The 69,234-nt window shown below is 48.1% G+C and overlaps 3 protein-coding genes and 1 long non-coding RNA gene across 7 annotated transcripts; 3 read left to right on the top strand and 1 right to left on the bottom strand.

The window, feature by feature from the left end:
- The first annotated feature begins 25,865 nt into the window (after positions 1–25,865).
- On the top strand, positions 25,866–47,619 carry LOC105474161 (erb-b2 receptor tyrosine kinase 3). The gene is made up of 28 exons (XM_011728628.3): positions 25,866–26,143; positions 29,501–29,652; positions 30,793–30,979; positions 32,025–32,150; positions 33,411–33,476; positions 33,629–33,747; positions 33,855–33,996; positions 34,369–34,482; positions 34,574–34,694; positions 37,140–37,213; positions 37,376–37,466; positions 37,714–37,919; positions 38,133–38,265; positions 38,451–38,541; positions 38,768–38,922; positions 39,652–39,705; positions 40,060–40,201; positions 40,953–41,072; positions 41,198–41,296; positions 41,491–41,676; positions 42,230–42,385; positions 42,627–42,702; positions 42,886–43,032; positions 43,776–43,873; positions 43,966–44,157; positions 44,302–44,373; positions 45,193–45,493; positions 45,664–47,619. Exons 1-28 carry the CDS (start codon positions 26,062–26,064, stop codon positions 46,188–46,190), a joined length of 4,029 nt encoding a protein of 1,342 aa, XP_011726930.1. The 5' UTR covers positions 25,866–26,061; the 3' UTR covers positions 46,191–47,619.
- Positions 47,620–48,711: 1,092 nt separating this feature from the next.
- Positions 48,712–58,015, top strand: LOC105474160 (proliferation-associated 2G4). The gene is made up of 14 exons (XM_011728627.2): positions 48,712–48,937; positions 50,687–50,815; positions 51,094–51,199; positions 51,293–51,362; positions 51,650–51,742; positions 53,370–53,433; positions 53,984–54,062; positions 54,525–54,603; positions 54,685–54,818; positions 55,095–55,189; positions 55,314–55,441; positions 55,606–55,659; positions 56,926–56,992; positions 57,086–58,015. Exons 1-13 carry the CDS (start codon positions 48,850–48,852, stop codon positions 56,989–56,991), a joined length of 1,185 nt encoding a protein of 394 aa, XP_011726929.1. The 5' UTR covers positions 48,712–48,849; the 3' UTR covers position 56,992; positions 57,086–58,015.
- On the bottom strand, positions 51,050–55,976 carry LOC139356742 (uncharacterized). The gene is made up of 2 exons (XR_011609116.1): positions 55,475–55,976; positions 51,050–51,468 (listed from the first exon to the last, which is right to left on the bottom strand). It is a non-coding gene; the product is annotated as an uncharacterized lncRNA (long non-coding RNA).
- Positions 58,016–60,759: 2,744 nt separating the features above from the next.
- Positions 60,760–67,679, top strand: LOC105474158 (zinc finger CCCH-type containing 10). 4 transcript variants are annotated; one of them, XM_071071610.1, is made up of 6 exons: positions 60,760–60,979; positions 61,094–61,118; positions 61,497–61,519; positions 61,788–62,620; positions 63,397–63,460; positions 64,851–67,679. In XM_071071610.1, the coding sequence occupies exon 6, from the start codon at positions 64,903–64,905 to the stop codon at positions 66,205–66,207; it is 1,305 nt and encodes a 434-aa protein (XP_070927711.1). In that variant the 5' UTR covers positions 60,760–60,979; positions 61,094–61,118; positions 61,497–61,519; positions 61,788–62,620; positions 63,397–63,460; positions 64,851–64,902; the 3' UTR covers positions 66,208–67,679. The 4 variants fall into 4 exon arrangements, 3 of the variants coding, with proteins under 3 accessions (XP_070927711.1, XP_011726927.1, XP_011726928.1); XM_011728625.3 differs by having other exon boundaries at positions 60,760–61,118; XR_011609115.1 differs by lacking the exons at positions 63,397–63,460; positions 64,851–67,679 and having other exon boundaries at positions 60,781–61,148; positions 61,788–61,952.
- The last annotated feature ends 1,555 nt before the right edge of the window (positions 67,680–69,234 follow it).

The following is a 69,234-nucleotide window of genomic DNA, read 5'->3' as shown; positions in this document are numbered from 1 at the left end:
TCAAACTCCTGATCTGAGGTGATCTGCCTGCCTTGGCCTCAACTTAGACCTTAGCATCACCAAAAACTGTACCATTTTAGAAATCTCAATCCCAAATCTCCAATAACTTCCCTTTTAGCTCACTTACTCAACCATGCCCACCTCAGCAATTTGTGTCCTTCACTTTCACTCCAATCCATTTGTCTTACCATTTCCCCAGTATCCAGCAGTCTCCACATATTTATTCAAGAATCTTGGTTTCTTTAATGAGAAATGATAATTAGAGTTAGGCATAGTGGCTCACACCTGTAATCCCTGTGACTTGGAAGACTGAGGCAAGATGATCACTTGAGTCCAGGAGTTTGAGACCAGACTGGGGAACAATAGTGCCCAATGGTCTCTACAAAAATTAAAAACTTGGCTGGTGGGGGGCAGGTGTGGTGGCTCACACCTGTAATCCCAGCAATTTGGGAGGCCGAGGAGGGTGGATCACCTGAGGTCAGGAGTTCGAGACCAACCTGGCTAACATGGTAAAACCCCATCTCTACTAAAAATACAAAAATTATCTGGGCATGGTGACAGATGCCTGTAATCCCAGCTACTCAGGAGGCCAAGGCAGGAGAATCACTTGAACCTGGGAGGTGAAGGTTGCAGTGAGCCGAGATCATGCTGTTGCACTCCAGCCTAGAGGACAATAGCAAAACTCCATCTCAAAAAATAAAAAATAAGAAAAAACTTGGCTGGGCACTGTGGCATGTACGCATAGTTCCAGCTACTTGGGAGGCTCAGACAGGAGGATTGCTGCAGTGAGCTATGATTCTGTCACTGTACTCCTGCCTGAACAACAGAGTGAGACTCAACTGTAAAAGAGAAAAAAAAGGTAATTAGAGACTACCATCTCTGCACCAGGTGCTCATTACTATTGAAGATGCTCATTACTATTGGGTTTGTCAAATTTGGGACTATGAAACTACAAAAAGTCTATGTTTTCTTTCTTCCATCAAGAGTCATGGTTCTAGCCAGGCATGGTGGCGGGCGCCTGTAGTCCCAGCTTCTCCGGAGGCTGAGGCAGGAGAATGGTGTGAACCTGGGAGGCAGAGCTTGCAGTGGGCCGAGATGGGGCCACTGCACTCCAGCCTGGGCGACAGAGCGAGACTTCGTCTTACCAAAAAATAAAAAATAAAAAAAGGAGTCATGGTTCTTATGGACACAGAAATGAGAGAATTAGAACATTCCATAATTCCTCATTTGTTTTATCCTACACAACACATTAAACAGTCTCAGAATAACTAGTATTAATACCTTCATCATTATGATTACTAAAAACATATTTAAACTTTTTTTGTAAATGCTATTCCCTTTCTCCTATTTTTTATGGTTATAATGTCTACATTATCAGATCATATGGCCATTACCATACTATGCTCTCTCTCTTTTACCTTCATTTAGTCTCATTTCCATGAGTAGCTAATATACCGTACTGACCCTCAGCCCTTATGTTGACATCTCTCTAGCCAGTTTGGTTGTCTAAAGTGCATTCTCTAGTGGATTTCTCAGGAAGGGGTCATGGGAACAATAATCCCTGAGTCCCTATGTATTGATGACAATTTGTCTGTGCCCATTATAGTTGAAGGTTAGCTTTGCTTTGGCTCACCTGTTCTTCCTTTATATTTATTTATTTATTTATTTATTATTATTATTTTTTGAGACAGAGTCCCACTCTGTCGCCTAGGCTGGAGTGCAGTGGTGCGATCTCAGCTCGCTGCAACCTCCGCTTCCCAGGTTCAAGCGATTCTCCTGCCTCAGCCATCCAAGTAGCTGGGTTTACAGGCACACACCACCATGCCCGGCTATTTCATATATATGTATTTTTTAGTAGAGATGGGGTTTCACCATGTTGGACAAGCTGGTCTCCAACTCCTGACCTCAGGTGATCCACCCACCTCAGCCTCCCAAAATGCTGGGATTACAGGCGTTGAGTCACCACGCCCGGCTTGTTATTCCTTAAATATTTAAAATATGTCAGCTAGGTGTGGTGGCTCACGTCTATAATCCCAGCACTTTGGGAGGCCAAGGCAGGCGAATCACTTTGAGATCAGGAGTTTGAGACCAGCCTGGCCAATGTGGTGAAACCTCATCTCTACCAAAAAAAACCCCACAAAAATTAGCCAGGTGTGGTGGCAGTTGCCTATAATCTTTTTCAGATTATAATATCTGTCATTTTGGACAAATGAGATCACTTGATCACTTTGGATCACTTGAGTTCAGGAGTTCAAGATTAGCCTGGCCAACATGGCAAAACCCCATCTCTACTAAAAATGCATAAATTAGCCAGGTGTCATGGTGCAGTCCTGTAACCCCATCTACTTGGGAGGCTGAGGCATGAGAACCGCTTGAATCTGGGAGGTGGAGGTTGCAGTGAGCCAAGATTGCACCACTGCACTTCAGCCTGGGCAACAAAGTGAGACTGTCTCAAAAAAAATTTCTTTCTTTCATTTATTTATTTATTTGTTAATTTTAGAGATGAGGTCTCACTCTGTTGCCCTGGCTGGAGTACAGGTGCAAGCCACAGCGCCCAGCTTCTTTCATATTTTTTTGGAGACAGACTCTCGCTCCGAAATGCTGGAGTGCAGTGGCATCATCTCAACTCACTGCAACCTCCACCTCCCAGGTTCAAGTGATTCTCCTGCCTCAGCCTCCCAAGTGGCTGGGACTACAGGTGCACGCCGCCATGCCTGGCTAATTTTTGTATTTTTAGTAGAGACGGGGTTTTGCCATGTTGGCTAGGCTGGTCTCAAAGTGCTGTGATTCGCCTGCCTCAGACTCCCAAAGTTCTGGGATTACAGGCATGAGCCACAGCACCTGGCTTTATATTACTTTCTTAAGGTCTTTTAGCTCATTTTAAAATAAAATGTTATGATTTTCATCTGTTTTATGAGCATCTCTCTGGCATGAATCTTTTTCTGTCCTCATTATCTGTTTTATTTTTCTTTCTTTTTTTTAAACCTACCTATTCTCAATTCTCTTTTTTCTTTTTAACTTTTTTTTTTTTTTTAACGAGACCAAGTCTCACTCTTGTTCCCCAGGCTGGAGTGCAATAACATGATCTTGGCTCACTGCACTGCAACCTCTGCCTCCCGGGTTCAAACCATTCTCCTGCCTCAGCCTCCCAAGTAGCTGGGATTACAGGCACCTGCCAGTATGCCCAGCTAATTTTTGTATTTTTAGTAGAGACAGGGTTTCATCATGTTGACCAGGTTGGTCTCGAACTCCTGACTTCAGGTGATCCGCCCGCCTCGGCCTCCCAAAGTACTGAGATTACAGGCATGAGCCACCGTGCCTGGCCTCAATTCTCTTTTTTCTTATAGTAACTTTGTGTGGAATTTAACACGATACTCTTCTGTTGCTAACATTTATATAAATTTAATTTTTCTGAAGGATTTGTTCAGATGGCTTTCCTACCTAGACTGAGCTCCATTCTTCCGTCTGTCATTTTTTGGTAGTTTTCAAAAACATGATGTCTTGCTCTCTGAGGCTCTCTACGTCTACCCCACTTTTGTCCAAACCTTCTCTTTCTTTGTCTCTGTTGTCCATGTCCTACTAAGTTTTTGTTTGTTTGTTTGTTTGTTTGTTTTTAAAGCAGTGTCTCATTCTGTCACCCAGGCTCTCTGCAGCTTTCGCCTCCCAGGTTCAAGCGATTCTCCTGCCTCAGCCTCCTGCATAGCTGAAACTACAGGTGTGCAACATCACGCCTGGCTAATTGTTGTATTTTTTGCAGAGATGGAATTTTGCCATGTTGGCCAGGCTAGTTTCAAACTCCTGACCTCAAGTGATCTGCCCTCCTTGGCCTCCCAATGTATTAGGATTATAGGTGTGAGCCACTGCACCCGGCCCATGTCCTACTAAGTTGTTTTATTTTGTTTTGTTTTGTTTTGTTGAGACGGAGTCTTGCTTAGCTGCCCAGGCTGGAGTGCAGTGGCGCGATCTTGGCTCACTGCAGCCTTGACTTCCCAAGCTCAGGTTGATCTTCCCACATCAGCCTCCCAAGTAGCTGGGACTACAGGGGTGAGCCACCGTGCCCAGCAAGGAGGGATTATTAACTGAGTCACTTGAAGACCAATGAGGACACAGAGATGTTTAGTTGGAGGAAAGAAATGTAAGGGAAGCCAGACATGGTGTCATGCACCTGTAGTCCCAGCTACCTAGAAGGCTGAAGCAAAGGGAGGGAGATCCCTTGAGTCCAGGAGTTCGAGGTCAGCCTCAGCAACATAACAAGACCCCATCTCTAAAAATTAAAAATAAAAATATTTTAAAGGCTGGGCACAGTGGCTCATACCTGTAATCCCACTACTTTGGGAGGCCAAGGCAGGCAGATTCTCTTGAACCCAAGAGTCTGAGAACAGCCTTGGCAACATAGGGAAATCCCATCTCTACAAAACGTCTAAAAATTAGCCAAGCATGGTGGTGCATGCCCGTAGTCCCACCTACTCGAGAAGCTGAGGTGGGAGGATCACTTGAGCCTAGGAGGTTGAGGCTGCAGTGAGCTATGATTGTGCCACGGTACCCCAGCCTAGGTGACAGAGCAAGACCTTGTCTCAAAATAAAATAAAATAAAATAAAATTAAATTAAATTAAATTAAAAAGAAAACTAAAGGGGAAAAGAGAGACATTTTCAAAGGTCTGAAGGGTTGTTATATATAAGAGGGATTAACCAGAGGATAGAATTAGACTTGCTTGGTAGAAGTTATAGAGAAACACAACCGGTCTAAAATTTTTCTTCCTTCCTCCTTCTTTCCTTTCCAATTATTTTATTTTTGACCACATAAAACATGAACAAAATATAAAAAGTACAAAAGAATGTATAGTAAAGTCTTGTATTCAGTTCCTCTTCCTAGAGCCAGTTTCTTGTGTATCCTTCAGATATATTTTAAGCATATATAAACTTAAAAAAAATTTTTTTAAAGGAATTTAATATGCTTTTAGATAATGAAAATATTTCTTATTCTTTTTTTTTTTTTTTTTTTTTTTTTTTTGAGACGGAGTCTTGCTCTGTCGCCCAGGCTGGAGTGCAGTGGCGCAATCTCGGCTCACTGCAAGCTCCGCCTCCCGGGTTCACGCCATTCTCCTGCCTCAGCCTCCCGAGTAGCTGGGACTACAGGCGCCTGCCCCTGCGCCCGGCTAATTTTTTCTATTTTTAGTAGAGACGGGGTTTCACCATGGTCTCGATCTCCTGACCTTGTGATCCGCCCACCTCGGCCTCCCAAAGTGCTGGGATTACAGGCGTGAGCCACCACGCCCGGCCATATTTCTTATTCTTGTACCAGCAGTCTTGCAATGACTGTCTCAGGCATTTCCTGTCCTGGAGCTATTCAGGGGAAATAGACAAAAAAATCATCTGAGGTATTTTTTTTTCTCTTGCAATTTATTTGTTGAAAAAACTGGATTGTATCTCCTTCACTGTTCCAGGTGAAAAAGAAGAAAACAAGAAAAAAAACCAGATTATTGTCCTATAGAATTTCCCGCATTCTGGATTTTGCTGATTGTGTGCCATCTTTCCTCTGTCCTATGGATTTTTTGTAAATTGGTATTGGATTGAAAGGTTTGATCAAATTCAGATTTGATTATTTTGGTAAGACTACTTCATAAACAGTGGTGAGTTCTCTTTTTTTTTTTTTTTTTTTTTGAGATGGAGTCTTGCTCTGTCATCCAGGCTGAAGTGCAATGGCACAATCTCGGCTCACTGCAATCTCCACCTCCTGGGCTCAAGTGATTCTCCTGCCTCGGCCTCCTGAGTAGCTGGGATTACAGGTGCCCGCCACCATGCCTGGCTAATTTTTGTATTTTTAGTAGAGATGGGGTTTCACCATCTTGGCCAGGCTGGTCTTGAACTCCTGACCTCATGATCCACCCACTTCAGCATCCCAAAGGGCTAGGATTACAAATGTGAGCCACTGCGCCCAGCCGGTGAGTTCTTCCATCAGGAGACACGTAATATCTGGTATCTCTTTTTGTGATAGTCACAACTCTGGATGCTCAAAACCTAAATCTATATACTCATCAGAAGACAAATGGGTGGCCGGTCAGGGTGGCTCACACCTGTAATCCCAGCACTTCGGGAGGCCCAGGCGGATGGATCACCTGAGGCCAGGAGTTCAAGACCAGCCTGGGAAAAAAAGCGAGATCCCCATCTTTACAAAAAATAAAAAATTCAGCCAGGTGTGGTGGCGTACCGCCTGTTGTCCCAGCTACTTGGAAGGCTGAGACGGGAGGATCACTTCAGTCCAGGAGGTCTAGGCTGCAGCAAGCTGTGATTTTACAAAAATTAAAAAATTTAGCCAGGTGTGGCAGTGCACGCCTGTCGTCCCAGCTACTTGGAAGGCTGAGATGGGAGGATCGCTTGAGTCTGGGAGGTCTAGGCTACAGCAAGCTGTGATTGCACCACTGCAGAGAATGGAAGATAAGGAAGTAGAAGTAGCAAATATGGACCAGTGATCTCCAAAATGAGGACCACCTACATTAGGAGGTGTGTGAGAAAATCCATTATTAGGATGGGAGAAGAAAATATTAGATGTTCAATTTATATGTATCTAATAAATGTTTACTAATATTTAATTTGTGGATTGACAAGGATGTCCTCAACCAACACAAAAGAATAGTAGTCACATCCTAAAATATGGCACAAGAGGGGCCTGGCCTGATGGCTCATGCCTGTAATCCCAGCACTTTGGGAGGCCGAGGGAGGAGGATCACCTGAGGTTGGTAGTTCGAGACCAGCCTGGCCAGCATGGTGAAACATCGTGTCTACTAAAAATTCAAAAATTAGCCGGGCATGGTGACAGGTGCCTGTAATCCTAGCTACTGGGGAAGCTGAGGCGAGAGAATCTCTTGAACCTGGGAGACGGAGGTTACAGTGAGCCGAGATTGCACCATTGCACTCCAGCCTAGGCAACAGAGCGAGACTCCACCTTAAAAAAAAAAAAAAAAAAAAAATGGCACAAGAGGCCGGGCATGGTGGCTCACGCCTGTAATCCCAGCACTTTGGGAGGCCAAGGCGGTTGGATCACCTGAGGTCGGAAGGAAGTTTGAGACCTGCCTAACATGGAGAGACCCCGTCTTTATTTCCTTCCTTCTACCAGTTTTGAGTTTAGTTTGCTCTTCTTTTTCTAGTTTAAGATATAAAGTTGATTATTGATTTGAGATATTTCTTATTTGTTTTATTTATTATTATTATTATTATTGAGATGGAGTTTTGTTCTTATTGCCCAGACTGGAGTGCAATGGCGCGATGTCAGCTCACCACAACCACCGCCTCCCAGGTTCAAGCTATTCTCCTGGGATTACAGACATGTGCCACCATGCCCAGCTAATTTTTTGTTGTTGTTGTTTGTTTTTTTGAAACAGAGTTTCGCTCTTGTTACCCAGTCTGGAGTGCAATGGCGTGATCTTGGCTCACCGCAACCTCTGCCTCCCGGGTTCAAGCGATTCTCCTGTCTCAGCCTCCCACACAGCTGGGATTACAGGCGTGTGCCACCATGCCCGGCTAATTTTGTATTTTTAGTAGAGACGGGGTTTCTCCATGTTAGTCAGGCTGGTCTCAAACTCCCCACCTCAGGTGATCCGCCGGCCTCAGCCGCCCAAAGTGCTGGGATTACAGGTGTGAGCCACCGCTCCTGGACTATTTCTTCTTTTGGAAAGTAGGCATTTATAGCTACAAATTTTCCTCTGAGCACTGCTTCCACTGCATCCAGTAAGTTTTGATATGTTGTGATTTCATTTGCATTCATCTCAAAGTATTTTCTAATATTCCTTGTGATTCCTTCTTTGACCCACTGGCTTTCAACAGATTGAAAACACAAACCCAAAAGTTTGGTTATTTGAAAAAAATCAATAAAATTGGCAAACACTTAGCTAAGAAAAAAGAAGACATAATTAAAATCAGAAATAAAAATGAAGCCTGGGCATGGTGACTCACACCTGTAATCCTAACACTTTGGGAGGTGAAGGCAGGAGGATCATTTGAGCTCAGGAGTTTGAGTTCAGCCTGTGCAACATAGTGAGACCTTGTCTCTATACTATAAAAATAAAAAATAGGCCAGGCGCGGTGGCTCATGCCTGTAATCCCAGCACTGGAGGCCAAGGCGGGCGGATCACAAGGTCAGGAGTTCAAGACCAGCATGGCCAACATAGTGAAGCCCCGTCCTTACTTAAACTACAAAAAATCAGCCAGGCGTGGTGGTAGGGTCCTGTAATCCCAGCTACTGGGGAGGCTGAGGCAGGAGAATCACTTGAACCCAAGAGGCAGAGGTTTCGATGAGCCATGATCACACCATTGCACTCCAGCCTGGGCAACAAGAGTGAAAATCCGTCTCAAAAATAAAATAAATTAAATTAAATTAAAAATAATTGGCGGGGCACGGTGGCTCAAGCCTGTAATCCCAGCACTTTGGGAGGCCGAGACGGGCGGATCACGAGGTCAGGAGATCGAGACCATCCTGGCTAACACGGTGAAACCCCGTCTCTACTAAAAAATACAAAAAACTAGCCGGGCGCGGTGGCGGGCGCCTGTAGTCCCAGCTACTCGGGAGGCTGAGGCCGGAGAATGGCGTAAACCCGGGAGGCGGAGCTTGCAGTGAGCTGAGATCCGGCCACTGCACTCCAGCCCGGGCGACAGAGCAAGACTCCATCTCAAAAATAAATAAATAAAATAAATAAATAAATAAATGAATAAATAAATATGAAGACATTACTACCAACCCTACAAAAATAGAAGGGACTATAGGAAAATACTATGAGTATTCAAACGAAATCCTGGTTTCAACACTCCGGTATGCTCTCACCTAGTGCCATGGAGGTGATGCTGCCACCCCAGTGACTCTGGACCGTGAAGCATCAAGCTAAAGAGGATTATTCTCTTTTTCTTTCTTTTTTTTTTTATTTTTGAGATGGAGTCTCCCTCTGTCGCCCAGGCTGGAGTGCAGTGGTGCGATCTCAGCTCACTGTACGCTCCACCTCCCGGGTTCACGCCATTCTCCTGCCTCAGCCTCCCGAGTAGTTGGGACTAAAGGCGCCCGCCACCACGCCCGGCTGGGTTTTTTTGTATTTTTTTTTTTTTTTTTAGTAGAGACGAGGTTTCACTGTGTTAGCCAAGATGGTCTTCATCTCCTGACCTCGTGATCCATCCATCTCGGCCTCCCAAAGTGCTGGGATTACAGGCGTGAGCCACACCGCGCCCGGCCAAGAGGATTATTCTCAAGGCTTGCGATCTAATACTTTCCCTTGCTCTATTTTTTTTTTTTTTTTTTTTTTCTGAGACAGAGTCTCATTCTCTGTCACCCAGACTGGAGTGCAGTGGCGCAATCTCGGCTCACTGCAACCTCCGCCTCCTGGTTTCAAGCGATTGTCCTGCCTCAGCCTCCCGAGTAGCTGGGATTGCAGGTACCCACCACTATACATGACTAATTTTTTGTATTTTCAGTAGAGACAGAGTTTCACCATCTTGGCCAGGCTGGTCTTTAACTCCTGACCTCGTGATCCACCCGCCTCGGCCTCCCAAAGTGCTGGGATTACAGGTGTGAGCCTCTGCGCCCAGCCTGCCTTGCTCAATTTTTTTACTTGTGTGGAACTCATCGCCTTCTTCGTTCTGATTTCTACCTTTTGGAATGAGAGTATCTATCTCATGGCTGTTTCACCAGTGTGTTTTGGAAGCACATAGTCTGTCTGGTTTCATAGATTCACAGCTCGAGAGAAATTTTACCTCAGTATGAATCATTTCTAGAGCCTCACCCATACCTGATCTGATTTACATATTAGATGAGACTTTGGACTCAGAACTGATGCTGAAATGGTTTTAGCCTTTAGAGAGTGTGGGGGTGATAGGGTGAATGTATTTTGCATGCCAGAGGTACATGAATTTGGAGGGAGCAGAGAGCAAAATGATATGGAGTGATTGTATTCCCCAAAATTCATATGCTGAAGTCCTAACTCCCAGTGTGACTATATTTGGAGATAAGGCCTTTAACTGATTAATTTAAGGTTAAATGGGTCATAAGGGTGGGACCCTAATCCAAGAGGACTGTTGTCTATAAGAAGAGGAAGGGACTCCAGAGCTCTCTCTATATGTGCGCAGAGAAAAGGCCATGTAAGGACATACAGAGAACCTGTCATCTGCAAGCTGAGAAGAGCGGTCTCACCAAAACCCAATCCTATCAGCACCTAAATTTTGAACTTCCAGCCTCTACAACTGTGAGAAAATAAACTTCTCTTGTTTAAGCCACCCAGTCTGTGATATTTTGTTACAGCAACCTGAGTAGACTAAAATACTATATATTGGAAATTCCAAAGAATTCATAAGAAAGCTATTAAAATTAAATGAATTCAGCAAAGTTGCATGTTATGAGATCACCACATGAAGATACATCAAACTAAAAGGAAGAAGCCAAGGCAAAATTAATGTTCTTTTGTTTTTTGTTTTTGTTTTTTGAGACAGAGTTTTGCTTTTGGATGCCCAGGCTGGAGTGCAATGGCTTGATCTCAGCTCACCACAACCTCCACCTCCTGGGTTCAAGCGATTCTCCTGCCTCAGCCTCCTGAGTAGCTGGGATTACAAGCGTGGGCCACCATGCCCAGCTAATTTTTTTGTATTTTTAGTAGAAACGGGGTTTCTCCATGTTGGTCAGGCTGGTCTCGAACTCCCGACCTCGGGTGATCTGCCCACCTTGGCCTCCCAAAGTGCTGGGATTACAGGCGTGAGCCACCGCACCTGGCCAAAATTAATGTTTAAGTAGACAGTCTGTTTGGGCCAATCTTGAGGATTACAACCCAGGAGCACAGATTGAAGTTGTCCTGAACATACACTCTGATTAGCAGCAGTTACAAGTAGATTTTTTTCTTTTCAAAAAATTTTTAGAGAGAATATCTCACTATGTTGCCCAGGATGGTTTTGAATGCCTAGCCTCAAGTGATCCTCCTGCCTTGGCCTCACAAAATGCTACAATTACAGGCATGAGCCACCCTGCCCAGCAAGCAAGCAGTTTCAAGAGATGAATACACAGCTCAAACGGGGGGAGTAGGACGTGATTGTTGTCTTTTTTTTTTTTTTTTTTTTTGAGATGGAGTCTCGCTCTGTAGCCTAGGCTGGAGTACGGTGGTGCTATCTCGGCTCACTGCAACCTCCGCCTCCCAGGTTCAAGCAATTCACCCTGCCTCAGTCTCCTGAGTAGCTAGGATTACAGGTGCCCACCACCACGCCTGGCTAGTTTTTGTATTTTTTAGCAGAGATGGGATTTGATCATGTTGGCCAGGCTGGTCTTGAACTCCTGACCTCAGGTGATCTGCCCAGCTCGGCTTCCCAAAGTGTTAGGATTATGCCCGGTCTGTTGTCTCAATTTAATGTATCTCAGGGCCTCATAATTAAAAGAACTGGCATTCCTCGGATAAAAGCTTTCTTTTTTTTCTTTTTCTTTTTTTTTTTTTAGATGGAGTGTCGCTCTTTGTTGCTCAGGCTGGAGTACAATGGCGTGAAGTCAGCTCACCGCAACCTCCACCTCCCGGGTTCAAGTGGTTCTCCTGCTTCAGCCTCCCGAGTAGCTGGGATTACAGACATGCACCACCATGCCAGGCTAATTTTGTATTTTTAGTGGAGACAGGGTTTCTCCATGTTGGTCAGGCTGGTCTTGAACTCCCAACCTCAGGTGATCCGCCCACCTCGGCCTCCCAAAGTGCTGGGATTACAGGCATGAGCCACCGCGCCCGGCCAAAAAAGTTATTTTCTTTTATCATTTCTCTCTCTCTCTCTTTTTTTTTTTTTTTTTTTTTTTGAGACAGAGACTTGCTCTGTTGCCCAGGCTGAATTAAAACTGCTAAACTCAAGCAATCCTCCCACCTCAGCCTCCTAAAATTCTGGGATTACAGGTGTGAGCCACCATGCCGCAACCATAAACCACTTTTTGAGAAGAATCAAAGTAAAACAATAATTGTCTGTGGATGACAAAAGACTTTTGGTTTGACTATTCCAGCCACGGTTAATGACACAATTGATAAAGAAATATAGTTATTTCTGTAGTATATAACAATTTGACAAAATAACTGTAATTATTATTGATAACATTTATTAAGACATCAGAATTTTAGGAATTTCAGACAATTCTGAAACATATATTAATAACATATTTATACAAATATAACCCAAATAAAGTTAAACACCTTCAAATTCATATGGAATTAACCAGGGATCCAGAAGAGCCAAAACAACCTTGAAAAAGAACAAAGTTGGGTAACTCACACTTCCCAATTTCAAAACTTACTACAAAGCTACAGTAATCAAAATGTGTGTAACATGCCGGGCGCAGTGACTCACACCTGCAATCCCAGCACTTTGGGAGGCCAAGACGGGCAGATCACGAGGTCAGGAGATGGAGACCATCCTGGCTAACACAGTGAAACCCTGTCTCTACTAAAAATACAAAAAAAATAGCCTGGCCTGGTGGCGGGCGCCTGTAGTCCCAGCTACTCAGGAGACTGAGGCAGGAGAATGGTGTGAACCTGGAAGGTGGAGCTTGCAGTGAGCCGAGATCACGCCACTGCACTCCAGCCTGGAACACAGAGCGAGACTCCACGTCAAAAAAAAAAAAATGTGTGTGTAACTGACATATAAATAGACATATAGACCAACAAAATAGACTTGAGAGTCCAGAAATAAACCCATATGTCTATGGCTAATTAATTTTCAACAAGGGTGCCACGATCACTCAATGGGGAAAGGATAGTCTCTTCAACAAGTGGTGCTGCAATGACAGGACATCCACATGCAAGGGAAGGAAGTTCACACCGTATATAAAAATTAACTCAAAATGGACCAAAGAGTTAAACCATAAAACTCTTACGAGAAAACACAGGGGTAAATCTTCATGACTTTGAATTTGGCAGTTAATTTTTTCTTTTCTTTCCCTTTCTTTTTTCTTTTTTTTTTTTTTTGTCACTCCAGCTTTCTTTCAATTGGCAGCTGATTCATTCTGTTTTTTCTTTGAGACAGAGTCTCGCTCTGTCGCCTGAGCTGGAGTACAGTGGCACAATTTCAGTTCACTGCAACTGCAAGCTCCACCTCCTGCGTTCAAGCGATTCTCATGCCTCAACCTCTTGAGTAGCTGGACCTACAGGCGCCTGCCACCACACTCGGCTAATTTTGTATATATTTGGTAGAGACAGGGTTTTACCATGTTGGCCAGGCTGATCTTGAACTCCTGGCTTCAGGTGTTCTGCCCCCCTCGGTCTCCCAAAGTGCTAGGATTATAGGCATGAGCCACTGTGCCTGGCTTCATTCTTAAATATGACACTGAAAGTGTAAGCAGCAAAAGAAAAAAATAGATACATCGGATTGCATCAAAATTAAAAACTTAGCCAGGCATGATGGCAGGTACATGTAGTCTCAGCTACTCAAGAGTCTGAGACAGGAAGATCACTTGAGCCCATTAAGTTCAGGCCAGCCTGGACGAAAACAAAATTTCTTTATACATTTAAAAAAAAATTTTTTTTTAATGTCCAGGAGCAGTGGCTCATGCCTATAATTCCAGCACTTTGGGAGGCTGAGGCAGGAGGCTTACTTGAGCCAAGTTTGAAACCAGCCTGGGCAACACAGTGAGATACCATCTCTAAAAAAATAAAACAGTAATAATAATAATAATAATAAATACAAATTTTTTAAAAATTAGCCGGGCATGGTGGTGGGTGTCTGTAGTCCCAGCTACTCAAGAGGCTGAGATGGGATGATCACTTGGGCACAGGAGTTTGAGGTTACAGTGAACTGTGATCAGGCCACTGCACTCCAGCCTGGGCAACAAAGACCCTGTCTCAAAAGAAAGAAAGGAAACAGGTATTCAAACAAGTATAAATACTTGTGCAGAATGTTCACTGTAGCACCATTCACAATAGCCAAAAGGTGGAAACAACCCAAATGTCCCTCTACGGACGAATGGGTAAACAATTTGCAGTAGCCAGGTGCTCATGGCTATAATCCCAGCACTTTGTGAGGCCGAGGCAGTGGGATTGCTTGAAGCCAGGAGTTCAAGACCAGCCTAGGCAGCAAAGCAAGACCACACCTCTACCAAAAAAAAAAAAAAAAAAAGGGCCGTGCACAGTGGCTCACGGCTATAATCCCAGCACCGTGGGAGGCCAAGGCGGGCAGATCACCAGGTCAAGAGACGGAGACTATCCTGGCCAACATGGTGAAACCCTGTCTCTACTAAATATACAAAAATTAGCTGGGCGTGGTGGTTCATTCCTGTAGTCACAGCTACTTGGGAGACTGAGGCAGAAGAATTGCTTGAATCCAGGAGGCGGAGGTTGCAGTGAGCCAAGATCGCGACATTGCACTCCACCCTGGTGACAGAGCAAGACTCTGTCTCAAAGAAAAAAAAAAATTAGCTGGGCATTCTGGCATGTGCCTGTAATGCCAGATACTTGAGAGGCTAAGGCAGGAGGATCGCTTGAGCCCGGGAGTTCGAGGCTGCAGTGAGATATGATTGCACCACTGCATTCTATCCTGGGTGACAGAGCAGTACCCCATCTTAAAAAAAAAAGAAAAAAAAAAAAAAAAAGCGCAGTTTGTGGAATCCAGTGGAATGTTATTCAGTCATAAAAAGGAATGAAGTACTAACTCATGCTACAACATAGATAAACCTTGAAAATATTATGCTAAGTTGAAAGAAGTCAGACATAAAAGATTACACATTGTATCATTCCATTTATGTAATTATCCAGAATAGGTAAATCCATAGAAATAGACTAGTGTTTGCCAGAGGCAAGAAATAGGAGATAGGGAGGAACTCTCTAATGGATATAGGGTTTTATTTTAGGATGGCGAAAATGTTTTGGGCTGTGCAGTGGCTCATGCCTGTAATCCCAGCACTTTGGGAAGCTCAGGCGGGCGGATCACCTGAGGTCAGGGGTTTGAGACCAGCCCGGCCAATATGGCGAAAACCTGTTTCTACTAAAAATACAAAAATTAGCTGGGCATGGTGGCATCTCAGGCCTATGTTAACTCTCTTTCCCTCTATCATAAAACAGTCTGAAGAGATCTGACCAGCTAAAGGTCTCAAAACATCACTATATTGATCTGCCACATTGATAACATCATGCAAATTGGACTGGTTGAGCAGGAAATGGCAAGTATGTCAGATGCCTTGGTAAGACACTTATCTTCCAGAAGGTGGGATATTAACTAACTTTAATTCAGAGCTCTTTTCAGGATTAACTGAAGTTTTTTGGGGGTGGTAGGGGCGGACAGAGACTGAGTCTCACTCTGTCACCCAGGCTGGAGTGCAGTGGTGCAATCTCGGCTCACTGCAGCCTCCACCTCCCGAGTTCAAGTGATTCTCCTGCCTCAGCCTCCCAAGTAACTGGGATTACAGGCGTGTGCCACCATGCCTGGCTACTTTTTGTATTTTTGGTAGAGACAGGGTACCATCATGTTGGCCAGGCAGGTCTCAAACTCCTGACCTCAAGTGATTCACTCGCCTTGGCCTCCCAAAAGTGCTGGGATTACAGGCCTGAGTCACGCACCTGGCCTTTTTTTTTTTTTTTTTTTTTTTTTGATATGGGGTCTCACTTTGTCACCCAGGCTGTAGTATCTGGTGCAATCACAGCTCACTGCAGCCTCAACCTTCTGGGATCAAGCTATCCTCCCACTTATCCTCTTCAGTAGCTAGGACCACAGGTCCCCACCACCATGCCTGGCTGTTGGTGGGGTGTCTACTCTGCAGCCCAACTTCTCCTTCTGTCCAGTCCTGCTTCTTCCTTTTTTTCCTACAAGTATTGATCCCAAGTGCACTTACTCATAAGCTTCCCACACTCTAGTTTCCACCTTAGAATTGGCTTCCATGGAAACTAAAGTGTGGTAAAGCTTTGCTTTACCACGCAAGCATAACCCAAAAGTGAGGTGAGTTTTTTGTTTGTTTGTTTGTTTGTTTGTTTTTTGAGACGGAATCTTGCACTGTCACCCAGGCCGGAGTGCAGTGGCACAGTCTCCACTCACTGCAACCTCCACCTCCCAAGTTCAAGCGATTCTCCTGCCTCAGCCTCCCAAGTAGCTGGGATTACAGGACCCTACCACCACGCCTGGCTGATTTTTTGTAGTTTAAGTAAGGACGGGGCTTCACTATGTTGGCCATGCTGGTCTTGAACTCCTGACCTTGTGATCCGCCCGCCTCAGCTTCCCAAAGTCCTGGGATTACATGTGTGAGCCGCTGTGCCCGGCCTAAGATTAGATTTTAATATGTGACAAAATTCAAGGGAAAAAGTTATGGGACAAAAGAGAAAGTGTTAGAATAAATAAGAAAGCAAGAAAATATAACCACTGTAAATGTACTTGCCAGTATAGATTCAGAATACACAAATATTGCTTCTGAATCTTCTTGTAAACAAGAAAAAAATATATACAAATAGTAATAATTAACTTTATTGAGTACCTTTGATGTGTCAGGCATGTGCCATAGGCTTTATGTTTGTTTCTTTGTTTTTTGCTTTTTTTTTTTTATTTTTTATTTTTTATTTTATTTATTTATTTATTTTTTTTGAGACGGAGTCTCGCTCTGTCGCCCAGGCTGGATCTCAGCTCACTGCAAGCTCCGCCTCCCAGGTTCACGCCATTCTCCCGCCTCAGCCTCTCGAGTAGCTGGGACTACAGGCGCCCGCCACCTCGCCCGGCTACTTTTTTTTTGTATTTTTAGTAGAGACGGGGTTTCACCGTGTTAGCCAGGATGGTCTCGATCTCCTGACCTCGTGATCCACCCGTCTCGGCCTCCCGAAGTGCTGGGATTACAGGCTTGAGCCACCGCGCCCGGCCATTTTTTATTTTTTTTGAGACAGAGTCTTGCTGTGTTGCCCAGGCTGGAGTGCAGTGGCCGGATCTCAGCTCACTGCAAGCTCCACCTCCCGGGTTTACGCCATTCTCCTGCCTCAGCCTCCCGAGTAGCTGGGACTACAGGCGCCCGCCACCTCGCCCGGCTAGGTTTTTTTTTTTTTTTTTTTTTTTTTTTTGTATTTTTTAGTAGAGACGGGGTTTCACCAGTTTAGCCAGGATGGTCTCGATCGCCTGACCTCGTGATCCGCCCGTCTCGGCCTCCCAAAGTGCTGGGATTATAGGCTTGAGCCACCGCACCTGGCCTGTTTCTTTGTTTTTTCAAACTCTGTCGCCCAGGCTGGAGTACAGTGATGCGATCTCAGCTCACTACAACCTCCGCCTCCCAGGTTCAAGCGATTCTCCTGCCTCAGCCTCCCGAGTAGCTGGGACTACGGGCACGTACCACAATGTCCGGTTAATGTTTTTGTATTTTTGGTAGAGACAGGGTTTCACCGCATTAGTCAGGCAGGTTGAAAACTCCTGACCTCAAATGATCCGCCCGCCTCGGCCTCCCAAAGTGCTGGGATTACAGGCGTGAGCCACCACGCCCAGCCTATTTGTTTTTTAAGACGGAGTCTAGCTCTGTTGCCCAGGCTGCAGTGCAGTGGCACAATCTCAGCTCACAGCAACCTCCACTTCCCAGGTTCAAGTGATTCTCCTGCCTCAACCTGAGTAGCCGGAATTACAGGCATGCACCACCACACCAGGCTAATTTTTGTATTTTTAGTAGAAACAGGGTTTTGCCATGTTGGCCAGGCTGGTCTCAAAGTTGTGACCTCAGGTCATCCACCTGCCTTGGCCTCTCAAAGTGCTGGGATTACAGGTGTGAACCATTGCACCTGGCTGGCTTTCTGTGTATTAACTCATAATCTTTATTACAGTCCTATGAGAAACTACTATTATTCTCCACAGTTTATAGTTATAAAATAACAATTGACAAATCTAGGAAAGAAAAAGTATATATTGGACGTGGTGGCTCATGCTTGTAATCCTAGCACTTTGGGTGCCTGAACGGGGAGGATCACTTGAAGCTGGGAGTTCAAGACTACCCTGGGCAACACAATATGGTGACACCCCCACCAAACACCCCCCCTCGCCTCCCACCCTCATTTCTACAAAAAAATTTGAAAAATTATCTGGGCATGGTGGCATATGCCTGTAGTCCCAGCTACTCTGGAGGATAAGGTGGGAGGATTCCTTGAGCCCAGAAGTTCTTGGCTGCGTGAGCTATGATTTCACCACTGCAACCCAGCCTGGGTGACAGAGCAAGATTCTGTCTCAAAAACAAACAGGCCAGGTGCAGTGGCTCACGGCTGTAATGATAACACTGTGGGAGGCCAAAACAGGCAGATTGCTTTCAGCTCCGGAGTTCGAGACCAGCCTGGGCAACATGGTGAAACCCTATCTCTACAAAAAAAAGGCTAGGTGCTATGGCTTATGCCATCTCATGCCCACCTGTGGTCCCAGCTACTCAGGAGGCTGAGGTGGAAGGATCTTTTGAGTCCAGGAAGTCAAGGCTGCAGTGAGCCATGATTGTGCCACCACTGCACTATAGCCTGGGTGACAGAATGAGACCCTGCCTCAAAAAAAAAAAAAAAAAAAAAAAAAGTAATGTATATTTTCACAATTTTTTTCTATGCTAAGGTATTTTTTAAATTTAGGTTTTATTTAGGTTCAGGGGTACATTTTTATTTTGGGTTCAGGGGTATATGTGCAGGTTTGTCAGTAAGTAAATTGTGTGTCATGGGGTTTGGTGTACAGATTTTTAAATGTAGTATTAAGCCTGCCGTTGTAACTTGATTCATAGCCATTTTTTGTAAGTGTTTCACACGTGCCAGAAAAAGTATATTATCTGTTTGTTAGATGTACAAATCTCCATATATCATAGATTGAGCTTATTAATTACATTATTCAGAATTTATAAATCTCTGCTTGTTTGTCTGCTTGATTTATCAGTTTCTTTCTTTTCTTTTCTTTCTTTCTTTCTTTTTTTTTTTTTTTTTTTTTTGAGACAAAGTCTCACTTTGTCACCCAGACTGGAGTACAGAGGCGCAATCTAGACTCACTGCAACCTCCACCTCCCGGGTTCAAGCAATTCTCCTGCCTCAGCCTCCCAAGTAGCTGGGATTACAGGTGTGTGCCACCATGTCTGGCCAATTTTTGTATTTTTAGTAGAGACAGGGTTTTGCCATGTTGGCCAGGCTGTTCTCCAACTCCTGACCTCAGGTGATCCACTCGCCACGACCTCCCAAAGTGGTTTACAGGCGTGAACCACTGCACCCAGCCGGTTTCTTTTTTTTTTCATTTTTTTACATACACATTCTGCTTATGTATGATCTATCAGTTTCTAAGAGAGCTATGTAGATATTTCCAGTTTCAGTAGTGTTTTTCTTTTCTTTCTTTCTTTCTTTTTTTTTTTTTTTTGAAACAAGGCTTCACTCTGTCACCCAGCTGGAGTGCAGTGTCAGGTTCACTGAAGCCTGTGTCTCCCCAGCTCGGGCTGTCCTCCCAGCCTCAGCCTCCTGAGTAATGGGACCACAGGCGCGCCACCATGCCCAGCTAATTTTTTGAATTTTTGGTGGAGATGGGGTTTCACAATGTTACCCAGGCTAAAAAAGAATTTCTGTTCAATAAACAATATTGACTGAGTTAATGTTAAAGATTGGAGATATTTACAATGTCTAATATCAAAGAATGACTATATCTGAAATATATAATAAACTATTGGAAATCAACATAAAAAATATGGGAAACTCGGCCGGGCGCGGTGGCTCAAGCCTGTAATCCCAGCACTTTGGGAGGCCGAGACGGGCGGATCACGAGGTCAGGAGATCGAGACCATCCTGGCTAACACGGTGAAACCCCGTCTCTACTAAAAAAAATACAAAAAACTAGCCGGGCGAGGTGGCGGGCGCCTGTAGTCCCAGCTACTCGGGAGGCTGAGGCAGGAGAATGGCGTGAACCCGGGAGGCGGAGCTTGCAGTGAGCCGAGATTGCGCCACTGCACTCCAGCCTGGGCGACAGAGCAAGACTCCGTCTCAAAAAAAAAAAAAAAAAAAAAAAAAAAAATGGGAAACTCTATACAAAAGTGGGCAAAGAAAAATAAATAGGTAATGCATAAAAGAGAAAAACCAAAAGTAAGGAAAAAATGTGAGCAAATGCTCTAACATATTAATAATTAAAATTGCCACCTTTTTTTTTTTTTTTTGAGACAGAGTCTTGCTCTGTCACCCAGGCTAGAAGTGCAGTGGTGTAATCTCAGCTCACTGCAACCTCTGCCTCCTGGGTTCAAGTGATTCTCCTGCCTCAGCTTCCCAAGTAGCTGGGATTAGAGGTATGCACTACCATGCCCGGCTAATTTTTATATTTTTAGTAGAGACCGGGTTTCACCATGTTGGCCAGGCTGATCTTGAACTCCTGACCTTGTGATCCATCCTCCTTAGCCTCCCAAAGTGCTGGGATTACAGGCATGAGCCACCGCACCTGGTCTTATTTATTTATTTATTTATTTATTTATTTATTGGAGACAGTCTCTCTCTGTTGCCCAGGCCTCGAGGTACAGTGGCATGATCTCAGCTCACTGCAACCTCAGCGTCCGTGCGTAAGCAATTCTCATGCATCAGCCTCCCGTGCAGCTGGGATAAAAGGCACTAGCCAGGCACAGTGGCTCATACCTGTAATCCCAGCATTTTGGGAGGCTGAGGCAGGTGGATCACAAGGTCAGGAGATTGAGACCATCCTGGTTAACACAATGAAACCCCATCTCTCCTAAAAATACAAAAAATTAGCTGGGCGTGGTGGCAGGCGCCTGTAGTCCCAGCTACTTGGGAGGCTGAGCCAGGAGAATGGCTTGAACCTGGGAGGCGGAGCGTGCAGCGAGTCAAGATCGCGGCACAGCACTCCAGCCTGGGTGACAGAGTGAGACTCCAACTCAAAAAAAAAAAGACCAGCCTGGCCAACATGACGAAACCTTGTCTCTATTAAAAAATACAAAAATTAGCCAGGTGTGGTGGCAGGCACCTGTAATCCCAGATACTCAGGAGGATGAGGCAGGAGGAATTGCTTTAACCTGGGAGGCGGAGGTTGCAGTGAGCCGTGGTCGTACCATTGCATTCAATCCAGCCTGGGTGACAGAGCAAGACTCTGTCTCAAAAAAAAAAAAAAAGAAGAAGAAGAAGAAAAATAAGATGACTGCCCAACTAATTTTTGTATTTTCAGTAGAGACGGGGTTTCACCATGTTGGCCAGGCTGGTCTCGAACTCCTGACCTCAGGTGATCCACCTGCCTCGGCCTCCCAAAGTGCTAGGATTACAGGCATGAGCCACCATGCCCGGCTGAAATACCATTTTAAGCTCAAGACAAATTGGAAAATTGGAAACTTCAATGACGTCAAGTATTGGCAAGGAAGTTGGAATGTAGAAATCCCACTATTGGTGCTGGGAAGGTAAAGACATTCCGGAGAGTGTAGAGCTCTGTATGCACGAGAAATTATAGTACAACTGGGCCGGGCGCGGTGTCTCACACCTGTAATCCCAGCACTTTGGGAGGCCGAGGCGGGCGGATCACAAGGTCAGAAGATCAAGACCATCCTGGCTAACATGGTGAAACCCCGTCTCTACTAAAAATACAAAAAATTAGCCGGGTGTGGTGGCAGGTGCCTGTAGTCCCAGCTACTCGCGAGGCTGAGGCAGGAGAATGGCGTGAACCCGGGAGGCAGAGCTTGCAGTGAAACGAGATCGGCCACTGCACTCCAGCCTGGGCGACAGAACGAGACTCCGCCTCAAAAAAAAAAAAAAAAAAATTATAGTACAACCAATTGAGTCATGTAGGAGCATATTTATTGCAGTATCTCTTGTGGCAACAGGAAGTTGGAGGCAATCTAACGGTTTGTCACTGGGGTTGCAAACGAAGTGTAGGGATTCACAAAACAGAACATCTTGCAGCAGTTAAGAGCAATGAGCCTGGGCAACATGGCAAAATCTCATCTCTACAAAAAATACAGAAGGTGGCCGGGCGCGGTAGCTCATGCCTGTAATCCCTGCACTTTGGGAGGCCAAGGCGGGTGGATCACGAGGTCAGGAGATCGAGACCATCCTGGCTAACACGGTGAAACCCCGTCTCTACTAAAAATACAAAAATTAGCCGGGCGTAGTGGCGGGCGCCTGTAGTCCCAGCTACTCGGGAGGCTGAGGCAGGAGAATGGCGTGAACCCGGGAGGTGGAGCTTGCAGTGAGCCGAGATTGTGCCGCTGCACTCCAGCCTGGGCGCAGAGTGAGACTCCGTCTCAAAAAACAAAAACAAAAAAAACCAGAGGGTTAAATTTTGTAGGCCAGGTGCATGCAGTGGCTCATGCCTATAATGCTAGCACTTTGGGACGCCGAGGTGGGTGGATCGCTTGAGCTCAGGAGTTCAAGACCAACCTGGGCAACATGTTGAAACCCCATCTCTACAAAAAATACAAAAATTAGCCAGGTGTGGTGGATTGTGCCTATAGTCCCAGCTACTTGGGAGGCTGAGGTGGTAGGACTGCTTGAGCCCAGGAGACAGAGGTTGCAGTGAGCTGAGATCACGCCATTGCACTCCAACCCAGGTGACAGAGTGAGACCCTGTCTCAAAAAACAAACAAGGACCAGGCACAATGGCTAATGCTTGTAATCCCAGCACTTTGAGAGGCCAGGTGGGGCAGATCACGAGGTCAGGAGATTGAGACCATCCTGGCTGGTGAAACCCCATCTCTACTAAAAACACAAAAAACTAGTTGGGCGTGGTGGCTGGCACCACCTCTCGGGTTCAAGTGATTCTCCTGCCTCAGCGTCCCAAGTAGCTGGGATTACAGTCGCCTGCCACAACACTCGGCTAATTTTTGTATTCATCTGAAGAAATGAAAGAAGGGAGGCTTTATTTATGAACAATCTCTGCAGTTTTCCAGCATCCCTTTATCTTTCCTTACTCTTAGCTGATGACTTTGGCTATTATTATTATTATTTTTTTTTTTTTTTTGAGACGGAGTCTCGCTCTGTCGCCCAGGCTGGAGTGCAGTGGCCGGATCTCAGCTCACTGCAAGCTCCGCCTCCCGGGTTCACGCCATTCTCCGGCCTCAGCCTCCCGAGTAGTTGGGACTACAGGCGCCCGCTACCGCGCCCGGCTAGCTTTTTGTATTTTTTAGTAGAGACGGGGTTTCACCGTGTTAGCCAGGATGGTCTCGATCTCCTGACCTCGTGATCCGCCCGTCTCGGCCTCCCAAAGTGCTGGGATTACAGGCTTGAGCCACCGCGCCCGGCCCACTGAATGCTTCTTAAAGGTTGAGCACAGTAATTCAGAGTTCCACCTGACTTTTCTCATTGAATCCAAACAACAGTCAGCTGGATGCGGTGGCTCATGCCTGTAATCCCAGCACTTTGGGAGGCTGAGGCAAGTGGATTACCTGAGGTCAGAGGTTCAAGACCAGCCTGGCAAAAATGGTGAAACCCTATCTCTACTAAAAACGCAAAAATTAGCCAGGCGTGGTGGCAGGCGCCTGTAATCCCAGCTACTCAGGAGGCTGAGGCAGGAGAATTGCTTGAACTCGAGGGGTAGAGGTTGCAGTGAGCCGAGATCAACCCATTGCACTCCAGGCTGGGCAACAAGAGTGAAACACCGTCTCAAAAAAAAAAAAAAAAAAAAAAAAAAATCCAAACAACAGTCTTATAAGTAGATACAACAGTTTATAAACAAGGAAGCCAAGGAAGATTTTCTCCTTCGGAACTTGGACCCTGAATACTAGGTTGAGCTGGAGCTGAGTGAGTAATAAAATGAAAAGCCCTTTAATGTGGAGGAGGGTAGGTAGGAGTGGAGACCCTTAAGTGGCATCAGCTCTGTTATCCGATGGGAGTGTGAATCCGAACACATGAAGCTCCAGTCTCAGTAGAACAGTAAGAAATCCTAGGGAAGGCCAGGCAGGGTGCTTCACACCTGAAACCCCAACAGTTTGGGTAAACTGAGGTGGAAGGATTGCAGAGGCCAGAGGCCAGGAGTTCAAGACCAGCTTGGGCAACATAGCCAGACCCACCCCCCCCATCTCTACATCATACAAAAATAATAAAGAAATCCTAGGTAAGGCCAGGCGGTAAGGCCAGGCGTGGTGGCTTACACCTGTAATCCCAGCACTTTGGGAGGCCAAGGTGGGTGGATCTCCTGAGGTCAGGAGTTCCAGACCAGCCTGGTCAACACAGTGAAACCTCATCTCTACTAAAAATACAAAAATTAATCGGGTGTTGTGGCAGGCACCTGTAATCTCAGCTACTTGGGAGGCTGAGGCAGGAGAATCGCTTGAACCCAAGAGGCAGAGGTTGCAGTGAGCCAAGATCAAGCCATTGCACTCCAGCCTGGGCAACAAGAACAAAACTCCGTCTCAAAAAAAAAAAAAAAAAAAAGGGAGAAAAAAAGAGAAAGAAATTCTAGGTAAAAGTCTGAGCCCCACTTCTCAGTCACCTGATCACCTCAACCACTGTCACCAGGTGGATGACCTTGGTAATGTCACACATTTCAAGTTCTGTAAAATGGAGAGTTATATTGCCTAAATCATATAATTTTTATGTTAAGTGACACATTCTCTAAGGCGCTAAGTTTGAGGACATACTTTGTAAATGAAATGATATATGGAGATACTGTATATGTTAATGGTTTTGTTGTTGCCATTATTATTATGACTGCTATACACGTGGTCTGGAGAAAGCCAACCTCCCCAAAGCAAAGGTTCTCCAACAGAGAACAGGCCCTCTAGGTTGCATATCAATACGGAGCCTGTTTAAGGAATGTTAGCCGGTAGTCTTTGCTAGGCCTGAGGGGTGAAATTTTTGTTTATCAAGACTCAGCTGTTTTCGAAGTCTTCAGGCTTGAAGTTCTGGGGAAAATAACTAGGCTCTCTGGGCGAGATCCCCAATACCAGTTTAAGGGATTTGAAATGCAAGGCCGTCTGGGACTCCACTACAGGCTGGGCACCAGGCGGCGCCGGTCGGATCCGTCCCGGGACTAGCAGGGCTTTGGGCAGCAACCCGCAGCGAGCCCGACCGCCTCTGGCCAGTCCGGGCAGCTGGTGCTGGAGGTTCCAGAGGTCCACGCCATTGGTGGACGCAGTCTCTAGTGTCCTCTCCGCATCCCGCTTCACCGCCCCACCCCTTTCCTGCGCGAGCCTGGACTTGGAAGGCACCGGGGAGGGTGTGAGCGCCTTGGTGTGTGCCCATCTGGGTCCCCAGAAGAGCGGCGGGAACTGCGGCCGCATGGACGGTGCGGCCAGACTCCAGAGTGGAAGGGGAGGCAGCTGTTCTCCCAGGCGGCCGTGGGGGGCAGCAGAGGGGACGGCGACAGGTGCGGGAGCCCCTCCCGGGGTAGAAGTGGAAAGGCGGGCTCCGGGGTCTGTTCTCAGGCTGGAAACCACCCCCGCCCCCCATCCAAATCCCGGGAGAGGCCCGGCCGGCGCCGGGTCTGGAGGAGGAAGCGGCCGGAGACAGTGCAATTTCACGCGGCCTCTTTGGCTCGGGTTCCTGGGCTGGGTGGATGAGTTATGGGGTTTCGAGTCTGGGAGAAACTGAGGTGGCCTGGACGTGAGGCAAAAAACACCCTCCCCCTCAAAAACACACAGAGAGAAATATTCACATTCTGAGAGAAAATCCACCAAGTGAACCAACCGGCTAGGGGAGTTGAGTGATTTGGTTAATGGGCGAGGCCAAATTTCAGGAGGCTGGGCTTTGGAGCGCTTACCACTCCCTCATTCATTACCCTTCCCTGGATCTGGGGGCTTTTGGAATCTTGACCTCCCCTTGGCCCAGCTCCTGCAGAAAAATTAGGGTGAGCCCCATCTTCGATCTGCTCCGCCAAGTTGCGGGACCGCGGGGCGTGGCGCGCTCGGGGCGGGCAGTCCGAGGCTCCGCAATCCCTACTCCAGCCTCGCGCGGGAGGGGGCGCGGCCGTGACTCACCCCCTTCCCTCTGCGTTCCTCCCTCCCTCTCTCTCTCACACACACACACCCCTCCCCTGCCATCCTGCCTCGGACTCCGGCTCCGGCTCCGGCTCCGATTGCAGTTTGCAACCTCCGCTGCGCCGCAGCAGCCACCAATTCGCCTGCGGTTCAGGTGGCTCTTGCCTGGATGTCCTAGTTTAGGGGCCCCCGGGCCGGACTCGGCTGGGCTCCCTTCACCCTCCGCGGAGTCATGAGGGCGAACGGCGCTCTGCAGGTGCTGGGCTTGCTTTTCAACCTGGCCCGGGGCTCCGAGGTGGGCAACTCTCAGGCAGGTAAGTGGCGCGAGAGCACTGGCGGGCTCGGCACCTGGGAGCCGGAACCCAGTGCGCGAAGCCTCTGAGGGCATGGGCAGGGTCTCAGGCGGCGCGGGGGTGTGGGTGCTGCCCCCGTACGCCGGACCACCTGGGAGTGGGGCGATCAGGCTCGGGTTATCGGCGTGGTCCGGCCGAGGGCGGCATTCCTGAACCCTCACGCCCCCTTCCCCAGAGCGTCGTGGACCCTCTAATTGGTCTCCCCAAAAGAGGCTGAGGCCGCAACAGTAGTTCACACTTCTGAGGGACCCTGCAGGGAGCGGGGCAGGGACCTTAATTCTATAAACAGGAGGTGCTTGGAGGTGGGGGCCTTGGCGGAAGGGTCTCGGTTTGCTCGCCAGCTTCCTGCCCGCCACCCCGCACCGATTTCTGCTACTCCTAGTTTCGTTGTTTTGCCGACAGGGCGGAGCTACGGAAGGTTGGAGGGGGTTGTTGTTCTCTAGTGTTGGAAAAACAGGAGCGGCACCTCCTCTTCCGTGAGTGAGCCTGCCCTGGGGAGGTCTGAGATTAACCAGAGGGCCAAGTTCAGGTGACATCAGGCGGGAGGCCCAACAGAGGCTGGCGCCCGCTTTCCTCAGAATAGCAGAGCTTGAGCAACATCTCTTTGTCAAGATCCAGGTCAACCCAACTCATATTTATTGAGCATCTACTATATACAAGGCGCTGGGCCAGGAACTGTAGGGGCAAGGATTGTCCAGCCTCTTGTCTTTTCTCTCCCCAACCGGAGGATCAAGAGGGCACCTCTACTACTTTCTAAGCCTCCTGCCTTGGGGAGTCCTACCTGGGCCCATCTTGTGCCCCCTGCCCCCATTTTGCTTATTGTCTGAGCACCCTAGACAGAGCCCTGGATTGCTCTTCTCCAGTCTTCCCCCGACTCCCATGCTATCTGAGCCCACCCCTTTGGGGTGTCTCTGGGGCCGTGGACACCTGAGGTTTGAAGTTCTGTGGATCTCCTCCCCTCCCCCCAGATTTCAGCTTGGGGTTTGGCACAGCCAGGGCCCCTTCCCCAGTGTGGGAGTGGAAGAAACCACCTGTGCTTCCCCCACAGTTGCTGGGCCTAAATTTAGATCCTGGGATTTTTAGATGTGAACACTCCCAGCTGGTGGAGGGGGGTGGTCTGGGGACTGGCGTGGGAGGGAGCAGTGGGGTGACTGTATAACTGTCCCATCCAGACTCCTGCAATCTTCACCCAGAAACCCAGGAGTACCAGAGTCTGGCCACCCTCCCTGGGTAGGCAGGAGGCAGGCATGGTTGGGTCTCTTTACCCTTTATCTGGGTCCTGCAGCCTCTGGGCATCCGGCCCTGTCTCAGTCCTTCTATAGCCCCTTTGTCCTGGCTGTGATGGGGGTGGGGGATGTTGGAGGGGAGGCTTCTGGTTGAGGAGGGGCTGGAGATTCTGGCTCTATCCCACCCCTAGTGCTCTCTACCAAAGGAGCGCCTGTGCCACTGCCCCTCCTTATGCTCCCGGTCCCTGGGTACAGGAGGGATTTTTATGATTCCCTTCCCCTGCCCTGCTCCCCAAGCTGCCTAGCTCCTCCCCAGACGTGTTGTTTGTGCTCCCTTCCTGCCCAGGCCCTTTGCCCCCTGTTTGTGTAATATGGACTTTACCCTCAGGGGAGCAGGGAACTGGGCTACCTCTAACACTGTAGCCTTCCAAGCACAGACACAAAGTCTGCACAAACACATATGGGCACGTGGGATAGATGGGGCCACCTGAAATACTTCCTGCAAGGAAACCCGACCACAGGTTCCTGGGCCAGCAGGACCAATGTGTACGTGTTCATGTGTATGTTGTGTGTGTGTGTGTGTGCCCACACTACTACTTCCCTGTGCAGAAAACTTGGCTCCTCCCTTATCTGGGGAGAAGGATTGGCACTATAACTTGGGAAAGGGGGTGTCCTGCCAGGAAGGGGATTGGGGTGGGACTGTTCCAGAAATGACTAACCTTCCTAGTCTCTTTCATTTCAACCCAAGGACCCTGGAGTTACCAGCTCCTCTGGAACCAGCTCTCTTTGCTGGGACTAGCCAACCTTCATGGGGAGTGATAAGGAGCCCTCCAAGGTCAAGAATTCAGACTAGGGGTATATAAGAGGGATTGGGGCCTCACCAGTCTCCCTCCCTCCATTCCCACTGTTGCCTCCCACTGACTACCACTGCCTCAGGGAAGGGTGGCTGGAACAGGTGGTATCTACCCCCATTCCCCACCCCACACGTGGTCTTTCGCTGAACCAGAAGAAAGAGACTGGGGTAGGGCTTCAGAGTCCAGGATTTTCCATAGCCCATTGTCCACCACATTTGCAAAGAGTGAACTCCCAAGGCTGACATGCCATGTGCCTCTAGTCTAGGCTTTCCCCTAGTGCGGGTGAGGATTGCCATGGTGAAAGGCTTTTTCATGAACCTCTTCTAACAATGAAATTGGGTGGAGGCTCAGTGTGGGGCATCTCCTACTATTTCTCTCCAGGTGTCCCTGTATTTGCTAAAAAATACTCTAGGGCTGGAAAGTGATGCTGAGGTTGCTAGAGTGTGTTGGGATAGGGAGAGAGAGTGAGAAGGAAAGCCTGAGTTTAGGAACGGGGGGAGGCAACCAGCTTCTTATCTTCCAGCTTTAAAGACAAAGCTCCCATTGACCCCCCCCCCACCCCACCACTGCCAGAGCTCCCTCCTCTACTGAGGTCACTTGTCTGAGCCCAAGGCTTGAGGGTGGAGGGGAGTGCTGCTGAGGATGGGGTGTCTAGGGATAGGGTGGGGCAGCCCCCCTCCTGGATAGAATCGCCTCATTGTGGGCTGGACTGTGGCCCCAGGCACTGCCCCCACCCTCTGCCCCCATCCCACCCTCAGTTGACACAATAGGGGCTGTGTACTAGCCCCAAAGAGATATTTATTCCAGGACCTAGAGAGAGGCAGGATGAGGGTAGAGAAGTGAGTGCCCTGCTTGGAGGGGGAGAGGAGGGTAATCAAAGTTTCGGCCCTTTCCTAACTTCTCTTTTCTAGGGAGGGAAACAAATTCACTGTCATCCTTCTCTATTAACCCCTTAGTACCCAGAGTGGTACCCAAAAGAGGCACAGAGGGGTCTCAGGTAGAAAAAGGAAATCTTCACCTTCCCATTCATAGAATGGTAAAGGGATTCTGAGAAGAGAGAAAGCTCTCAGGCCACTACAGCTTCTGCCTATCGCTTGTGGGAGGGTTGGAGGCAAATGCCCTCTGATCCTGTCTAATGTAACTGGAAGAGGGCAACCAAGGGGGTGATCTTGGGGGATGGCAGATGGGCTGAGAATTTGTGTCCAGCCCTCAGCCACTCTTCCCTCTGCTTTGAACAGTGTGTCCTGGGACTCTGAATGGCCTGAGTGTGACCGGCGATGCTGAGAACCAATACCAGACACTGTACAAGCTCTACGAGAGGTGTGAGGTGGTGATGGGGAACCTCGAGATTGTGCTCACGGGACACAATGCTGACCTCTCCTTCCTGCAGGTTAATGTGCACCCTCCTTCCTCAACCTGCTCCTCTTTATTCTCCCCTAGAACCCTCCTTCCCTCTTCAGGGCTACCTTCTGCTGGAGTTCACCCTTCCTAAGACTCAGGAGTTCCTAAGATCCAAACCCGCGTATTTCTGGGGACAGTGGCTGTAATCTGGGACCTATGGTCTCGCTGTTGTAGCCAGGGATATATAGGGGGCAGGGGCAGAGGCAGGGGCGGGGCAGGTGGTGTTCTGTGGTAGTGCGAGGTCAGCAGGGACTAGCGCAGAGGGACACCTGAGGACCGAGAGGGTACCTGGGGAGATGAGGAAAGGGCCCGCCTGGCATGAGGAGCTTTGAGGAGAAAGCTGCCTGTCTTCACTCCCAGAAGTGACATAGTAGTGTGACACAGTCTACTCCCTACTCCAAAATAGGAATTAGCAAGAGTTAAGGAGAGGTGCAGTGGCTCATGCCTGTAATCCCAGCACTTTGAGAGGCCAAGGGAGGCAGATCACTTGAGGTCAGGAGTTCAAGACCAGCCTGGGCAACATGGGGAAACCCTGTCTCTACAAAAATACAAAAATTAGCTGGGCCTGGTGGCACGCACCTGTAGTCAGCTACTTGGAGGGCTGAGGTGGGAGGATCGCTTGAGCCCAGGAGTTTTACACTGCAGTGAGCCGAGATTGTGCCACTGGACTCCAGCCTGGGTGACAGAGCGAGACCGTCTCACCAAAAAAAAAGGTCAAGTGCGGTGGCTCATGCCTGTAATCCCAGGACTTTGGGAGGCCGAGGCAGGCGAATCACCTGAGGTCAGAAGTTCGAGACCAGCCTGACCAACATGGAGAAACCCCATCTCTACCAAAAATACAAAATTAGCCAGATGTGGTGGTGCATGCCTGTAATTCCAGCTACTTGGGAGGCTGTGGCAGGATAATTGCTTGAAGCCGGGTGGCGGAGGTTGTGGTGAGCCAGGATCGCGCCATTGCACTCCAGCCTGGGCAACAAGAGCTAAACTCTGTCTCGAATTTTAAAAAAAAGAAAGAAAGAAAGAAGGAAGAATTAAGAGTTAAAGAGTCTTTAATGCCTGAAGGAGGAGAGGGGATTGAGATTTTTTTGCCCTGTTGTCTCTCTCATTGACATAATCTGCTCTGTCACAGTGGATTCGAGAAGTGACAGGCTATGTCCTCGTGGCCATGAATGAGTTCTCTACTCTACCATTGCCCAACCTCCGAGTGGTGCGAGGGACCCAGGTCTACGATGGGAAGTTTGCCATCTTCGTCATGTTGAACTATAACACCAACTCCAGCCACGCTCTGCGCCAGCTCCGCTTGACTCAGCTCACCGGTCAGTTCCCGATGGTTCCTTCCGGCCTCACCCCTCAGCCCTCAGACTGGTACCTGCTTGATGATGACCCAAGGCTGTCCACTCTAAGTGCCTCTTCCAAGGTGCCTGTCACCTTGGTAACTGTCTAATGGTCCATTGCTCCCTAAGCAATAGAGGGCCCCCAGTAGGGGGAGCTAGGGGCATCTACTCCAGGGAAAGGAACCATGTGTCCTGGTGGGGCTGGAGTCAGAGCCGGATCTGTTACCATTTCTCTAACTTCAAAGTACAGTGTACTGGAGGCCAGGCATGATGGCTCATACCTGTAATCCCAGCATTTTGGGAGGCCAAGGAGGGCAGATCACTTGAGATCAGGAGTTTGAGACCAGCCTGGCCAACATGGCGAAACCCTGTCTCTACTAAAAATACAAACAAAACAGAACAAAACAAAACAAAATTAACTGGGGATAGTGGTGTGCACCTGTAATTTCAGCTGCTCAGGAGGCTGAGGCAGGAGACTCGCTTGAACCTGGGAGGCGGAGGTTGCAGTGAGCCGAGATCGCACCACTGCACTCCAGCATAAGTGACAGTGAGACTGCGTCTCAAAAAAAAAAAAAAAAAAGCCAAAGCACAGTATACCTGGATGTCCCTCCTTCCCTAGGAATTCTACCTTTGCTCTCCTAAACCAAACCCCTATGAGCTGAGGAATATAGGAGTTAAAAACCACCTGTCCATCTTCTACTTCTCCCTGTCCCAGTCAGTTGGAAAACATATGGGCAGGGCTTGTGGGAGGGGATGTTGAGTCAGAAATCTTCTCTCCCTCTCTCCCTTCCCCTCCCCCACTAGCTAAACCGGATCTGGACAGGTGACTGAGGAGGCGGGAGTTTCTTTTGGCCTGACTCCTCGTCTTATAAAGGGAGTCTTCTCTGCAGCTTGGATTTAATTGGACCTATCTGTCTGCCTCGTCCTCCCACTCCTGAGTCTCAGGTGTCCTTTTGGATGGGTGGAGAGGTAAGGAAGAGGCGTACTGCTGTGGCCCTTAACCCTGTCACTTCTTTCCCTACCTCAGAGATTCTGTCAGGGGGTGTTTATATTGAGAAGAATGATAAGCTTTGTCACATGGACACAATTGACTGGAAGGACATCGTGAGGGACCAAGACGCTGAGATAGTGGTGAAGGACAATGGCAGAAGCTGTAAGTGACTGTGATCAAGACTGCTCCCCAGCCCCACCAAACCGGAGTGACTCCCTTCTTTCCATCATCCTTACATTCCTGATCTGAACCCGCCTCCCCACTGAACAAACACCTCAGGTCCCTGACTCAGCAGCCCACCAGGACGGACCATGCCAGTCCCCTGGAATCTAAACTACAGAGGAGGTGTTTCAAGAAAAGGAGCGGATAGGCCGGGTGCGGTGGCTCACGCCTGTAGTCCCAGCACTTTGGGAGGCCGAGGCGGGCGGATCACGAGGTCAGGAGCTCAAAACCATCCTGACTAACACGGTGAAACCCCGTCTCTACTAAAAGTACAAAAACAAAACAAAACAAAACAAACAAACAAAAAAACACTAGCTGGGCGTGGTAGTGGGCACCTGTAGTCCCAGCTACTCAGGAGGCTGAGGCAGGAGAATGGTGTGAACCCAGGAGGCGGAGCTTGCAGTGAGCTGAGATCATGCCACTGTACTCCAGCCTGGGCCACAGAGCGAGACTCTGTCTCAAAAAAAAAGAAGAAAAGGAGCAGACCGAGCATGGTGGCTCATGCCTATAATCCCAGCACTTTGGGAGGCCAAGGTGGGAGGATCACTTGAGCCCAGGAGTCCAAGACCAGCCTGGGTAACATAGCAAAAAATCTACAAAACATTTAAAAATCAGACAGGCGTAGTGGTTCACAACTGTAATCCCAGCTACTCAGGAGGCTGAAGCAGAGGATTGCTTGAGCCCAGGAGGCTGCAGTTGCAGTGAGCTGTGATTGTGCCTTTGTACTCTAGCCTGGGCAACAGACTGAGACCCTGTCTCAAAAAAAAACAAAAAAGATTCCCTGGGTACTAAGCAGGGAAGCCAGATCTTTAGGCTCCACATCTGTTACTCGTTCCACTAGAATATACTCCCTTCTCCTCAGAGCCCACCTTCCCCTGACCATTCACATGCATATATTCCTGCATATATTCAGTTTGCCCAGGAGGAACCAAGTTCCTGGGTTGGGACTGGGACTAAGGTTGGCATTTGCCCCAGTCCCTCCCCTTCAGCTGCCCACTGGGTAGTGTGGAGGCGTGGCCCCACCCCTTGTTGACAGGTTCACTTGAGCCCAGCCCTGCTCTCCAAGGGCAGGGAGGGACACAGCCTTGGCTTTTTGCTTCCCGGGATTGAGGTGCCTGTGTAGTGACATCATACCCTGTTGATTCAAACAAGCCTTTCTTAGCCCTGATGGCCCCTTGTGTTGCCTTCCTTCCCAACCAGGTCCCCTCTGTCATGAGGTTTGCAAGGGGCGATGCTGGGGTCCTGGACCAGAAGACTGCCAAACATGTGGGTTTGAACTTTCCTCCAAAAACTTTACTCATACACTTTCATATCCCTTCCTCCCCAAGCCTGGGTCAACACTGCGGGGGAGGCATGAGCAGTGGCCTCAGGATTCAGTCCTAGGAGCCCTAACAGCCATGCTTTCTCTCCTTCCATAGTGACCAAGACCATCTGTGCTCCTCAGTGTAATGGTCACTGCTTTGGGCCCAACCCCAACCAGTGCTGCCATGATGAGTGTGCCGGGGGCTGCTCGGGCCCTCAGGACACAGACTGCTTTGTATGTATTCTTTCCATTGCCTGGGTTCTGAAATTGGGTTGTGGCCTTTGAGGAGGAGGTAGGGGTACACACATAACATAAATCTGATGGGCCTCCTTTTTTCCCAGGCCTGCCGGCACTTCAATGACAGTGGAGCCTGTGTACCTCGCTGTCCACAGCCTCTTGTCTACAACAAGCTAACTTTCCAGCTGGAACCCAATCCCCACACCAAGTATCAGTATGGAGGAGTTTGTGTAGCCAGCTGTCCCCGTAAGTGTTTGAGGGGAAGGAACAATGATCAACAATAGTAGTTCCAAGATTTTAGACAAAATTGTGGGAGGCAAAAAGAATCCAGTTGGTGATAAATAGGGAGATTGGTGAATGGTTATGATCATCTAACCACTCCAATGAGTGACCCCTATGTCCTGTCCTCCCATGACTTCAGCTATCACCCTTACTTCTGCTCCTTGTAGCAACAAATAGTGAAGAGACTTTCGAATCTACAGGGCAGCACTTAAGGGACCTAGGGTGGCAGATGGGGACAGATCCAGTGCAGAGCCGGAGGGAGCCCAGCAAGGGTTCCATTGGTAGCTGGTAGTGTTCCTCCCTCATCTCTAATGGTGTCGTCCTCCTCTTCCCTAGATAACTTTGTGGTGGATCAAACATCCTGTGTCAGGGCCTGTCCTCCTGACAAGATGGAAGTAGACAAAAATGGACTCAAGATGTGTGAGCCTTGTGGGGGACTATGTCCCAAAGGTGGGTAGCAGATGGTAAGAAGTTGTAAAGAGACAGCCTTTCCTCTGAGCCTGCTCAGACCACCCCCACTGAATCTCTCTTACATTTACAGCCTGTGAGGGCACAGGCTCTGGGAGCCGCTTCCAGACTGTGGACTCGAGCAACATCGATGGATTTGTGAACTGCACCAAGATCTTGGGCAACCTGGACTTTCTGATCACCGGCCTCAATGGGTTAGAGATCCTGCCTTCCCTCCTTAGACCCCAGCCCATGCACCCCTCACAGTTCATTTCACTGGCCTAAACTTTCCTATGTGGAGCTGACTAGGAATCAAAGTCACAAAATTCTAGCCTGTTATAAAGGACCTGAAAGAATGCTTAACACATCCTCCATCCAGGCCTTGGGTCCCCTCAGGAACATCTTTGAGCAATTGAATATCGCCCTGTCAAGGAACAAGGGACAGGAACAGCATATCCTCTTTCTGAAAGTTTTCTTTTTTATTGTCTTTTCTTTTTTGAGATAGAGTCTCGCTCTGTCACCTAGGCTGGAGCGCAGTGGCGTGATCTTGACTCACTGCAGCCTCGACCTCCTGGGCTCAAGTGATCCTGCCACCTCAGCCTCCTAAGTAGCTGGGACTAGAGGCACACACCATCATACTTGACTTATTTTTTTGTATTTTTTGTAGAGACAGGGTCTTGCTATGTTGCCCAGGCTGATCTCAAACTCCTGTGCTCAACCGATCCTCCCATCTTGGCCTCCCAAAGTGCTGGGGATCATAGCACCCAACCTCCTTCTTAAAGTTTTCTAAAAGTTCTTCTTTAAATTTGGATAAAAATCTGTCTTCAGGCTGGGCACGGTGACTGTAATCCCAGCACTTTGGGAGGCTGAGGTGGGCGGATTACGAGGTCAGGAGATCGAGACCATCCTGGCCAACATGGTGAAATGCCATCTCTACTAAAAATACAAAAATTAGCTGGGTGTAGTGGCGCATGTGCCTGTAATCCCAGCTACTCGGGAGACTGAGGCACAAGAATCACTTGAACCCAGGAGGTGGAAATTGCAGTGAGCCGAGATTACACCACTGCACTCCAGACTGGCAACAGAGCGAGACTCCGTCTCAAAAAAAAAAAATTTTCTGTCTCCCCGTGACTTTTAGATGTTTTCACTCATTCTGCTCCTTGGAGCAGCAGAACAAAGGGACTTTCTAGTCTGTAGGACAGCACTTAAAATATATGTGTGTGTGTCTGTGTGTGTATGTGTGTGTGTGTCAGAAAAAGAGAGGGAAAAAAACACTATAACCACCTGTTTTTTTTTCCTTTAATTTTTTATTTCGACATAATTTTAGATCTACACTGAAGTTGCAAGAATGGTGTAAAATTCCCCATATACTTTTTTTTTTTTTTTAAATTGAGACAGCGTCTCAACTCTGTCGCCCAGGCTGGAGTGCAGTGGTGCCATCTCGGCTCACTGCAAGCTCCGCCTCCCGGGTTCACGCCATTCTCCTGCCTCAGCCTCCTGAGTAGCTGGGACTACAGGCGCCCACCTCCACGCCCGGCTAATTTTTTTGTATTTTTAGTAGAGACGGGGTTTCACCGTGTTAGCCAGGATGATCTTCATCTCCTGATCTCATGATCCGCCCGCCCCGGCCTCCCAAAGTGCTGGGATCACAGGCGTGAACCACCATGCCTGGCCTCTTTTTTTTTTTTTTTTTAAGACAGAGTCTCACTCTCTTTCCCAGGCTGGAGTGCAGTGGTGCAGTCTTTGGGTCACTGCAACCTCTGCCTCCCGGTTTCAGGCAATTCTCCTGCCTCAGTCTTCCGAGTAGCTGGAATTATAGGCATGTGCCACCATGCCCGGCTAATTTTTGTATTTTTAGTAGAGACAGGGTTTCACCATGTAGGCCAGGCTGGTCTCGAACTCCTGACCTCAAGTGATCCACCCGCCCCTGCTTCCCAAAGTGCTGGGATTACAAGCGTGAGCCACTGCGTCCGGCCCCCCATATACTGTTTTACCCAGATCCTCCAAATGTTAACATACCACATGTGGCTGGATGCAGTGGCTCATGCCTGTAATCCCAGCACTTTGGGAGGCCGAGGCAGGTGGATCACTAGGTGTGGATCACGAGGTCAAGAGATCGAGACCATCCTGGCCAACATGGTGAAACCCCATATCTACTAAAAATACAAAAATTAACTGGGCGTGGTGGTGCACTCGTAGTCCCAGTTACTCAGGAGACTGAGGCAGGAGAATTGCTTGAACACAGGAGTCGGAGGCTGCAGTGAGCCGAGATTGCTGCCACTGCACTCCAGCCTGGGCGATAGAGCAAGACTCTGTCTCGAAAAAAAAAAAAAAGTCTTCCTTTCCTATTTATTTACTCTTATGGATACTTATTTTATTCTAGTCAATGGTTATGATCTTTTACAATCATCATTTATTTTAGCCAGCCCCTCCAAGCTGGCTCCTGTGTTCTTTGGGCTGTACCCTTAATTCTTTGAGTCTTTTCTTGTCTGCACAAGATGCTCTAGGCTCATATAGTTCCCCCATCCCAGCCATTTCTCCAAGGAATGTTTCCTTTTAGTGGAGAATGATATTTAGAAACCAAATTCTGAGGCTTGGTGTGCTCACTGCCACTGAATTATACCTTTACCTTATTGACTGGTTTCTACTGTTCTACTCAGAGACCCCTGGCACAAGATCCCTGCCCTGGACCCAGAGAAGCTCAATGTCTTCCGGACAGTACGGGAGATCACAGGTGAGTGGTAGAGAGTTTGGCCTTTCTAGAATAGGCGAACCACTGGCATAAATTGCGGTATAACTACTTGAGAAAATCATGTCCCAAGTTACAGGGGAGGAGCTAGGAGAACCTAAGAAAGATGAAGTCTGCCTGCCCATATGCCTCTCTCCAACCCCTCAGGTTACCTGAACATCCAGTCCTGGCCACCCCACATGTACAACTTCAGTGTTTTTTCCAACTTGACAACCATTGGAGGCAGAAGCCTCTACAAGTGAGTAAAGACTATGGCAGAAGTGGCATCTTCAGGCATTCTTGAGTAAAATACAAGGCACCGTCTCATACAGCAGTGCCTCAATACCAAAGGGTTTCAGAGTTTCATGAGGAAAAGGCAAAAGGAGGGGGATTCCCTCTCAGTGGATCTGACTAGCACTGAGCAAATTTCTTGACTAACATGATTCCATTGAATAGTTAATGTTCCCTTAGTAGTCTCTCCTCTCATCCTGTCTCCTTATTCTCAGCCGGGGCTTCTCATTGTTGATCATGAAGAACTTGAATGTCACATCTCTGGGCTTCCGATCCCTGAAGGAAATTAGTGCTGGGCGTATCTATATAAGTGCCAATAGGCAGCTCTGCTACCACCACTCTTTGAACTGGACCAAGGTGCTTCGGGGGCCTACAGAAGAGCGACTAGACATCAAGCATAATCGTCCGCGTAGAGACTGCGGTGAGGGAAAGGGTCTGCTGGGTGGTGAGAATAGGGAGTCAGGGAGGAGAGAGCTGAAAGGACTATTCTGCCCTAGACATGGGAGTAGGGTTGAGGGATGGAACCAAGGAGAAAGGGGCTGTTAGGCCGGAAGCAGTAACGAGGAAGAATAATGAAGAGAGGGCTTGCTGGGAGTCCTCAGACTCGTCTCCTAACCCACCCCTTCCTTTCCAGTGGCAGAGGGCAAAGTGTGTGACCCACTGTGCTCCTCTGGGGGATGCTGGGGCCCAGGCCCTGGTCAGTGCTTGTCCTGTCGAAACTACAGCCGAGGAGGTGTCTGTGTGACCCACTGCAACTTTCTGAATGGGTACAGTGAGGGGAGCCAGTCAAGGATGGGTGGGGTTGGGGCACTGCCATGGGACTGTTCAGGTGGCATATAATAAAAGCCTTTAGACAGCTTTCTGCATATGCCTTGGCGGGAGTGAGGTAGGAGACCAGGTCATGAAGGTCAGGACTTGGAAGTGACCCCTCTCCCTTTATTCCCCACTGCAGGGAGCCTCGAGAGTTTGCCCATGAGGCTGAATGCTTCTCCTGCCACCCGGAATGCCAACCCATGGAGGGCACTGCCACATGCAATGGCTCGGTATAGTAGCAGCACCAGGATCTCCAAGGGAGACACTCCAAGGGAGACAGAGAAGGGGCAATACTTGGAGCATCTGGGGAATGATATGGCTAAGGATAGTACAGAGAGGCCAGATAATGCTAGGGCCTGCAGATAGAAGATCCTGAATGTCTGGGTTGGTCTTTGCTGGGAGGTATGGAATTGACCTTGGGATCTGATTCTTCCTGACCTTCTCTCTTCCACTCAGGGCTCTGATACTTGTGCTCAATGTGCCCATTTTCGAGATGGGCCCCACTGTGTGAGCAGCTGCCCCCATGGAGTCCTAGGTGCCAAGGGCCCCATCTACAAGTACCCAGATGTTCAGAATGAATGTCGGCCCTGCCATGAGAACTGCACCCAGGGGTGAGTGATGGGATAATAAGGAGAGGGGGTCAGGTGGAAGGGTAGGAGCACAGAACTAGGGTGAGGGAAGCTGAAGCAGAAAGAAGAGAGAGGCTGTGATTTAAGAATCTCTCCCAGCTGGCCGAGTGCAGTGGCTCACACCTGTAATCCCAGCACTTTGGGAGGCCAAAGCAGGTGGATCACCTGAGATAGGGAGTTTGAGACCAGCCTGACCAATATGGAGAAACCCCGTCTCTACTAAAAATATAAAATTAGCTGGGCGTGGTGGCGCATGCCTGTAATTCCAGCTACGTGGGAGGCTGAGGCAGGAGAATTGCTTGAACCCAAGAGGCGGAGGTTGCGGTGAGCCGAGATCACATCATTGCACTCTAGCCTGGGCAACAAGAGCGAAACTCCGTCTCAAAAAAAAAAAAAAAAAAAAAAAGAGAGAAAAAAAAGAATCACTCCCAGCTGTGTAGCGAAGGATTGGAGAAAGGGAAAATCAGTAACAACACAAAATTACACCACGGTTTTGGGAACATGGAATAACCTCAGTTCAAGAGGGTTTCACTGAAGAGGGGCTTGGGGAGAGCTAGTAAGCTGGGGTGGAGGCCATGTCTTGGGATCAGCTTTGGGCTCCAGGATGGGATGCCATGGTAAGTTCTAAAACAAGCTTTTGTATGTTGAGGCTGTTGAAATTGAGCCTCTGTTGTCCAAGCTCTCATTTAAGGTAGTGACTTTCTTCCCTAGGTGTAAAGGACCAGAGCTTCAAGACTGTTTAGGACAAACACTGGTGCTGATCGGGTATGATGGGGTTGGAGATTCTGGAAACTGGGGATATTTGAGAGTTGGGAGAGAGGTGGTTACCTGGAGAGAAGAGCAAGGCTCTCTTCATTCTGGCCTTTTATGTACGCAGTCCACTATCACCGGACACTTGGGACTCAAGAATGCAGGCTTCTGGACTTCCCTTCCTAAAATTAACTTTCAGTAGTCGAAGAGTGGTCCAGATTTAGGTTGGTCCCTCCAGTGCTTAAGGATATATATGTGAATGTTAATTTCTTGCCCTAGATCTGCATCATACCTTCAGCACAAGTATAGTTGACATTTGTAAGGAAGATGCAAACCCAGGATAATGTTGGGTTTCTATATATCCCATAGCAAAACCCATCTGACAATGGCTTTGACAGTGATAGCAGGATTGGTAGTGATTTTCATGATGCTGGGCGGCACTTTTCTCTACTGGCGTGGGCGCCGGATTCAGAATAAAAGGGCTATGAGGCGATACTTGGAACGGGGTGAGGTGAGTACTTAGCTTACTTTTGTTTTTTCTTTTCTCTCTCTTTCTTGCTTTTCTTGCTTTTCTTTCTCTCTCTCTCTCTCTCTCTTTCTTTCTTTCTTTCTTTCCATGCCCCGGAAGTCTCTTTATAGCTTAATTTTGAGTGGTACCCTGTGCATCCAGGGGTCAATGATGACATGAACATCACTCCCCTCCTCTTTCCCCAGAGATTTGATCCCTTTCTTAAAGGAAGTAGTGTGGTCCCCTAGAAAGAACACTGGTCAGCGAAATGGAAGGCATGCATTCTAGTCCTGATTTTGCCATTAATTTGCCACATGACTTTGAAGAAGTTCCTTATCTTCTCTGTGCCTCAGTTTATGCATCTATACAGAGGAAATAACATTTATCCTTCCAGGATGGCAATAAGGTTAAAGGGGAATGATGTATGTGACAGTGCTTTGGAAAGCACAGAGCACAGTATAAAAGGTACTCACGGAGGTAATAGTATTACCAACTCTCCCTAGCTGTCTCTTTCCCCACTTCATGTTCCTCCATCAAAGGGAAAACCCTGATTCCTGATCTCATGAGCACAAATAACTTCCTCAATTCTAAGGGTCTGTACCTCAATATGCCTATAATGCATTCTAGGACTAACGGTCCTTCCTCTTCCTGCCCTTTCGGCTCTGCCACTTTTGGCATTCACCTATGGGGAGCGGGTTGGAGTGGGACATGGGAATGGCCTTTCCTGAGCACCTCCTTCCCATTTGCTCCTCAGAGCATAGAGCCTCTGGACCCCAGTGAGAAGGCTAACAAAGTCTTGGCCAGAATCTTCAAAGAGACAGAGTTAAGGAAGCTTAAAGTGCTTGGCTCGGGTGTCTTTGGAACTGTGCACAAAGTGAGTGACCCATAGGAATTCTGGAGAGGTGGGGAAGGCACCTAGGGCAAAAGGGTGAAAGATTTTTGGAAAGGACTGACCTAGGGAGAATGACCTTATGCCAACTCCTGCCCCAAACTTCCCAGGGAGTGTGGATCCCTGAGGGTGAATCAATCAAGATTCCAGTCTGCATTAAAATCATTGAGGACAAGAGTGGACGGCAAAGTTTTCAAGCTGTGACAGATGTAAGTGAAGGAAATTCTGTATGCCGCTAGGAGAGAGGACAATATTAGATACAATCATGTAGAAGCACGGTCCTGTGCTTCTCAGCAGCTACTATGTTAGCCAGAATGTTGGCGGGGGGCCTGGGCTGGCTGTGCACATGCTGAGTGTACGTGAACCTGTTGGATTCCTAGATATCACCTTTTGTGTCTCTTAGCATATGCTGGCCATTGGCAGCCTGGACCATGCCCACATTGTGCGGCTGCTGGGACTATGCCCAGGGTCATCTCTGCAGCTTGTCACTCAGTACTTGCCTCTGGGTTCTCTGCTGGATCATGTGAGACAACACCGGGGGGCACTGGGGCCACAGCTGCTGCTCAACTGGGGAGTACAAATTGCCAAGGTGAGAGAAGCCTGGAGGAATTCTGTGATAAGAACTGCTTGGCTGAGGGCCAGCCAGGAAAAAGTGTGAAGGTTGAAGTTCTGAGAGGTGGGGTCCCCAACACCCGGGCTGCAGACTGGTACTGGTCCATGGCCTGTTAGGAACCGGGCCACACAGCAGGTGAGCAGCAGGCAAGTGAGTGAAGCTTTATCTGTATCTACAGTCAATCCCCATCACTTGCATTACTGCCTGAGCTCTGCCTCCTGTCAGATCAGGGGCAGCATTAGATTCTCTTAGAAACCTGACCTCTATTGTGAACTGTGCATGTGAAGGATCTAGGTTGTGCACTCCTTATGAGAATCTAACTAATGCCTGATGATCTGAGGTGGAACAGTTTCATCCCAAAACCAACCCTCCCTTTCCCCGGGAAAAACTGTCTTCCACAAAACCGGTCCCTGGTGCCAAAAAAGGTTGGGGACTGCTGCTGAGAGGTAGATTTAAGTTTGGGAGAATTCCAGATCTCAGTGACTAATTCCCCTAACCTTAAGAATACTTTCTTCCCCTCTACCTACAGGGTATGTACTACCTTGAAGAACATGGTATGGTGCATAGAAACCTGGCTGCCCGAAATGTGCTACTCAAGTCACCCAGTCAGGTTCAGGTGGCAGATTTTGGTGTGGCTGACCTGCTGCCTCCTGATGATAAGCAGCTGCTATACAGTGAGGCCAAGGTGAGGTGACACAAAGGATAAGGAGGTGGGGGTGAGTGAAGCGTGGGGATAGGGAGCAGCCAGTGGTCTCTTTCGGAGGCAAGCAGATGCTTCATGGTAAGTTCAAGGAGAGGAGGCTGCAGATGCCAGATATTTTAGTTCAGAGAACAACAAAGAAAAGAATGATCAAGAACTTGGGACTTGGAAATGCTAAGAAAATGTGTGGAAATAAACTTGTGATACCTCTTTCTTTAATCTGCAGACTCCAATTAAGTGGATGGCCCTCGAGAGTATCCACTTTGGGAAATACACACACCAGAGTGATGTCTGGAGCTATGGTCAGTGCATCTGGATGCCCTCTCTACCATCACTGGCCCCAATTTCAAATTTGCCTTTTGAGACCCCCTCTTAGAATCTCTAAGCACTTCAGATTTTTATGTCAGATCAGGTTCTGCCTTCCCTTCACTTCATGCCCATGTCTACTATTTTGCCAGTGACTAGTCCATTTCTTCCTGCACCAGGTGTGACAGTTTGGGAGTTGATGACCTTTGGGGCAGAGCCCTATGCAGGGCTGCGACTGGCTGAAGTACCAGACCTGCTAGAGAAGGGGGAGCGGTTGGCACAGCCCCAGATCTGCACAATTGATGTCTACATGGTGATGGTCAAGTGTGAGTTACCAGCGGAGCCCAACCATTTTCTTTCTTTCTTTTTTTTTTTTTTTTTTTGAGATGGAGTCTCACTCTTATCACCCAGGCTGGAATGCAATGGTGCAATCTCGGCTCACTACAACCTCTGCCTCTCGGGTTCAAGCGATTCTCCTGCTTCAGCCTCTGGAGTAGCTGGGATTATAGGCGGCCACCACCACACCTGGCTAATTGTTTTATATTTAGTAGAGAGGGGGTTTCACCATGTTGGCCAGGCTGGTCTCAAACTGCTGACCTCAGGTGATCTGCCCGCCTCAGCTTCCCAAAGTGCTGGGATTACAGGTGTGAGCCATCGTGCCCGGCCTGACCGCGGCCATTTTCTGACTTCCCTCTGTACTCCTCTTGTGGCTCTATTCCCTTTTTTTTTTTTTTTTTTAATGGAGTCTCACTCTGTCGCCCATACTGGAGTGCAGTGGCGTGACCTTGGCTCACTGTGACCTCCACATTCCAGGTTTAAGCAGTTCTCCTGTCTCAGCCTCCCAAATAGCTGGGACTTTAGGCATGCACCACCATGCCCAGCTAATTTTTTTTGTCTTTTTAGTAGAGACGGGGTTTCACTACGTTGGCCAGGCTGGTCTCAAAGTCCCAACCTCAGGTGATTCACCCACCTCGGCCTCCCAAAGTGCTGGGATTATAGGTGTGAGCCACCACGCCCGGCCATGGATATATTCCCTTTTATGTCTCTACCTCCTACATCTTATCTTTAGGTTGGATGATTGATGAGAACATTCGCCCAACCTTTAAAGAACTAGCCAATGAGTTCACCAGGATGGCCCGAGACCCACCACGGTATCTGGTCATAAAGGTGAGCAGGGAGTAGGAGATACTAAGGAAATTTAGAAAAAGGAGGAGTTGGCTGGAACCAGGATTCCCCCTAACAATCACTTATCGATACAGAGAGAGAGTGGGCCTGGAATAGCCCCTGGGCCAGAGCCCCATGGTCTGACAAACAAGAAGCTAGAGGAAGTAGAGCTGGAGCCAGAACTAGACCTAGACTTAGACTTGGAAGCAGAGGAGGACAACCTGGCAACCACCACACTGGGCTCCGCCCTCAGCCTACCAGTTGGAACACTTAATCGGCCACGTGGGGTAAGACACCTTCTAATTACCCAACACTTTGCACCCTAAGCCCTCACAAACCCTACAGATACCCAGATTAACTACTTAAAGGCCCCCATGGTGAATATAGATTTCTCCCTTCATCTTAACCTTTTCCTTATTTTTTCCTCCTAGAGCCAGACCCTTTTAAGTCCATCATCTGGATACATGCCCATGAACCAGGGTAATCTTGGGGAGGCTTGCCAGGTAAGTTCTGATGCTGAGAGGCTGGGTTTTAGGATCAGATTGATAGGAGTAGTGTGGAAGACATTAGAAACCTTTGAGGTTTAATCAGTGTCCTGCAAAAAAGAAGGCAGCAAGGGCCGGGCGAGGTGGCTCACGCCTGTAATCCCAGTACTTTGGGAGGCCAGAGAGAGTGGATCACCTGAGGTTAGGAGTTTGAGACCAGCCTGGCCAACATGGTGAAACCCCATCTCTACGCAAAATACAAAAAACTAGCTGGGCGTGGTGGTGCACAACTGTAATCCCAACTACTCAGGAGGCTGAGACAGGAGAATCGCTTGAACCCGGGAGGCAGAGGTTGCAGTGAGCTGAGATGGTACCACTGCACTCCAGCCTGGGTGACACAGCAAGACCCTGTCTCTTAAAAAAAAAAAAAAAAAAAAAAGGCCAGGTCCGGTGGCTCACGCCTGTAATCCCAGCACTTTGGGAGGCTGAGGTGGGCAGATCATGAGGTCAGGAGTTCGAGACCAGCCTGGCCAACATGGCAAAACTCTGTCTCTACTAAAAATACAAAAACTAGCTGCACACGGTGGCAGGTGCCTGCAATCCCAGCTACTCAGGAGGCTGAGGCAGGAGAATCACTTGAACAGGGAAGCGGAGACTGCAGTGAGCCAAAATCATGCCACTGCACTCCAGCCTGGGCGATAAGAACAAGACTCCACCTCAAAAAAAAAAAAAAAAAAAAAAGGCAGGGAACAACCCAATTTCCTTCTAAACAAATGTCTCTTCTTTCCTCATCACGTAAATCTCCTTGCATTATTTTCTGTTTATTTTCTTCCTTAGGAGTCTGCAGTTTCTGGGAGCAGTGAATGGTGCCCCCGTCCAGTCTCTCTACACCCAATGCCACGGGGATGCCTGGCATCAGAGTCATCAGAGGGCCATGTAACAGGCTCTGAGGCTGAGCTCCAGGAGAAAGTGTCAACGTGTAGGAGCCGGAGCAGGAGCCGGAGCCCACGGCCACGCGGAGATAGCGCCTACCATTCCCAGCGCCACAGTCTGCTTACTCCTGTTACCCCACTCTCCCCACCAGGGTTAGAGGAAGAGGATGTCAACGGTTATGTCATGCCAGATACACACCTCAAAGGTGCCCGACTCTTCCTGGGGCTTTCCTCAATTCTTCCTCGAATCCTTTCCCCGGGCTCCTCTTGTTTTTTCTTCTCTGATCATATGCCTCTCTGTCCTATTAATTTTTTCAAATTTTCCCCTACCCCCATGAAGTTATTCGCATACCTATCCTTTCTTCTCAACCCCCAGGTACTCCCTCCTCCCGGGAAGGCACCCTTTCTTCAGTGGGTCTCAGTTCTGTCCTGGGTACTGAAGAAGAAGATGAAGATGAGGAGTATGAATACATGAACCGGAGGAGAAGGCACAGTCCACCTCGTCCCCCTAGGCCAAGTTCCCTTGAGGAGCTGGGTTATGAGTACATGGATGTGGGGTCAGACCTCAGTGCTTCTCTGGGCAGCACACAGAGTTGCCCACTCCACCCTGTACCAGTCATGCCCACTGCTGGCACAACTCCAGATGAAGACTATGAATATATGAATCGGCAACGAGGTGGAAGTGGTCCTGGGGGTGATTATGCAGCCATGGGGGCCTGCCCAGCATCTGAGCAAGGGTATGAAGAGATGAGAGCTTTTCAGGGACCTGGACATCAGGCCCCCCATGTCCATTACGCCCACCTAAAAACTCTACGTAGCTTAGAGGCTACAGACTCTGCCTTTGATAACCCTGATTACTGGCATAGCAGGCTTTTCCCCAAGGCTAATGCCCAGAGAACATAACTCCTGCTCCTTGTGGCACTCAGGGAGCATTTAATGGCAGCTAGTGCCTTTAGAGGGTACCCTCTTCTCCCTATTCCCTCTCTCTCCCAGGTCCCAGCCCCTTTTCCCCAGTCCCAGACAATTCCATTCAACCTTTGGAGGCTTTTAAACATTTTGACACAAAATTCTTATGGTATGTAGCCAGCTGTGCACTTTCTTCTCTTTCCCAACCCCAGGAAAGGAGGTTTTCCTTATTTTGTGTGCTTTCCCAGTCCCATTCCTCAGCTTCTTCACAGGCACTCCTGGAGATATGAAGGATTACTCTCCATATCCCTTCCTCTCAGGCTCTGACTACTTGGAACTAGGCTCTTATGTGTGCCTTTGTTTCCCATCAGACTGTCAAGAAGAGGAAAGGGAGGAAACCTAGCAGAGGAAAGTGTAATTTTGGTTTATGACTCAACCCCTTAGAAAGACAGAAGCTTAAAATCTGTGAAGAAAGAGGTTAGGAGTAGATATTGATTACTATTATAATAATTCAGCACTTAACTATGAGCCAGGCATCATACTAAACTTCACCTACGTTATCTCACTTAGTCCTTTATCATCCTTACAACAATTCTGTGACATAGATATTATCTCATTTCACAAAAAGGGAAGTCGGGCATGGTGGCTCATGCCTGTAATCCCAGCACTTTGGGAGGCTGAGGCGGAAGGATTACCTGAGGCAAGGAGTTTGAGACCAGCCTAGCCAACATGGTAAGACCCCATCTCTTAAAAAACAAAAAAAAGAAGCAGCAAAAAAAACTTTAGAACTGTGGCTCATGCCTGCAATCCCAGCCCTTTGGGAGGCTGAGATGGAAAGATCACTTGAGCCCAGAATTAGAGACAAGCCTATGGAAACATAACAAGACGCCGTCTCTACAGGGAAAAAAAAAAAAAAAAAAAGAAACTGAGCCTTAAAGAGATGAAATAAATTAAGCAGTAGGTCCAGGATGCAAAATCCTCCCAATTCCTGTGCATGTGCTCTTACTGTAAGGTGCCAAGGAAAACTGATTTAAGTCACAGCCCTTGTTTACGGGGCACCGTTTCTTGTTTTTGCACTGAATCAAGTCTAACCCCAACAGCCACATCCTCCTCCTATACCCAGACATCTCGTCTCAGGAAGTGGTGGTGGGGGTAGTCAGAAGGAAAAATAACTGGACATCTTTGTGTAAACCATAATCCACATGTGCTGTATATGATCTTCACTCCTTATCCCCAAGATCCCCTTTTAGAAGCCCTTCTCATCTAGCAGTGAGAAGCTTCCAGGTAGGACAGAAAGAAGATCCAGCTTCAGCTTCACACCTCTGTCCCCTTGGATGGGGAACTGAGGGAAAATGTCTGTTGTATCACTGAAGTTTTTTGTTTTGTTTTTATACATGTCTGAATAAAAATGCCAAAGTTTTTTTCAGCTTCCTGTCTGTCAAGTGAAAACATTTCGTATAAGAGATCTGCTCCTCAGCAGTGGATAGTCAACTTTCTGTCTTCTGACAGTGCTACTCTGTCCCATGTAGATTTCTCTAGTCCTACTATTACTTGGTATTTCTTTAGAACAAGCATAGCGCACAGTCCTTTTCATTAAGGGTTTTAGTAGAAATCTACAAGGCAACCAATTGGGAATAACAAAAAGAACCCACGTGCTTGAAGATTTATAAAAAGCCCTATACGTGTCCAGTCTCCTTCAGAGGCCAAATACTGAAAACTCCAGATGCTTCTGAATTCATTATCTTAGAAAAGTCACCAAATCTTTTTATTTTTTCACGGTAAGAACTCTCAACAAACATGTCTTTCTGAACACTTCCCTTAGGTGCCCCATCCAGGTGCCTGTTATTGGAACAATAATGTCATGTTACTTCATTAGGAGTCCGGCCTCTAGATTACGAGGCCTTTAAATGGATGATCCCTCCGGTGTCCGGCTGCGCAGCTGGCCCCCGTTCCCAGCACCCTTGGTCGTCTTCCACCTGTCTGCCCCTCCCTGTTCTCCCAGCTTCGGAGGACGACTGAACCGGCTGGGCGGGTTTCGCCAGCCGACCCAAGTATCCGAGGAAGGGCGCACCCAGCCTCCCCGCCCTAGGTGCAGACACTGCCCACCCGCCGCGGCTCCACTCTACTCCACCCGTGCTCGCTCGACTCTAAACCTATTTCCCCGCCGTAGCTCCGCCCCTCTTCCCTCAGCCCGCCCCTCTGTTACTGGCTTTCGCACAGCGTTCTCGGTGGAAGTGGTTTTTCCGGGAGAGACCACGCTTCCCCTCAAGCTCCCCAACGGCTCCGCCTTCCCGCCGGAGCCTGACCCTTCCCAGCGTGCCCGGCGATTCCGGCGTGCGAGGCCCTTGGAGGGCAAGGCCCCAGGGCCTGGCTTAGGAGCGCGAGAGGCAGGCTGGGAATTGTAGTTCGAAAGCCCTCGAGGGCGGCTAAAGGCTGGCGGTGGAGAGGACTAGTTTTCCCAGCGTGCCCTGTGCCTCAGCCCGCGCGCTCACAGCTTCTCGCTCTCGCCTGCCTGCCTGCTCCCTTGCTTGCTCGCGCTTTCGCTCGCCCTCTCCTCGAGGATCGAGGGGACTCTGACCACAGCCTGTGGCTGGGAAGGGAGACAGAGGCGGCGGCGGCTCAGGGGAAACGAGGCTGCAGTGGTGGTAGTAGGAAGATGTCGGGCGAGGACGAGCAGCAGGAGCAAACTATCGCCGAGGACCTGGTCGTGACCAAGTATAAGATGGGGGGCGACATCGCCAACAGTGAGTGCGACCTCGGGGGTCGGGGAATCAAGGCTGACAGGGAAAGGTGCCAGGCTGGCCCTGAAGGGGCTGGAGCGGAGGGGTCATGCGAACTGAGCTACTGAGGGGCCCGCACCAGTCCGCTGGGGGCGGCGTGGTGGGAAGACCCGGTGTCGCTCCTGGGACCTGAGCGGCCAGGCCCAGGCTGAAGTCTATGGAGGTGCGGGTCGGCGACCGGGATGAGCGGAGAGAGGGTAACCTGGCAGGCTCCGACCCGAGGCCGTTTGTTAGGAGGCAAGACGTGTTTTCTCTTGTTCCTATCCTTCATTCCCGATTTCTGCTTCCTCTGATTCTGGCAACGGCGAGGCCACCTCGAAAAGGAAGCGCCCAGCTATTGGCGACAGAAGCGCCCCTCTGTTTTTGTCGCGTCTCCGGGGCGTCAGGAGCCGAGCCGGCACGTGTTGCTGGGTCCCCTTGCGGATGGCTGGCCCCCTTCTTCCTCCAGTACTGTCCCTGACACCAGCTTCCCCACCACGTGCTTTGCTGGAGCCTTTCCTTCTTCAGCTCTTACCCTGGTGGGGGCCCCCTTCTACCCTTGGGCCAGCTAAGGGGACCGTTGGAGAGCACTCCTGGAGCTTCTAACACAAGTTTTGGAGATATATATGGCTTTTCTTGAAGTCACTCATTATTACTACCTTTCCAATCTGTGCAGATAGCCTTAGTTAGCATTCACATTTGTTGTTCAAAGTGACTTGACAACTCAAATGTTTTGGGGTCTCCGTCTTATCCCAACTAGGCAAGCTTGCGAACATTACTGGAAAAGGGAGGACTGATTTTAGGATTTTCACAAGTCATCCTTATTCCAGCTGTGCTCTGAGGATCTCAGCAGTTGCCTGCCACTCTAGGCGATGTCACTTTCTCTTTTCTCTCTTTCTAGTTAGCCTTTCCATTTTATTTAAAACCCAGTTAGGGAGATACAAACTGCTTGTCATTGTGTTTTTAAATGGTTTTAACAGCAAAGATGGTGGGAAAGAGGTATTTAGGATGCCTCCCATCCTGTGGGTGAAAATCTGAGTTTTACCGGCTTTCAAAGAATCACCAAAACTGAGATTTCAAAATTCAAACCTGTGCTTTATATCACAGTGGACATTTAGTATAGTACCCTGGTTTGGGTGCCTTTTAGTATTTGAGATACTAGGGATTTGAATCAGAAAATCCCTTTCTTATAGTTTATAACTTTGGCCTCATATTTCTTTGAGATAAGCCATGATCCCCCGAAATGAAACCCAGGGACCTTAGATTAAGTCCCCTTGCCTTATACACTTGTTTATGAGGAATTAAGTCTACATAGATTGAGATTCCTAACACCTAATTAGAGTGTCTGAGAAAGGAAGGCGGTAACATTTAACAGTGCTTCAGCTTCGAGTCAGCAATTCTGTCTACATTCCTGTCCCTGATGCCTATAAATTTCATCTAGTCTTTCCATGTATGTGGGGATACCATGGCAAGAACTCTCTGAAGTTCGTAACTCTGTCCTGTCACACCAAAGGTAGCATCTTTGGAAAGTCCGAGGCCTTGCCTAAGGAGATGGATTGCATATACCCAGTTGTCACATAATGTAAGGAAGAGAAGGGAATGTTGACCTTTCAGCCTCAGGGCAATGGCACTAGGGAGTATTAGAAACTCTTAAGTTCAACTTCCAGGTATTCCTTGGGAGGTAACTAGACAATGAATACATACAAGGCTGACATGATGGGATTCTGTCCTCAGGGGTACTTCGGTCCTTGGTGGAAGCATCTAGCTCGGGTGTGTCGGTACTGAGCCTGTGTGAGAAAGGTGATGCCATGATTATGGAAGAAACAGGGAAAATCTTCAAGAAAGAAAAGGAAATGAAGAAAGGTAAAAAAAAAAAAAAAAATCCCTCACTAATTTCCTGTTTGACCCTTATTTGGTCCTATATGTTTTTATTTTTTTCACTGTAATGATGCAGTCCCCACCCTGGCTCTGGCTGAGATATTTGGAAATTTGGAATGACAAGTGGGATATAAGCAGTTTCCTACCTAATACAAACTGATGAAACTTAAGCAAGACCCTGAAAAAATCCTTCCACTCTTCTGAAGGGCACTAGGGCTTCTGGGAGACAGCAAGGCAATAGGCTGATGATTTTTTCTTTACAGGTATTGCTTTTCCCACCAGCATTTCGGTAAATAACTGTGTATGTCACTTCTCCCCTTTGAAGAGCGACCAGGATTATATTCTCAAGGAAGGTGACTTGGTAAAAATGTAAGGTTAAACCGTTTTAAAGCATTTTTCTTTTTTTAAAGCATTTACAAAATGCCGGTTCCTAATGCAGTACACTCTGATCTTGCCTTTCAGTGACCTTGGGGTCCATGTGGATGGCTTCATCGCTAATGTAGCACATACTTTTGTGGTTGGTGTAGCTCAGGTAGGTGGCCTGCTTTTGATCTCTGTTCAGCCTTGGGGGTGTAGGGAATGCACCGCTATTTCCTTCTTATTCCCACCCCCAATCACCACGCAGGTCAAGAGAGTGTCTAGAGAAGCAAAAGGAGAAAGGCTTTTTGTTGTTGTTGTTGTTGTTGTTGTTGTTGTTGCTGTTTTTACCCTCCTGTTCATTGGCTGGCCTTCGCATATGGGTTCACAGATATTAACCAGATAGCCAGCTGAGTTAACAAACTTTCCAGGAAGATACTGATTGCATGTCCTTATCTACAGGGGACCCAAGTAACAGGGAGGAAAGCAGATGTTATTAAGGCAGCTCACCTTTGTGCTGAAGCTGCCCTACGCCTGGTCAAACCTGGAAATCAGGTAAGCTATTTTATCCAGTTCCAAAGCTTGGTTGAACCAAAGATGCATTAGACACCTGTTGCTACTCTATATGAAACTACCAACCTCCCCTATAGACCCCTTATAAAACAGCTTTTTAAAATTAGATATATTTGGCTGGGCACAGTGGCTCACGTCTGTAATCCCATCACTTTTGGGGGCCAAGGTAGGAGGATAGCTTGAGGCCAGGAGTTCAAGACCAGCCTGGGAAACATGGTGAAACCCCATTTCTACAAAAAATACAAAAATTAGCTGGGCATGGTAATGTGTGCCTGTATTCCCAGCTGTCAGGGAGGCTGAGGTGGGAGAATCACCTGAGCCTGAGAGATTGAGGCTGTGGTGAGCTATGATCATGCCACTGCACTCCAGCCTGGGCAACAATGAAACCCTGTTTCACAAAAGAAAAAGGAAAAATAAGCATTTGCTGTCCCCACAAAACAGATTAGAATGCCACGTAAAAAAGGATAAACACTGAACTTATTATAGGCATGTGGTGGCACATACCTATAATCTCAGCACTTTGGGGGGCCAAGGTGGGAGGATTGTTTGAACCCAGGAGTTTGAGACCAGCTTGGGAAACATAGCGAGACCCGTCTCTGCAAAAAGAAAAAAGAAAACCAGGTTCTTTTTTATGACTAAGTTCTTTCACTTAGTCATTTAACCTGGGGCAAATCATTTAACCTGAGACTCAGTTTCCTTGTCTTCTAGATTGGGATATACATATCTGCCCTGTTCACTTGCAAAATTTATTGAAGTAGACCATCTTTGTGAAAGCACAGGGTAAAATGATATGCAAATACACCTGGTCCTCGGCTTGATGCCACATTCAGTAGAAGCTATGCTTTGAGTACCCATACAACCATTCTGGTTTTCATTTTCCATGTAGTAGTTAGTAAATTACATGAGATATTCAACACTATTATAAAATAGGCATATGTTAGATAATTCTGCCCAATTGTAGGATAATGTTTTTTAAGTGCTCTGAGTACATTTAACATAGGCTAGGCTATGATAGGTAGGTTAGGTGTATTAAATGCATTTTTGACTTAGTGATATTTTCAACTTACAATGAGTTTTTTTAAGATATAACCCCATTGCAAGTTGGGGAGCATCTGTATAAAATATTTTTAGATTGTAAGGATAATCAAGCTATGAAACGAAAAACCAGTGAATGAGTATCATTGGGACTTGATGGACGATATTAGAAGGCTCAGTTCTGTCAGGTGCGGTGGCTCATGCCTGTAATCCCACCACTTTGGGAGGCTGAGGTGGGCGGATCACGAGGTCAGGAGATTGAGACCATCCTGGCCAACATGGTGAAACCCCGTCTCCGCTAAAAATACAAAAATTAGCTGGGCGTGGTGGTGCATGTCTGTAATCCCAGCTACTCAGGAGGCTGAGGCAGGAGAAGAGCTTGAACCCAGGAGGCAGAGGTTGCAGTGAACCGAGATCACGCCACTGCACTCCAGCCTGGCGACAAAGCTAGACTCCATCTCAAAAAAAAAAAAAAAAAGAATGCTCAGTTCAGTTCTTTTATGCTTCTTATTCTCATTGTAGAGAACTTATTAGCTCCTGATATCTCACCTTTTGTTTGATGTTGTACTTTTAGAACACACAAGTGACAGAAGCCTGGAACAAAGTTGCCCACTCATTTAACTGCACGCCAATAGAAGGTGAGAACAGATAACAGGGTTGAGGGTCTAAGAATGAGCGGCTTTGCCGGGCGCGGTGGCTCACTCCTGTAATCCCAGCACTTTGGAAGGCCAAGGCAGGCGGATCACCTGAAGTCAGGAGTTTAAGACCAGCCTGGCCAACGTGGTGAAACCCCGTCTCTACTAAAAGTACAAAAATTAGCTGGGCGTGGTGGCGGGCGCCTGTAATCCCAGCTACTTGGGAGGTTGTGGTGAGACTTGAACCCGGGAGGCGGAGGTTGCAGTGAGCTGAGATCGCGCCATTGCACTCCAGTCTGGGCAATAAGAGCGAAACTCCATCTCAGAAAAAAAAAAAAAAAAAAGAATGAGTCGCTTTGCAGAATTGAGGCTTTTGCCCCCTTGAAGATCTATCCAGCTATAACCCAGTCTAAGCCAGAAATCTCAGGGCCCTGTGTTTCCATAACCAGGTAGTTTTCTCACTGCCTACCCCTTCAAACTACTGAAATAGGTAGATTTGGAAATCTTTTGGGATACTGGATAGCTCGTTCCATAGGTTGTGTCCTGTCTACAGGTATGCTGTCACACCAGTTGAAGCAGCATGTCATCGATGGAGAAAAAACCATTATCCAGAATCCCACAGACCAGCAGAAGTAGGTGCCAACCCTATTCATCACCTTCTACCATACCAGACTAGTCATCAGGTTTTTTTCTATACTCCCAACTGAATCTTGTCTACCCTTTACTCCATGCTTTCAGGAGTGACCTGTTGCTCTTAATATTTCCTTTCTCTAGGCCGGGCATGGTGGCTCATGCCTGTAATCCCGGCACTTTGGGAGGCTGAGGCAGGTGGATCACCTGAGGTCACGAGTTCGGAACCACCCTGACCAATATGGCGAAACCCTGTCTCTACTAAAAAATACAAAAATGAGCCAGGCGTGGTGGTGTGTTCCTGTCGTCCCAGCTACTTGGGAGGCTGAGGCAGGAGAGTTGCTTGAACCTGGGAGGCGGAGGTTGCAGTGAGCTGAGATTGTGCCACTGCACTCCAGCCTGGGTGACAGAATGAGACTGTGTGTCAAAAAAAAAAAAGTTCCCTTTCTCTCTATTCCTTTTAGGAAGGACCATGAAAAAGCTGAATTTGAGGTACATGAAGTATATGCTGTGGATGTTCTCGTCAGCTCAGGAGAGGGCAAGGTGAGGAGAGTACCAGAGTTGGCTAAGAGGGGTGACTGAGAGTGTTCACCAGACCAAATGTTACTTAAATTACCCTTTCAGGCCAAGGATGCAGGACAGAGAACCACTATTTACAAACGAGACCCCTCTAAACAGTATGGACTGAAAATGAAAACTTCACGTGCCTTCTTCAGTGAGGTGGAAAGGCGTTTTGATGCCATGCCGTTTACTTTAAGGTACTACACTTAGCAATGATAGTACATGGAACCAGTCTGACTCACAGACCATACACCCAGGAACACTTTTTCCTCTCCCTTCCTGCCTAGACTTGTAGCGTGCACGTGCTCACTCCCTCCCTCTCTCTCCCCATCTCCTTCTCACTGAAGGTAATGTAAAAGAGCAATCCTAAGCATGATTTCTGCCTGAGGGTAGGAGCTATTTTAAAATATGAGCAAAATGGTAAGACTTGACGGGGAGTTAAGGATACCTTTGAATATCATCTTCCCTGCCAGAGCATTTGAAGATGAGAAGAAGGCTCGGATGGGTGTGGTGGAGTGCGCCAAACATGAACTGCTGCAACCATTTAATGTTCTCTATGAGAAGGAGGGTGAGTTCTAAAAAGGAGCTTCACTTTGGATTCCCTGATTATATGATATCCTTCCTATAAATTCAGAAGAGCTAAGTATGACAAAGGAACTTTTTATCGAAACACATCTTCATTTTTGCCATAGGTGAATTTGTTGCCCAGTTTAAATTTACAGTTCTGCTCATGCCCAATGGCCCCATGCGGATAACCAGTGGTCCCTTTGAACCTGACCTCTACAAGTCTGAGATGGAGGTCCAGGATGCAGAGCTAAAGGTTAGTGTGGAATAGAAGGTGGTAAATACGTACATGGTACCTGCCTGGAAGTGAGGGCTAAATGCCAGCAAAGTCCTGAAGAGAGCTACAGTACTGAAAGTAACCCTTTGTTTTTAATTTCCTCCACATTCCTCAAAATTTTTTTCCTTCTTCCTGTTTTCCAGGCCCTCCTCCAGAGTTCTGCAAGTCGAAAAACCCAGAAAAAGAAAAAAAAGAAGGTGTGTTTTACTATCATCCTTCCCTGGCAGGGTGAACCTGATCCCTCTTTCTCCCACTGTGTTAGGTTGTAGTGGGATACGGATGTTTGTATAGATGCTCCTCAACTTAATATGATAGGCCTTTGTCCCAGTAAACCCATCATAAATTGAAAATACTATAAGTCAAAATGGATTTTAAAATATATATATATTTTTTTAAGAGACAGGGTCTCAAACTCCTGGCCTTAAACAGTCCTCCCACCTCAGCCTCCCAAACTGTTGAGATTACAGGCATGAGCCACCATGCCCAGCCTTGTTTTGGCCAGGCACAGTGGCTCACGCCTGTAATCCCAGCACTTTAGGAGGCCAAGGCGGACGGATCACCTGAGGTCGGGAGTTTGAGATCAGCCTGGCCAACGTAGAGAAACCCTGTATCTACTAAAAATACAAAATTAGCTGGGCGTGGTGGCACATGCTTGTAATCCCAGCTACTTGGGAGGCTGAGGCAGGAGAATTGTTTGAACCTGAACCTGGGAGGCAGAGGTTGCAGTGAGCCGAGGTCGCACCATTTCTGCTGGACAACAAGAGTGAAACTCCGTCTCAAAAAAAGATGATCCCACTCTGTCACCCGGGCTGACGTGTAGTGGCATGATCATAGCTCACTGTAGCCTCATGCTCCTCCTGGGTTCAAGTGATTGGCCTTAACCTGCTGAGTAGCCACCACCATGCCTGACTCAAAATGGATTTGATATACCTTAACCTACCATGAACCTCATAGCTTAGCCTGGCCTACCTTCAGTGTGCTCAAAACATTTATTGAACAAATTATCATGTATTGAAATATCCATATTGCTTTCACACCATCGTAAAGTTGAAAAATCACAGGTTGACCATTATAAGTCAGAGACCTGTATATCTTTATTTCATCTGTGACCCAGAGGATTGAGATAACTTTATGGCTGGGTGTGGTGGTTCACACATATAATCCCAACAGTTTGGGAAGCCTAGGCAGGAGGATCACTTGAGCCCAGGAGTTCAAGATCAGCCTGGGCAACATGGTGGCATGTGCCTATAGTCCCAGCTACCTGGGAGGCTGAGGTGGAAGGATCACCTGAGCCCAGGGAAGTTGAGGCTACAGCAAGCCATGTTGTACCACTGCACTCCAGCCTGGATGACAGAGTGAGACTGTCTCAGAAAAAAAAAAACACTTTTATCTCTGGTCCCAGACACTACCCCCAAATAGTTAGAAACTGACACGCCTTCTCCCTCTCCTTTTCTTGCATATAGGCCTCCAAGACTGCAGAGAATGCCACCAGTGGGGAAACATTAGAAGAAAATGAAGCTGGGGACTGAGGTGGGTCCCATCTCCCCAGCTTGCTGCTCCTGCCTCATCCCCTTCCCAACACACCCCAGACTCTGTGAAGTGCAGTTCTTCTTCTCCATCTAGGACCGCCAGCAGAGCGGGGGTCTCCCTGCCCCCACCCCAGTTCCCCAACCCACTCCCTTCCAACAACAACCAGCTCCAACTGACTCTGGTCTTGGGAGGCGAGGCTTCCCAACCACGGAAGACTACTTTAAATGAAAAAAAGAAATTGAATAATAAAATCAGGAGTCAAAATTCATCGTCTTCAAGCCCCTCTTTCTAGCCTTTTCTACTACTATGCTTGGTCAAGGTTTGTGCCCTACTACAGAACAGGGCTAAATTAGCCATCACCACTGAAAACTCAGCTGAATTTTTTATACCACTCTGATGTCAGCATTTTTCCATCTGTTTGGGGCCTTTTCCTCTTTTTTTCCATTCTCCCCAGGTATTTTATCTGGCTTCAAAATTAGGAGGATTATTTTTCAGATTGTTTTTATTCAGTGTGGCCGATTCCTCATCTGATTCAGGCTGTCCAGTCAGGCCCCTCCCATTTTAGGAGCTGGAGCCTTCATTTATGAAGAGATTCTCATCTCATCTATGAAATGGATCCTCATTTGTAAATCTTTTTTCTTCCATTTTCACAAAGCTGTAAAGAAATAATCCATCTCAACCTTACCCTTTTCTCTGGAGTCAGTGGGGTCTTTCCTCACTCCATCTTACACAAACCTGAGCTGGAAGCTCAACTGGTTTTGTTCCCTGTTTGAAATATTGTGATCTCCCTCCCTTGAAAGAAAAACCAAGAACCAGAGGAGTAGACTGACTGAAGATACAACTCCTGGCTTTCTGAAGCTATGGACTTGGATTGGATTGCTGGGGGTTTGTAGAGAAAGGTGACAAATTTCAGTACCTCTGGCATGCTGTCCCAGGAAACTAGGGCTCCCACTAACTTATGAGGTTTTTAAACACATTGAAAATGACATGACATTAAAATAAATTTGGATTTGCTCATAATGATGTGCTTTGTATGCTGCTCTTATTTGATGGAGATGGGGAGAATGAATGTCAGTTGAAGTAGTATTGGAACTGTTCCTCCACAGTGCCATGCTCTGCCTTCCCAAAACGAGCAATGTCTTGACTTGCAGAAGACACAAATCCTAGAATCTTTGATGACATAGTAAGTTATCTGCTGGAGTTGGGTGATGTAATTTTCTAAGTAGAAACAGTCCTCACTGCTAAGATTTGTTTGGGGCTAGGACACTTAATGTGTACTGCAAAAACAGCACTGCAAGTGTTTATCTTGAATTCAGGAAGCCAGGAAGAATGTCTGGTACACTAGTTTTCAGGGCCAGACTGAGGTCAGATGGGTAATTAGTTTATCTTAGTGCATGTCAGGCATTGCTAAACTAGAGATACTACAAGTGAACAGAACTGAACACAGGACAAATGTCTAATGACGTATATCCACCATTAAAATAGTGGTTTCAGTGCCCTAAAAATCCTCTGTGTTTTGCCTGTTCATCCCTCTCTCCTTGCTTACATATTTGTCCAAAGGCAAAGAATGTACAATGCCAAGAGTGAACTGTAGTGTAAACTAAACTATGGATTTGGGGTGATAATGGTATATCAACGTAGGTTCAATTGTTAACAAATGTACCACTCTGGCAGGGTGGAGGGATGTTTATAAAGGGGGAGGCTATATGTGTGGGAAATGTCTAACCTTCCTCAATTTTGCTGTGAACCTAAAACTTCTAAAAAATTAAGTCTATTTAAAAAAAAAAAAAAAAAAACGGTCAAGTGCTCATGCCTGTAATTCCAGCACTTTGGGAGGCCGAGGCAGGCAGATCACCTGCGGTCAGGAGATCAAGACCAGCCTCGCCAACATGGTGAAACCCCATCTCTACTAAAAATACAAAAAGCCGGGTTTAGTGGCAGGCGTCTGTAATCCCAGCTACTTGGGAGGCTGAGGCAGGAGAATCGCTTGAACCCAGGAGGCGGAGGTTGCAGTGAGCCAAGATCGCGCCACTGCACTCCAGCCTGGGTGACAAGAGTGAAACTCCGTATCAAAAACAAAACAGAATTTCCCTAAAGAGCTTATAGACGGCCGGGCGCGGTGGCTCAAGCCTGTAATCCCAGCACTTTGGGAGGCCGAGACGGGTGGATCACGAAGTCAGGAGATCGAGACCATCCTGGCGAACACAGTGAAACCCCATCTCTACTAAAACTACAAAAAACTAGCCGGGCGAGGTGGCGGCGCCTATAGTCCCAGCTACTCGGGAGGCTGAGGCAGGAGAATGGCGTAAACCCGGGAGGCGGAGCTTGCAGTGAGCTGAGATTCGGCCACTGCACTCCAGCCTGGGCGACAGAGCGAGACTCTGTCTCAAAAAAAAAAAAAAAAAAAAAAAAGAGAGCTTATAGACCAGTTGGCAATCATCAGTTGAAATCTTGGTGGAATTGATACAAAATAATTCTGATAGGATTTTTTTTGTTTCAAAAAACTTGTCATATATGTTTGGGTGGTGACAATACTAGAACTACTTAGAAGGAACCTAATTTTAAAAACGTTTTTCAGGGATTGAAAGTGAAATGTTATAGAATATAATAAAGGGAAACCACAAAAAAAGAGGGACTGTAACAATCACATACAAAATGTTACAGTATTTTGAACTATAAGATGAAGTCTCTAGGGAAAGGGTTCTTTTTCATCCCCCATTAACTCAAAACTTTCCTGTAGCCAAATAGGGGATCTGGTTGTTTTTCAGTGCTTCTCACCTGAGCATGCAATCAAAGTGGGAAGTTCTTTATCTTAACACCAAATGTCATACTTTCCCTAGATTTGGCTAATTTTCTCCCTATGTCCATTGGTTCGCTCTTCACCCCTAGATAATCACTGCATAGGTCACTGCAGCCTCGACTTCCTGGGCTCGAGATTCCCCCACCTCAGCCTCCCAAAGTGCTGGGATGATCGCGCCCGGCCCGCTGACGTATTTTCTGAACAAATGATACATTGTAGCCAGGAATCTCTAGTGATATTTTGCTTCAGGCTTCGTGAGGAAAGACCATAGTCAGCTATTTTATTCTTGAAGTTTAGGAAAAAGAATTGCTCTATCTTAAACAGTGAAAGGATATTTTTTGAAGTATGGCAGCTTTCCCGAATCCCCACTTTATATCTTCCTATGTTCTGACATCTTAGGACCTTCGATGGTTCCGGAATCGAATCACCCTGAAGCAATTTATTTTAGAAAATAAAGCAAACCTGCTGGGCGTGGTGGCGCATGCCTTTAATCCCAGCACTTTGGGAGGCCGAGGCGAGCGGATCGCTTGAGCTCAGGAGTTCGAGGCCGGCCTGGGCAACACGGCGAAACCTCGTCTCTATTAAAATACAAAAATTAGCCAAGTGGCGCGCGCCTGTTGTCCCAGCTGCTCGGGAGGCTGAGGCGGGAGAATCGCTTGAACCCAGGAGGCGGAAATTGCGATGAGCCGAGATCCCGTCACTGCACTCCAGCCTGGGTGACACAGTGAGATCCTGTCTCAAAAAAGAAAAGAAAAGAAAAGAAAAGAAGGCAAACCAGTAAAACAAGAATTTCTGTACAGTTCGCGCCTATCCATAGCAAAATGGAGGACTTCTCCAGGGAACTGCAACTCCCAAGAAGCAATGCGAGGGAAGGTGGCAGTTACTATTTTTTCCCCGTGGGCACCTCTCGATCCAATATGGGAAATAGGTGCTAACGTTTAACACAGCGTCCTCATACTAAATCTGGGGGGGGAATTGGTAACTCGAAAACCAAATACTCAGTTTTCGGAGAGAACTAACTCAACCTACGCCTCCTCAATAGGGTCCGAAAACCATTGTTATGCCCATTGGGTAACCCCGCCCCTGGGGAAAAGGGGTGGAAAGCGGAAGTGACGACACCCGGCGCTCCATTAAATAGCCGTAGACGGAACCTCGGCTTTCTCTCGGCCTTAGCGCCATTTTTCTGGGTGAGTGTGTTTGCTTCCTGTGATCGGATTCCGCGTACAATCCGTAGACATCTGACCTCGACACTTACCATCATCACACCAAACTAACTGTAGCCTTTCTCTCTTTCCCTGTAGAAACCTCTGCGCCATGAGAGCCAAGGTGAGCGGTTCCTGGTAGTAAGCTTGGGAGGTAGGAGTTGGCGAGTAGTAGGGGGAGACTAAGGCAAGTCCGCCATACCTCCTGAACTACTGGGTTTCAAGGGTACCAAGAGCTGGTGGGAGAGGAAAAGTAGTTTGTAAGAGAGCTGGCGGTTAAGTGCTATGGGTAGAGAGGGTGGGAATTAGAAAAGGGTGGAATTCTGATTTTATGTTGCGAGGGTGTCCAAGTTACTGATGTAGTTGCTACGACCAATCTCATACTTGGTTAAGAATCTGCCCGGTTCTAAAGAGTGCATTTCATATCCCTCCTAAGCCTACTAATAAGCTTTATCTCTCTTTTTTTTTAAAAAATTATCTGCTGCTTGTGAACGGTTGCTAGTGGAGGAAGAAGCGAATGCGCAGGTATGTTGGAGACTTTGCCAGCCCAGGAGGAGGGAAGTTCCTTGGACAAAACTTAGCAGAAACATTTGGTTTGGAAATCTTAAAAGATCTTCAGGAGAAAAATGTTTGAGTATTTTCTTCCTAGAGCAAAGGATAGAACAGAGGACGATAGAACCGTAGTGCTTGTTCATTTTACCACCTCATGTTATGTGCACGTTTGATTTAATGTAGGAGGGAAATAACTCTGGTTTGAGAATAGGTGTATTCCATTCCTGTGTCTGCTTTTCAGGCTGAAGCGCAAAAGAAGAAAGATGAGGCAGAGGTCCAAGTAAACCGCTAGCTTGTTGCATCGTGGAGGCCACAGGAGCAGAAACATGGAATGCCAGGCGCTGGGGATGCTGGTACAAGTTGTGGGACTGCATGCTACTGTCTAGAGCTTGTCTCAATGGATCTAGAACTTCATCGCCCTCTGATCGCCGATCACCTCTGAGACCCACCTTGCTCATAAACAAAACTGCCCATATTGGTCCTCTGCCCTGGACTTGTGACATTCTGGACTATTTCTGTGTTTATTTGTGGCCGAGTGTAACAACCCTAAAATAAATCACCTCTTCCGCTCTTTTAGCTGAAGAATTAAATCGTCTTGTCTATTATGTTTTTTATGGTTCCATCGGGTGGGGGTTTTCTATCATTACAGTTTGCCCTGTCACTGCCTGTACTATGGAGGATATCAAAGGCAACAGCCCGGGTTATGTGGTGTGGTTTGCATCTCGATGGAGCTGGATGGGATATGATGTATCTCTGGAGGCAGGTTTTAGATTTCGCGGGTTATTTGGGGCCAATGCTGGTACCGCCCCTACCTTCCAGGATGCCTCCCTTGACTACTGCTTAGTAGACTACGTCGCGCCTTTGGGTTAGGTTGCCATGGTGACACGCAAAGCGTGGTGGGAACTTCCTGCGGCGTGTCGCACGCCTACTTTGTACACCATAGAGTATGGTTCCGGGTCTGGTGGCTAGAGCGTCACTTCTTCCGCAGGAAGCGGAAGAGCGATCGGGTGGGCGGCTCTTTGTCGAAGCTAGAGGACCGGCAGGCGGCAGCAGCAACTACGGCGGCGGCGGCAGGTGAGGGAGGCGGGAGACTTAGGTGGAGGCCGCGCCCGGAGGGGAGGAGTCGGGGCCGGCCCAGCGACTGGGCTCGGCTGGGCCACACAAGGCCCCCCAGAACCGAGCTGGCTCGTCCTCACACCCCAGCGCAGTGCCCCTTTTCTGACTGACCCCGCATCGCGAGCAAACGCCAGCTTCGTGACGTCACAACCCTGCCCATCCCCTCAGCTTGATGACACCTGGAGCCCCAGCTCCCCGCTTCACTTCGCGCGCCCTTAGTGTCCCTTTCACGTAGCCCACGGCTGAGCGCCAGCGGCACTGCACGGAACCTGCCAAGCTAGAAGACTTGCTGCGGGAAAACTCCTAGGACTTTTTTCGCAAACTCTAGGGTGTTGGGAAGCGTCACAATCACTGCCTCCAAGTCTAATCGGCCATCCCACTGCACTGTCAGGCGCTGCCCTTTTAAGGTTCCTCACTAGCCATTACTCCAATCCTTAGCCGGGCTCTGACCCTCACATCCTCTTTCATCTTGATGCAGGGCGTCCCGCACCCTTTGTTCACTCAGAGCTGGTTTTCCAATCCATGCTCCCAGTCCTTCCGAATTAGTTTTATCTCTTACTCTTCTTACTGGCCACTTCTCCCTTGGACAGGTGAAGTTCAGTTTGAACCCTGAGAAAATCCTGACGTTCCCTAAGCTTTGCCGTTTTGTCAGATTTCTTTCTTGTGACAACCACCCCATAGTCCTCCACTCTTACCCCTCCTTCCACCCAAGTCTCTGTTTTTTTCCTGCTCAGAACCCAGCAGTGATGTGGAGGTGGAGACCCACAGGAGCCCCGGACTTCACCTGAGCTACCTCAGGTATCAATTCTGGGAGAGTTGGGTGGGGAGGAGCATCATATCTAATTATCTGCTGCTGGTGCGACTTGCAACGTGAGCCAGGTTTGGATAGATGGCATTTGTACTTCACCTGGTCATTCCCTTTTACTAAAAGTTTGTATCTTTTACCACTTCTTTCCTTGATTGCTTCTATTATTCTGGGACTATCTCCCTTTAGAGGAGGAGGACCCTCTTATAGATTCTCATGTAACTGTGGTCTCTGGTTTGGTTCGTTCATTTTAGGGAGACCTAAAGGCAAAGTCACAGCAGTGGGATGGGGTAGGTCAAGGCCAAAGTAATCAGGAAAGATTCCCTTATGCTCAAAGGGAACAATGTGAAGTTTTCCTATTTCAGCGGCAGAGGGAGCCTGAACACCGCATAGGAAAGGCTTGGGAGGTCAGACACGTGGTAGCAGGGACTCCAGGTCTTACTAGGGGTGGAGAGAGGGGAGGGCTAGAACCAGGGCAGTGGACTGACATTCCAAAGCTCTCTTGGGAAATAGGAGACTTAAAAAGCTTTTATGGAGTCTATAAATAAAGAGGATCTTTATGGGTTGAGGAATGGTGTGGCTGGATGTCAGTGGGATCTTCACAGAGGGGAGTAGGAAGGGGGTGGAGAATGGGGAAAGGTCACTTGTTCCTGTGAAATTAACTCCTTCCCACCTTGATCTTATCACAAATGGTTTGTCCTGGAAATCTAGAAGTGGAGATTCTAACTTAGAACTCATACCCTGAAATAGAGGGGGCTGACCTCTCTGCCGCTGACAGTGATGATGGGTAGGAGGGAATACTAAAATATGACAAGTTTTGAGACTCCCCTCAAGCTGGTGATACCAGTCTCTTCACCCAGGATTTCTTGGCTTCTAGAGATTTTATACGTACAGAGCCCTCACCTGAGGAAAAGGAAAAGGGGTTAAGGAAGTTTTGTTACCATCTTCTACAACCCTAGTAGCTCAGTAGTAGCCCATCTTGGGCACTATTCCCAGTTTCCTCCCAGACTGTTCAGATACTGACTGCAGTTTTAATTTCACTTCCACAACTTTAATAAGGTCAGCTCAGAAGGAAAGATGAAATCCAACACTTATTTTTTCCCTGCTCCCTCCTGGGCCTATCATCATTAGTGAAATTAGGTGGCTTCACCCCAACTCCTTCCCTCCTCTGTTAGCCAGGCAAGTGTGAATCATTCTGACCCAGACCAGGTGCACAAAAGCCTGGGCGGGACTTTTGATGAGTCAGACATTTCAGCCAGAATTCTTATCCCTTAGATTCTCCATCTCTAAAGCCATTGCCCCTCTGGGCCACCTGCTCTATAGTCAAGAAGAGTGGGATCTCCCTGGAGGACTCCTGTTTGATACAGTTCTCCTCTTTTGTAGTGGTCACCAAGAGTGGCAAGATAAAGAAAACCCTGAGTTGGGCGGGACCAGGATGCCTGACCGGGACAGCTATGCCAACGGTACCGGGAGCAGCGGTGGAGGCCCTGGAGGTGGTGGCAGCGAGGAGGCCAGTGGGGCAGGGACAGGCAGTGGCGGGGCCAGCTCAGATGCCATCTGTAGAGACTTCTTGAGGAATGTGTGCAAGCGAGGCAAGCGTTGCCGATATCGCCACCCAGACATGAGTGAGGTGTCCAACTTGGGGGTGAGCAAAAACGAGTTCATCTTCTGCCATGACTTCCAGAACAAGGAGTGTAGCCGCCCAAATTGCCGTTTCATCCATGGCTCCAAGGAGGATGAGGATGGCTATAAGAAGACAGGAGAGCTTCCCCCACGGCTGAGGCAGAAAGTAGCAGCTGGCCTTGGCCTTTCACCGGCAGACCTACCAAATGGCAAGGAGGAGGTCCCTATCTGCCGTGACTTTCTCAAGGGTGACTGTCAGAGAGGAGCCAAGTGCAAGTTCCGTCACCTGCAGCGGGATTTTGAGTTTGATGCTCGGGGTGGAGGAGGCACTGGTGGGGGCTCAACAGGCTCAGTCCTCCCAGGACGACGTCATGATCTCTATGATATCTATGACCTTCCTGACAGGGGCTTTGAGGACCATGAGCCAGGCCCAAAACGCCGGCGAGGTGGATGCTGCCCCCCTGATGGCCCTCATTTTGAGTCATATGAATATAGCTTGGCTCCACCGCGAGGGGTGGAGTGCAGACTGCTAGAGGAGGAGAATGCCATGCTCAGAAAGCGGGTAGAGGAGTTAAAGAAGCAGGTCAGTAACCTGCTCGCCACCAATGAGGTATTACTGGAACAAAATGCTCAGTTCCGCAATCAGGCCAAGGTCATAACCCTGAGCTCCACTGCACCAGCGACTGAGCAAACTCTGGCCCCCACTGTGGGCACTGTCGCTACTTTTAACCATGGCATTGCCCAGACTCACACTACTCTCAGCAGCCAGGCTCTACAGCCTCGTCCAGTGTCCCAGCAAGAACTGGTGGCCCCTGCTGGAGCTCCAGCGGCTCCCCCAACTAATGCTGCACCTCCTGCTGCTCCACCACCCCCACCCCCACACTTGACCCCAGAGATCACGCCACTGTCAGCTGCCCTGGCTCAAACAATTGCCCAGGGAATGGCACCCCCACCTGTCTCCATGGCTCCTGTGGCTGTATCTGTGGCTCCTGTGGCCCCTGTGGCTGTATCGATGGCCCAACCCTTGGCAGGAATCACAATGAGCCACACCACCACTCCCATGGTGACTTACCCTATCGCTTCCCAGAGCATGCGCATCACGGCCATGCCACACTGATGGGGCTAATGGACACTCCCCTGGTATAGCCTCCCAGGGCTGGGGTCAAGGGGCCCTTGCCCACTTGCCTAGCCCTCCCCAGCCCTGTCTGAAGGGCTCCCTTGAGAACTAGGACAAGAGACTACAAGCAGTATGTCCTGAGGAGGGGTTGGGTTGGTGTGTTTTCTCTCACCTCCCTTTTATGAGGGTCCTCTTGTCCATCTTCAAGCCTCACAGTGGGGGCTTGCAAAGGAATGCAGACTGAAGCCAGCAGAGAGGAAGGACTGACTGAAGGGCTGTGTCCTCTTACGGGAATTTGGGAACATCCCTCGTCTTGTCCTCTCTTCTGCACAGCACAGGTTCCAGCACTGGTTTTGGAAGAAAAAAATACCCTGCCCAGAGGGAAAGCCAGGAAAGATTGGGAAGTGGGTGATTAGGAGAGAAGGCCTGACAGGAGCCTTCAAACAATTTGGGTCCTAGTTGGTTGGGTTGGACAATAAAGGAATTGCTTCTGGGCCCTGGGAAGGCTGGGACCGTAGTGCTCCAGCCCAAAGACTAGGGAAGCATTCATTACCCTAGTTTGGCCTGAAAATCCATAGGGCAGGGCCCACTACTTTCCAAAGAAATAAAAGAACAATTATTTTTAACAAATGGAGGCAGTGAAAACTTGCTTAGATATTCTGTGTGGAAGATGGGAGCAGTAAATAGATCTCATGCCAAAATGGGATAAAGACCCCAGCCTCACATAGCTTTGGTAAGATGGATAGAAGCCAGTGAAGAAGGGTAGGGACCCAGAACAAGACCAAATGGGGCTTTGGGGAAGGCACTTTATGGGGCAAAAGCTTTGGAGCCACCTAGTCTAGTTTAAAAATAGTCCCATCTGTTTCTGGTCTCTGTCGGTATGTGCTGTTCCCAGGTTGCCTTAGTAACCAGGGCTCCTAGGGTCATTTAGCGGGGCAGGCAGTAAGGAGGGTGTATTTGCTGAGAAATGGGGATGGGATGTTACGTAGTTGACAGGTCCTTATTCAAACAGCAGGACAGGTGGAGTTGATGGCAGTTGCCTCTGAGTTGATGGCAGTTAATGTCCCTCCTATGCCAGCCCTTCCTCAGTGGCCAGTTCCTTAAGCCTTCAAGGCTTAGGAGGTCTGGGAAAAGAGTCCTTCTAGGGACACAAGGCTCAGGGTCCATCCCTTTCCTCTATCTCCACATAGCACCAGAAGTTTTAAATCTACTTGAGTCAGTAAGGCCAGGGGCCCCAATAGTCAAACCTCAGTTCCTCCTCAGCTCATGGCTGATGTAGGGAAAACAACTCAGGTGTCTAGTCTAATGGGACAGTAGATTTGGGGGTAGAGAGTGATCCTGGATTGTGTTCCCCCTCATTATATCTCGTGCTACCTCTTGCTGTCTTGTCTGGTTGATCACTCAGGTCGCATCTGGGATTGGAGATGGTGGGCTAGGTCAAGGCCAGTCATTAAAAAGCCTAAAGACTGAAAGTGGGCTAACATTGTTTGTGGATTTTAGAAGCAACACATTGATAAGTTTAATGTTGTTTTTTTGGGGCACAAGTTTTTTTTTTTTTTTTTTTTTTTTTTTGAGATGGAGTCTTGCTCAGTTGCTAGAAGACTGGAGTGTAGTGGCACAATCTCAGCTCGCTGCAACATGCGCCTCCTGGGTTCAAGTGATTCTCTTGCGTCAGCCTCCTGAGTAGGTGGGACTACAGGCGCCCGTCACCAAGCCCAGCTAATTTTTTTATTTTTAGTAGAGACGGGGTTTCATCATGTTGGCCAGAATGGTATCGATCTCTCGTGATCCACCCGCCTCAGTCTCCCAAAGTGCTGGGATTACAGGTGTGAACCACCGTGCCCGGCAATTCTAGACTATTAAAAGAGATGGCTTACGAGCATTTAGAGAAGAATGTAACAATAGATACCAACATGAATTATCAGTCAAATCCTGACTGACTGTATTTCCTCCTTGCCAAGTTATCTCCAAAGAGGTAGATTTGGAAACTTTAGACATTGTATGTCTTGTATGTATTTACTCCAGCTAAAGACCACCAAGAATACACCTGGTAATTGAGCAAGTTGGGTTTAATGCTCATTGCAGTGAGGGGGAGGGCTCACCATTGAGAATACGTGGTGTGTCTCAGCATGAGGGTGTTAGGAAGGACTTAGAGGACTTAGACTTTGGTTAAGTGATTTTGGGGAAGATTCAAGAAAGCGGGTGTTTTTATGGGTTGGGTGCTGTTAAGGGAAGCAAGGATAACTCTATGATTGGGTAGCTTGTCTAGAAGAAGGGCAGACAAGTGAACCTAAGCTGCAGTCGATGATGAAGTCACTAGCTGGGAAAGGGGATGTTTGCTGTTTTGTGGTTTGCACACTGACCTTGTTTTGTGCTTAAACAAAATTGTCAAATGATTTTGTTTTTTGTCTCACTTCATCACAGTCACTGAGTGATCTTGTCCGATGCTGGTGTTTTGTGAGATTGTGTCCAAGAGAACTCCTGACCTCAAATAGAAGAGAACTTTTGGACACAAACACACATAGCTTACAGGTGGTACCTGTGAGCACCAGGTCAGCCCTAACAGCTCTGAAGCCTGGCTGTGTCAGACCAGTTCCCAGATTACAGGAGCGGCTTTCCTCTCACCTGCTAAGTCATCACAGATAAGAGGAAAATTATGGGTCAGTTAATGGTAGCATTTTTTCCTTTCAAATGGCTCTGGTTAAAAAATAATAAGATAGGCCGGGCACGGTGGCTCAAGCCTGTAATCCCAGCACTTTGGGAGGCCGAGGCGGGCGGATCACGAGGTCAGGAGATCGAGACCATCCTGGCTAACACAATGAAACCCCGTCTCCACTAAAAATACAAAAAAATTAGCCGGGCGTGGTGGCGGCGCCTGTAGTCCCAGCTACTCGGGAGGCTGAGGCAGGAGAATGGCGGGAACCCGGGAGGCGGAGCTTGCAGTGAGCCGAGATCGCGCCACTGCACTCCAGCCTGGGCGACAGAGCGAGACTCCGCCTCAAAAAAAAAAAAAATAATAATAATAAT

This window comes from Macaca nemestrina, chromosome 10 (genome assembly GCF_043159975.1).
Source record: "Macaca nemestrina isolate mMacNem1 chromosome 10, mMacNem.hap1, whole genome shotgun sequence".
Classification (NCBI taxonomy): Eukaryota; Metazoa; Chordata; class Mammalia; order Primates; family Cercopithecidae; genus Macaca; species Macaca nemestrina.
This window is presented reverse-complemented; position numbering and strand designations above follow the sequence as displayed.

Excerpts from the sequence above, each read along its gene's own strand:
- LOC105474161 (XM_011728628.3), top strand. The coding sequence starts at position 26,062 with ATGAGGGCGAACGGCGCTCTGCAGGTGCTGGGCTTGCTTTTCAACCTG. Across the intron at positions 26,144-29,500 it reads GGTGGGCAACTCTCAGGCAG|TGTGTCCTGGGACTCTGAAT; the intron begins GTAAGTGGCGCG and ends TGCTTTGAACAG. Across the intron at positions 40,202-40,952 it reads GATACTTGGAACGGGGTGAG|AGCATAGAGCCTCTGGACCC; the intron begins GTGAGTACTTAG and ends TTTGCTCCTCAG.
- LOC105474158 (XM_071071610.1), top strand. The coding sequence starts at position 64,903 with ATGCCTGACCGGGACAGCTATGCCAACGGTACCGGGAGCAGCGGTGGA.
- LOC105474160 (XM_011728627.2), top strand. The coding sequence starts at position 48,850 with ATGTCGGGCGAGGACGAGCAGCAGGAGCAAACTATCGCCGAGGACCTG. Across the intron at positions 50,816-51,093 it reads AGAAAAGGAAATGAAGAAAG|GTATTGCTTTTCCCACCAGC; the intron begins GTAAAAAAAAAA and ends TTTTCTTTACAG. Across the intron at positions 51,743-53,369 it reads TGGTCAAACCTGGAAATCAG|AACACACAAGTGACAGAAGC; the intron begins GTAAGCTATTTT and ends TTGTACTTTTAG.